The 70929-nt window shown below is 35.8% G+C and overlaps 2 protein-coding genes and 1 long non-coding RNA gene across 3 annotated transcripts; 2 read left to right on the top strand and 1 right to left on the bottom strand.

The window, feature by feature from the left end:
- Window positions 1-21014: 21014 nt before the first annotated feature.
- On the top strand, window positions 21015-21609 carry LOC139898068 (uncharacterized). The gene is made up of 2 exons (XR_011776869.1): window positions 21015-21141; window positions 21310-21609. It is a non-coding gene; the product is annotated as an uncharacterized lncRNA (long non-coding RNA).
- Window positions 21610-26162: 4553 nt separating this feature from the next.
- On the top strand, window positions 26163-30288 carry LOC139898067 (uncharacterized). The gene is made up of 10 exons (XM_071880774.1): window positions 26163-26231; window positions 26744-26865; window positions 27031-27179; window positions 27276-27384; window positions 27567-27659; window positions 27783-27881; window positions 27968-28066; window positions 28204-28302; window positions 28674-28821; window positions 30063-30288. Exons 3-9 carry the CDS (start codon window positions 27079-27081, stop codon window positions 28725-28727), a joined length of 654 nt encoding a protein of 217 aa, XP_071736875.1. The 5' UTR covers window positions 26163-26231; window positions 26744-26865; window positions 27031-27078; the 3' UTR covers window positions 28728-28821; window positions 30063-30288.
- A 4025-nt stretch (window positions 30289-34313) lies between these two features.
- On the bottom strand, window positions 34314-43182 carry LOC139898066 (uncharacterized). The gene is made up of 9 exons (XM_071880773.1): window positions 42969-43182; window positions 42772-42817; window positions 38600-38736; window positions 38379-38527; window positions 35497-35605; window positions 35233-35325; window positions 35003-35070; window positions 34721-34866; window positions 34314-34633 (listed from the first exon to the last, which is right to left on the bottom strand). Exons 1-7 carry the CDS (start codon window positions 43068-43070, stop codon window positions 35059-35061), a joined length of 648 nt encoding a protein of 215 aa, XP_071736874.1. The 5' UTR covers window positions 43071-43182; the 3' UTR covers window positions 34314-34633; window positions 34721-34866; window positions 35003-35058.
- Window positions 43183-70929: the final 27747 nt, after the last annotated feature.

The raw sequence follows: 70929 nt of genomic DNA, 5'->3' as shown, positions 1-70929 counted from the left end.
TATACTAATATTAACTAAATTTTATGTTGAGAAATTTATGTACTTGTGTATGATAATGTTGAGAATTTGAAGTAGTGTGTTGTATCATATTTTTTGATCATTCATGATGCATCTTCTTCACTGTAACAGACTACTTACTATCTTGATTGTTCAATAATTCATTAAATGTATCTATGTTCAATTTATTCAGGAAAAGCAACTAATCCAGCTGTTAAGAAAACGTCATCTTCTGGATCGAAATCCACGGGTGGTGGTCCATCTGGCACAACACCAACTGATGAGCCATACGCTCGATTTCCTGGGAATCCTTTTGACTTTTCAGCCTTTGCTGGTTCACTCGTTTTTCGCCAAACATATATATATCTATATCTGTATCATATTATTATTATATGGGATAAGTTGATCTGCTAAATAAATTTTTTTATTGTGTCTATGAATGGCAGGATCCATCAGTAATTCCTGAGATCTTCAAGAGTTTCTCTAAAGATGAAATGAAAATGATGAAAGAGGGAATGGACCGCATCAGACAAGTACCATCTCTAAAGCCTATTGTACAAGAGTTAGAAGCAGGTGGTAAGGATGCGATGATGAGGTATAATTAAGCTTTTTTATTATAGGTAACTAATGTTCATCACATTTTGCATATTCTTTTGTTTTGACTCTTGTTTATGACTAAAATTTTAGGTACTGGAATGACCAAGATCTTTTAAACAAACTTAATGATGCCTCTGGGTTATTTCAAGTTAACAAAGATGGCTTTGTTCATGCGGCTGCTAGTCATGGTTTAATTGAGGTACTTAATCATCTTCATTTGATGCTACATAACCCATTCAGATATGAATGAATGGGTTGATTCAAGTAACGTTTGTATTTCTAATGTGTTGAGTAAAATAATAAGAGATACATATACATATGATGTTCAAAGGAACAAGTTAAACGGGGTTGAAAGTTTAAGTTTATTTTTAATGCATAAACTATACTCCTACTATAATTGAAACTTAGATTACTACTACTCAAATAGAGTAGCTTTCGTAATCATATTTGGCACAATCATGATATTTCTTATACCATTTTGTTATATATAATCATGAATTTTTTTTAATTGAATAGGGTTTGAAGAAAGCAATAGCTTCGGGTGCTGATGTGAATCAAAAAGATTCTGAAGGGATGACACCGTTGCATTTTGCATGTGCAAATGGGCATGTAAGATTTTGTCTATTCTAATAAGCTTTCTTTCTTAATTCTTAATTTCTCTTATTAACCGTGAGAATTGGGCGATATTAATTTTTAATTATCTAATATTATAATAATCCAACAGCAGATGGAATGTGCTAAAGTTCTTCTTGAGGCAGGAGCCGATGTAGATAAAAAAGATTCTGAAGGGATGACAGCGTTGCATTATGCTTGTGCAAAAGGGCAGGTAATAATCCAACAACAGGTGGAATGTGCTAAAGAAGTTCTTAAGGCTAGAGCCAATGTTTATGCTTTAGATAGGAACAAGAATTCAGCACTGCATTATGTTGCTTATTATGGTTGGAAAGAATTGGTCCCGCTTTTGCTCGATTGCGGTGGTCCTGTGATTGTGTAAGCTTAATTTATAATCGAATTATCATACATTCCCGTAATGTTTCTCGATTCTACAAAAGTTCAAACTTGAATTATAGGCGGGTTGGGCCACCTAGGTAAACAAACATTTATATATCTGGTCTTGATTGTTGTTGTTGTTGTGCAGAACACAAAAAAACTCAGAGGGGAAAGCAGCTGTTGAAGTTGCAGCAGCTAATCACCACGTCGATGTTAATGATTGTGATGACGGCATACTGTCGGGAAAAAGTATTGATGATGCATTGATGAAGGTGTTGGAGAAGATTTATGCTTTTCCTATTATTAATTAGGTTGAGGTGGTGGGTTTTAATTAGTGTAATTAATTACTCCGTAATATTTAAGATGACTTAAGAGGATTTGGTTTGGTTCCCATCCCTATCCCTAGTAGTTAAGTGATGGTACTTTGTTCCCTAGTAGTTAAGTGATGGTACTTTGTTGTATTATGTCGGTTAAATTACACCTTTAATCGTCCGTTAACTAATTAGAGTATGATTACCGTGACAAGTCGGTCACAATGGCAGCAAAGGATGTACTTTTTGATGATGAGGCAATGTCAAGAGATGGAGTTTTTTAAATGAGAGTGTTAAATTTGAGTGTTAAATATTGGGGTGGTGATGTGAAATATTATTGTTAGTTGGGTATAAAATATATTAATTAATAATATATAAAAATATGTGGTGAAATCTGATTGGCTGAAAAAAATTTGACACACCTTTACTCTTCCGTCAGATATTCGACTGAAGCCCGGGGTGTTAAATTTTGAAGCCGCGTTAGGGGCGTCAAGGGCGTCAAAAAATTGCCAAATGGGATGACTAACGCTGCGTTGGGATCAGTCTCACAGGCTAATACTCTAATTAAAACACCAGTGAGCCATCAAAAATACATTTATAAAATTTGGTTGTTTTGCTAAGGAATTCATGATTAATATGTGGCGAATTCAATGCTAAAATAAAAATACATTTTATAAATTTGTAGTTGGACATAGAACACAGCTTTAAAATATTATGCGTACTGGATCTCAAGCTAATACTTTTACTCGTATATAATTGTGTTGGTCATATAGAATACTACGGAGTACTCTAACAACTCATGCATAAAAACAAGTAAATAACTTTCATGTTTAGGAGAACTCCAACAACTCATACATAAAAACAAGTCAAGAACGTGGAAAGTAGCTGACAGTAAAAAAATACGAGTATTGTTGTAGCAATTGATTAATTAAAATTGAGTGCTTAATCATCAAATTTTATCAAATGCATCTTAAGATTGTAGGCACTGAATCCTAGACTGTTAAATGATAGTAAAACCACTTTTAAATTTATATGATCTTCTTTGATAACTACTTAGAATGAACTTTTAAAATAATCAGGCTATCTATAACATTCATGTCATTTTTACCCGATAATACATATATATTAATTGATACCGATTCAACGATCACCTATGTTACAATTGATATAGACTCTTCCTAGCCTGTTTGTTTAGATCCTATGAACTAATTAACTTGACTAAATGAAACAACAATTGAGACCAACTTCTTACAACATTGAAAACACATTCAAAGCATACAAAAACTAAAACTATACAGCAACCTCCGAAGATTTCAAACAGCTAAAACATCTGGAATCTTGAAATCGAGAGAATCACTAAAATAAACGTTGCAGAACAAATTGAAGGTGAGACAAAGTGACATTTCAATGAAACACCATGTTACAGAGAATTGAGCTTAAATACGACCACAACAACGCTTCGAATGAAGAAACTTCACACCAGAAAAGTGACTACCAAAAACCCCACCCAACGAGCTCCCATCCCATCTAGAATCACCCAACTTCATTAACCAAACACCACTAAACATTCTAAGCCTACCCAAAGCAAGTAGGGCTCGATACCAATAATGCTCCTAATCGCGCAACCCAAAACCACCAAAAAATAACCAACTGTCTTACTTGTAAACCGTTTCCTTATTCATTATTGATTCTAAGTTTTTAATGTTAGGATATTAGGACCCAAACAATGCAAGTGATTCTTCAAGATCACTCACCCACTTAATGAACGAAAGAATATAAATGCGAAAAAGTAAATCGACACAAGATATAACGTGGTTATATGCAATCGTTGTGATTGCTTTAGTCCACGGACCAACTAGAGATCGTTTATTTACTGAATATTTGAGAGTGGTGTATAACAATGAGATTCAATGAGCTCCATTTATAGGAGAAACAAGAACACTTAAGAAACTAGCAAGGAATCTTCATCATCACAAGTAATTATCATGTTTGCCAACTAACTAGCTTTACACCCTTGAATTAGCATGATCACAGCCTCAATTCTAGGTGTAAAGTATCCACTTTGCACCTAAAGCAAAAGGAGAATCAAATAAAATCGGATCCCACATGAAAAAAGGTTGCCAGCTGCTGCCAGCAAACGTGCGCGCCGTGCACACTTAAACGTGCGCGCCGTGCACACTCCCAAACTTCGAGCAAGCCTTCTGATCAAAACTTCTCTAGTGCGCGCAGGGAGCGCGCCGCGCACCATCACCGCGCACAATCAACTTGCTCTGTTTTTGATCTGTTTTTCTCTGTTGAAACATTTTTTTTTCTTTCTCGTTTTGTATAAATGTCTCCATACTCTAACAAATCTCCCACTTGGAGACTTTGAACAAAACTCCAATCATATCAATGAATTAACCAAGAACATTAAACCACCTTCGATTACCGCCAAATATCATTTGGGACACGCACGCTCAACACATACTTCGGATGAGTAGACTTTCGATAAAAGGTCTTCAATACTACTTGTTAAACTTGTAACACCATTCACATCTCTAGTTGGGGTCTTCTCTCATCAATTCATGAGAAGACCAATTGAGGTAATGCAAAACCTCAATTTCTCCGTTGTAACCACCTTAGTAAACATATCGGCAGGATTCTTCGTACCAAGGATTTTCTCCAAGAATAAAGTGCCATCATTTATATGTTGTCGAATAAAATGATATCTTATCTTGATGTGTTTCGTTCGACTATGAAACACCAGATTCTTCCCAAGATGAACCGCACTTTGATTATCACAATACAAGACGCAATAGTCTTGTCTTTTACCCAACTCGCCTAAGAAGTTCTTCAACCACACTAGCTCTTTAGAAGCTTCCGCAATAGCCATGTATTCGGCTTCGGTGGTTGACAAAGCAACACTCTTTTGCAATCGAGATAACCAACTAATCGCCGTCTTCCCCATTGTGAAAACATAACCCGTAGTGCTTTTCCCCGAATCATCACATCCACCCAAATTAGCATCCGCATAACCTCTAAGTATGAGATTGTTTTTGGAGAAACACAATCCCATATTAGAAGTACCTTTCAAATAACGAAGCAACCATTTGACCGCTTCCCAATGCTCTTTCCCCGGATTAGACATATAACGACTTACAACTCCCACTGCTTGAGCAATATCGGGTCTTGTACAAACCATGGCATACATAATACTACCCACGGCAGATGCATATGGAACCTTTTCCATATCCTTCTTGTCACTTTCCGTTTTTGGTGATTGACTTTTCGATAACTTTAAGGTGCTTCCCAAAGGCATAGAACGAGCCTTTGAATCTTCCATGTTGAACCTCTCTACTACTTTCTCAATATATTTGGATTGAGACAAGTATAGAGTACCCTTTACACGATCGCGCACAATACTCATACCAAGTATTTGCCTAGCACCGCCAAGATCTTTCATCTCGAATTCTCGGGAAAGTAATCCCTTCAACTTGTTAATTTCGGACATGTTTGAACCTGCAAGCAGCATGTCATCAACATACAACAATAAGATTATGTAAGAAGACTTGAATTTCTTCAAGTAGCAACAGTGATCCACTTCACATCTTAAGAAACCAATCTTCTTCATAAACTCGTCAAACTTCAAGTACCATTGCCGAGGTGCTTGCTTCAATCCATACAAACTTTTATTTAGCTTACAAACCCACTTCTCTTTACCGTTTACCTCAAAGCCCTCGGGTTGCCTCATGTAGATCTCTTCAACAAGATCACCATGTAAGAATGCAGTTTTTACATCTAGTTGCTCAAGATGTAAGTCTTCGGATGCGACTATATAAAGTACCAAACAGATAGTAGTCATTTTAACTACCGGTGAAAATATCTCTTTGTAGTCAACCCCTTCCTTTTGTTGAAAGCCTTTGACTACCAAACGAGCCTTGTACCTTTTCTTGCCATCCGACTCATTCTTGATTCGATACACCCATTTGTTTTGCAACGCCCTTTTATCATGAGGTAACTTCACTAGTGACCAAGTTTTATTCTTCTCAAGTGACCCCATCTCTTCTTTCATGGCAAGCTCCCATTGTATGAATTCTTTTGTTTTCCTTGCCTCAAAGTAACTTTAGGGTTCACCATTCTCGGTATAGAGCAAGTAGTTTGCTGATGGAGAATACCTAAGATTAGGTTTGGGCACTCTAGTCGAGCATCTTGGTGTAGGAGTAACCGGAATGGTTGGACCGGTTTCATTTGTGTCCTCCTCATCACTAGAGCTCGCACTATGTTCGGAATCATCACCGCTTTCCGAATCATCCCCATCATTAGCATTTTCCGACGCCTCACCGTTATTTGGCAATTCATTGTTTCCCAAACTCCCACTAGAACCTGCAAGATCATCAATAGAAATATCGTCAAAAGTAACTTGACTCGGTTTAGGACTCCCCGTTTCCGGTTTACCATAGACCGAATCTTCATCAAAAGTAACATCTCGCGAACGAATTACTTTTCTAGTTTCGTTGTCCCAACAACGATAGCCCATTTCATCCGACCCGTAGCCTACGAAAATACACTTCTTTGACTTAGCTTCAAGCTTGTCTTTATCCGCATCTTTGGTCTTCACATATGCATTACACCCAAAGATCCTAAGGTGACCATAACTCACCTTCTTGCCTTGCCATTCTTCCTCGGGAATTCGGAAACCTAACGGTGTTGAGGGTCCCCTATTTATCAAATAAGCCGCCGTATTGACCGCATCCGCCCAAAACATTTTAGGCAAACCGGCATGTAGTCTCATACTCTTAGCCCTTTCATTTAACGTACGATTCATACGTTCGGCGACCCCATTGTGTTGCGGTGTCTCCGGTACCGTTTTCAACATTCTAATACCGAGCTTTGCACAATGGTCCTTAAACTCAAGACTACCATATTCTCCTCCATTATCCGACTTCAAGCACTTAACCTTCAAGTTAGTCTCATTTTCTACCATAGCTTTCCACTTCACAAAAGTATTAAATACATCGAATTTAGCTTTAAGAAAATAAACCCATACCTTTCGAGTGGAGTCATCAATGAAGGTGACATAATAGCGAGAACCTCCATGTGATTCTACATTGGTTGAACCAAACACATCCGTATGAATGAGCTCCAAATTCTCCAACTTAGGTGCATTCCCCGATTTCCCAAAAGTCACCTTCTTTTGCTTCCCATAAACACATGGTTCGCAAAACCCAAGTTCTACTTTCTTCAAATCCGGAATCCTCCCACTCGAAACAAGCATCTTCATACCCTTCTCACTCATATGCCCGAGTCTTCGGTGCCATAGAGTTGATTCGGACTCAACATTAACCGTAGCAACCACCGTGTCTTCATCAAACACTTCAACCATATAAAGTGTTCCCCTTTTATGCCCACGAGCCACAATACTACTACCCTTAACCACCTTCCATTGGCGGTTTTCAAAAGTAACCGCGTTACCTTCATCATCTAATTGACCAACTGAAATAAGTTTCCTTTTCAATTTAGGAATGTACCTTACGTTCTTCAAAGTCCAATTAGAACCAAGAGTAGTCTTCAAAATAACATCTCCAATACCCTCTATATTGAGTTGCTTATTGTTCGCCAATCTCACCTTGCCTTGGTATGAACGAAAATTCTTCATCATGCTTTTGATATGAGTAGCATGAAACGAAGCTCCCGAATCCAAAATCCAAGACTCCATAGAATTTTCAACACTACACAAAAGTGCATCATCACTTTCCCCTTCGGCCAAGTTTACACCTTTCGTGGAACCATTTTTGCAATTCCTTTGAAAGTGCCCCTTTTGATTGCAACCCCAACAAGTAACTTCACTTCTATCCTTCGATGGATACCTCTTCTTAGACTTCTTCCTACCCTTCTTCTCACCGCGTTCAAATTTTCTACCCCGGTTGTTGGTACTTAACAAAGAACCGGATGTCGATTCCCCCGAATTTCTCCTACGAGTATCTTCACCAAGAATCAAGTCCCTTATTCCTTCAAACGCTAGCTTAGTAGTTCCGTAGAGCTACTAACCGCGGTAACCGTACCTGTCATAACCCGTCCTTAACCATAAGAACGCGTTAGATAACGTATGATTTCATTGCGAGGTATTGACCTCTATATGAGACATTTTTGAAAGAAAAACTGCATATATTATACATTACAAACCACAACCATTATTTTTGTTACAAGCTTAAGACAATAAAAAGAAGATTAACGTTTAGCGATAATCTTCGACTTACAAACTTTACAAATGATGACAACAACACGGTTTCTAGCATATTTTACAATACAACATCTCGGATATGCAGTTTTATTTTTGACACAAACATGCGTACGCAAGATCCTGGTTAGATCCAACATGATGCAGCGGAAGCTTTAGAAATCACCTGAGAATAGACATGTTTTAAAAAAGGTCAACATAAAGTTGGTGAGATATAGGTTTAATGCCGGCAGCAATATATATATATAGACCACAAGATTTCGTATATAAACAGTTTAATAAAAGTATTCTAAGTGGTTGAGCACTTGGTAACCATACTTAACATTTTCACGTCGCATATTCCCTTTAATATGAAATCTTACTACACCGTACCAAGTGTAGTCACAAAACGAAGTACTGTGCAACCGTTGAATACTGGTCGTCCAGTCCGGTTGGGGTTGTCAGGCCCGATAGATCTATCAACAGGATTCGCGTTTACAATACCGCTGTAAATATTAGTTACCAAGCTACAGGGAAGTATGCCAGTGGTACAACTCAACGTAGAACATATTTTTCAGTTACTTGTGTCCATATCGTAAAACATAAAATACATGTATTCTCATCCCGAAATATTTAGAGTTTAAAAGTGGGACTATATACTCACTCTTGTCTTGATGATATATATATTTTGACTCGGTCTTCCGGTTGATATCACGAACCTATCCATATATAATATATCAATATGTTTTCATTTTAAAACAAACGTTATATATATATATACTTGTTATACTTTTAATATTTTGAATATTTCCTTAGTCCGTAGTTAGCAGTTCGTTGTTAGTAATTCAATTTTAATGGTTCATTTTTAGATGTTTAATATACCCGCAATGAAATAAATAAAACCCCCAACGAAATAAATAAAACCCCATCGTATATGTATTGGTCGAGATTAATCTTGACCCATGGTACCGGTGTTGTCAAATGACGTGTTGCGTACATAAAGTACCGGTGTTGTCAAATGACGTGTTGCGTACAATCATGGGATCTTATGATTAATCTTCTCGTGTTGCTTACGGGTGATCCTGAACCATATGAAATTGAATTATGAGTACATATATATAAAATATCATGTTATCTTAGAAGTATGTGATTTTATGTAAATTTTTCCAATGAATCCCGAAGTTGAAAATGTCTAGGATAGCCAATTTTGTTTCGGTCATAGTTTCTTCGTTACAAGTCCGTTTTCGTTGATTCAAATTGCCATCTTCTTGGATCGAGTTCTTCTTTAAGACTATGAACTGTAAATACCTTGGTTTGTATTCAAAATCATACGGCATAAGTGAAAGTTTAGTGAAACATATGAAGTTAAACATTTTGTTACAACAAAATCATTTAATGACCATTTTTCCAAAAATACTTATACTTTGAAAAACCAAGTTTTACCTTGTTAAATTAACATATAAATAAGTTATGTTACATGTCTTGAAGTATTTTAAAAGTTAAGTTAGAAGGATCTATTTAGTTTGCAAACAAGTTTGAAAACATTCAAACTATGTTCTTGTTGTTAAACTTTTGTACCACAAAATAAGATAGCTATATATATATGAATCGAATAAGGTTATGAACATAGATTCTACCTCAAGTTCCTTGGATAAGTTTGCTGTAAAAGAGGAGTAAGAAGCTAGAATCAAAAGGGTGATAGAAGTGGATGAAAGTTTGGAAGTAAGTTGGTGTTCTTGGAGGGTTTTCTTGAAGTGTTTTTGTATGGTTTTCTTATGGTGTTTTAGTATGGTTTTTGAAGCTAGATCTTCTTGGTAAGTTGCTGAAGTGTTATGGAGTTTAGAGTTCTTGAAAGAGTGTGTGTTTTTGCTAAGATAATTGAAGTGAAAGTGAATCAAAAATGGGAAATGAATGGAAGTATTTAAGGTGGTGATGGTGGCGTTTTTGATGGTGTACAAGGACAAAAGTTTTAGTTGTTTTCTTGTATAATTAGTCAAGCAATCATACAAAAGCAATTACCTTATACCTAGGGCATGTACAAGGGCTGGTTAGGTGGTGATTTGATGTGTATTTACTATTAGTAAATACGTATAGAAGCTAGGTATGATACGAGTATAAATACTCTAGGTATACGTATAGAAATTTTGTGAAAAATGGAATGAGAATTCAAATATAGCTATCTTTTGTGAATACACTTATATGGTTTTATGTATTTAAGTCTTTAAAAGTGATTAAATACATTACTTATACAATATATGTATAAACATTATATGTCTTAAGTATTTATGTCAAATAACGTTACGTATAGTTATCGTTTTGAAAACTTAAGTTAGTAGTTTCAAAATACACATATAACTTGTTGTTATTAATATAAAATGAGGTATTAAAACATTCTTTAATCATGTTAAATATGTATATATACATATATATACACAAACGTATAATTATCACATATTGTATGGTTCGTGATATCATCGGTCAAACTAGACGGTCAAACGTTGTGTAAAACTCTTTTCGGAAATATCAGTCTCGACAATTTGGATTGCTTATCATGTTGGCAAGGTTTAATTTATGTAAATATTAATCTTATAAGTATAGAATGATCGAAAAAGTGCGGGTCGTTACATTACCTCCCCGTTAAATAAATTTCGTCCCGAAATTTTAAAATTGTACCTATTTTGCGTCATCGAGAAACAAATGCGGATACTTTCGTTTCATCTGATCCTCTCATTCCCAAGTAAATTTGGGACCTCTTCTAGCATTCCAACGAACCTTAACAATCGGTATATTGCTCTGTTTGAGCTGTTTAACTTCACGGTCCATGATTTCAATTGGTTCTTCGACGAATTGTAGTTTCTCGTCGACATGGATTTCTTCAAGAGGAATGGTGAGGTCTTCCTTTGCAAGACACTTCTTAAGGTTTGAGACGTGAAAGGTATTATGTACTCCGGCGAGTTGTTGCGGTAACTCGAGTCGATAAGCTACCGGTCCAATGCGTTCGATGATCTTGAACGGGCCTACGTACCTTGGGTTCAGTTTACCCCTTTTGCCGAACCGTATTACACCTTTCCAAGGTGACACCTTTAGCATAACCATGTCCCCGACCTGAAACTCTAATGGTTTCCTTCGGACATCGGCGTAGCTCTTTTGGCGACTACGGGCTGTTTTCAATCTCTCCTTGATTTGCACTATCTTCTCAGTCGTTTCATGTATGATCTCGGGACCAGTTAAATGTCGATCTCCTACTTCATTCCAACAGATAGGAGATCTACACTTCCTTCCATACAATGCTTCGAATGGCGCAGCTCCAATACTCGCATGATAACTATTATTATACGAGAATTCTGCTAACGGTAGATATTTATCCCATCCGTTTCCAAAATCGATCACACATGCCCTGAGCATGTCTTCAAGAGTCTGAATTGTTCTTTCACTCTGCCCGTCGGTCTGCGGATGATATGCGGTACTCATATCCAAACGAGTTCCTAGTGCCTCCTGTAGTGATTGCCAAAACTTTGAGGTAAATCTACTATCACGATCGGATATAATGGAAATAGGTATTCCATGCCTTGAAACAACTTCCTTTATATACAATCGTAATAGTTTCTCCATTCTATCTGTTTCCTTTATAGGCAAGAAATGTGCAGACTTGGTGAGACGATCAACAATCACCCAAATGGTGTCGTATCCCCAGGCAGTCTTTGGTAACTTTGTGATGAAATCCATGGTAATACCATCCCATTTCCATTCTGGGATTTCTGGTTGTTGAAGTAACCCTGACGGCTTCTGGTGTTCTGCTTTGACCTTAGAACAAGTTAAACACTCCCCAACATATGTTGCAACGTCTGTCTTTAAGTTAGGCCACCAATAATGTGTCTTAAGATCTTGATACATCTTTCCAACTCCAGGATGTATCGAGTATCTTGTCTTATGTGCCTCGTTCAATATCAACTTCCTTAATCCACCCAGCTTCGGTACCCAAATACGATTTGCAAAATATCGAATTCCATCTTCCCGCATAACGAGTTGCTTCTCATACTTCTTCATTATTTCATTTCCTTTATTTTCTTTAGTAAGTGCTTCTCGTTGAACTTCTTTGATTTGTGAGTTGAGATTCATGCGAATTTTTATATTCATTGCTCGAACTCGAATTGGTTCTCGTTCCTTTCTGCTTAAAGCATCGGCCACCACGTTCGCCTTTCCGGGATGATAACGAATTTCACAATCATAGTCGTTTATTAACTCGACCCACCTACGTTGCCTCATGTTCAATTGTTTCTGATCAAAAATATGTTGAAGGCTTTTATGATCAGTAAACACAGTGAATTTAACCCCATACAAGTAGTGTCTCCACATCTTCAATGCAAACACGACTGCTCCCAATTCTAGATCATGCGTCGTATAATTTCGCTCGTGAATCTTCAATTGTCGGGATGCGAATGCAATAACTTTCTTTCGTTGCATAAGAACACAACCAAAACCTTGTCGCGAAGCGTCACAATATATTTCAAAATCATCGTTCCCTTCAGGTAACGATAAAATAGGCGCCGTAGTTAACTTCTTCTTCAGTAATTGAAATGCGTTCTCCTGCTCCGAGGTCCATTCGTATTTCTTCCCTTTTTGCGTTAATGCTGTCAACGGCTTAGCTATTCGGGAAAAATCTTGAATAAACCTTCTATAATAACCGGCTAAACCCAAAAATTGGCGTATCTGCGTTGGTGTCTTAGGAGTCTCCCATTTTTCAATAGCTTCAGTTTTTGCTGGATCAACCTGAATTCCTTCGCTATTAACAACGTGACCAAGAAATTGCACTTCTTTCAACCAAAAAGCACACTTAGAAAATTTAGCATATAGCTGTTCTTTTCTTAACAACTCCAATATCAACCTTAAATGCTCTTCATGCTCTTGCTCACTCTTGGAATAGATAAGAATATCATCAATGAAAACGATAACAAACTTATCTAAATACGGACTACAAACTCGATTCATGAGGTCCATGAATACAGCTGGCGCATTCGTCAATCCAAACGGCATGACTAAAAATTCGTAATGGCCGTAGCGTGTCCGAAAAGCAGTTTTCGGAATGTCCTCTTCTTTGACACGTAATTGATGATAGCCCGATCTTAAGTCGATTTTCGAATAAACACATGATCCTTGCAATTGATCAAATAAGTCATCAATTCTCGGTAGTGGATACCGATTCTTGATAGTTAACTTATTTAATTCACGATAGTCTATACACATCCTAAAAGATCCATCTTTCTTCTTAACAAACAAAATTGGAGCTCCCCACGGTGAAGTACTTGGTCGTATAAATCCACGGTCCAGTAATTCTTTTAACTGACTTTGAAGTTCTTTTAACTCGGACGGTGCAAGTCTATATGGAGCACGGGCAACCGGTGCAGCTCCTGGTACAAGATCTATTTGAAATTCTACAGATCTAAATGGAGGTAATCCCGGCAATTCTTCCGGAAAAACTTCAGGAAAATCTCTTGCCACAGGCACGTCGTTGATGCACTTTTCTTTCTTTTCGACTTTATTAACATGTGCTAGAATAGCATAACATCCCTTTTCTAAACACTTCTTGGCTTTCAAACAGCTAATGAGTTTTAGTTTTGAATTACCCTTCTCTCCATAAATCATCACCGGTATTTTATCCTTACCAGGAATACGAATTGCCTTCTTGGCACAAACAACTTCCGCTCCTATTTTGGACATCCAGTCCATGCCGACTATTACATCAAAACCTCCTAATTCTACGGGTATTAAGTCGATTTTAAACGTTTCTCCGACTAGATTTATTTCACAATCACGACAAATTTTATCGGCTTTAATTAGTTTACCATTAGCTAACTCAATCATGTACTTAGCATCTAGAGGTAATGATGAACAATTCAATTTAGCGTGAAAGTCTCTACACACGTAACTTCTATCAGCACCAGTATCAAATATAATAGATGCGGATAAGTTATTAATGGTAAACGTACCCGTAACAAGCTCCGGGTCTTCACATGCCTCTCTAGCATTAATAACAAACGCTCTTCCACGTGCAGGTCCGCCATTCTGATTCGGGCACTGGCTCTTATAGTGACCTTGTTTTCCACACCCAAAACAAGTAATGTTAGCCAAAGCAGTTCTATTTGCGTTGGTGGCAGGAGTCTTGTTACCATTTGCATTTGTAACGAGAGCCTTACAATCTTCAGCAAGATGTCCCTGTCGATTGCATTTGGTGCACAACACACTACAATAACCAAAGTGATGTTTGTGACAACGGTTGCATAAAGGACTTTGTCCTTTGTAACCAAAGCCTGAACCGCTACCCGCACCTTTCGTGGTTTCTTGTTTCTTATAAGGTTGTTGTTGGTTACCTCGATCATAACCTCCATTCCACTTTTTCTTGTTCCCCAATACCTTCACCTCAGTATTGAATGCTTTCTTGTCCAAAATGACCTGATCCATTAGCTCGTTCGCCATGGTTATAGCTTCATGAATTGTTTTAGGTTTCGATGCTGTAACGTTTGCCTTGACCTTTTTGGACAAACCACCTTTGTACATTTCAATCTTCCGTGCTTCGGTTGGAACCAATTCAGGACATAGTAAAACCAATTCCATGAATCGCTGATTGTAGTTGGTGATTTCAGTACCAACCACCTTCAAACTTCGTAACTCATCTTCTAACTTAATAACCTCATTCCTTGGACAATACTCGGTGATTATCATCGCTTTGAATTCTTCCCATGGAGTATCATAAGCTACATCTCCTCCTACCGCCTTCACATAATTCTTCCACCATGTGAGTGCACTATCTTGTAAAGTGCACGATGCAAACTTGGTCATGTCTTTTTCATCACAACCACTGATTTTGAACACCGTCTCCATCTTTTCTATCCATCGGGTTAAACCGATCGGTCCTTCCGTTCCACTGAATGATGATGGCTTGCAAGCTTGAAACGTCTTGTAGGAGCATCCTACACGAGGATTTGGATTAACTGCAGCAGCTCTTGCAGCCTCAACCCATAACATTCTGTCGTTCACTCGCTGGTTGATGAGTTCCTCGAGTTCTTGTTCCGTCATTCGATTCAATCGCGCCATTTCCTAATGAAAGAAAATAATTATTCACATGGAATATTATAGATGTAGTGTGTATTTATAGTACATTTATAGCTTGTTAATAATATGAACCAGGTATTATTATAAAAGCCTTTTCTTCTTATTAGCGTTTTATAATTATATCTAGGGTAGTACCTACCCGTTAATGTTCATACTTAATAGCTTAGTACAGAACCAATTACTACAATCTAAATAATACTTAACCATGGAAAATTATTGCATTTCATACTTCGCTATTTTACATATGCTTACATCAAACTTTAAACAAACCACACTAATAATATTATACAAAACATTATGTGATTCCATGGTTTAATACGGTAGCGCATCATTTGGTCTATTTCCCAAAACATTTATGTCCAGGGAATCCCCCAACGCGAATCCTAGCTGTCTCCCTACGTTTTGGCTGAGGTGCCGAAGAACTAGATGCGGGGATAGCACTAATAGGAATAGCGGGGATAGGGGTGGTAGTGTTGAGTGGAATTGGTGCCACATCATTCTCATTAAACTCGGGATTTGGATTTTCTAATTCACTAGCTTTTCGCTTCTTTCCTAGTTCGAACTCGTCTTTTGTAATTTCCTGTATTTCTTCCTCGGGTTCACTTTCCTCCTCGGGTTCACTTTCCTCCTCGGGTTCACTTTCCTCCTCGGGTTCACTTTCCGATATTTCTATAGTTGGTTCATCCGGAAATTGTGAGTCTTCTCCAAAAATACCACTTTCGTCATCGGATATGTTAATGACTGAAACACAATCTGAAGGTTCTGATTCGGAGTCGCTGAATGTGATAATAAGTTTCGAGCCCGACATCTAACACATAACAACTAACCCATTAGTACTTACATAATATTTACATATAAATTTTTAACCAACAGTGATAAGCAATGGTTTTTAAAATCAGACCCGGTCAAAGTCCAGACTTTACTAATGTATCCTAACGACTTCTTGGTTAGACACACTAATGCAAACCTGGTTCGCTAAGACCAACGCTCTGATACCACATGTCATAACCCGTCCTTAACCATAAGAACGCGTTAGATAACGTATGATTTCATTGCGAGGTATTGACCTCTATATGAGACATTTTTGAAAGAAAAACTGCATATATTATACATTACAAACCACAACCATTATTTTTGTTACAAGCTTAAGACAATAAAAAGAAGATTAACGTTTAGCGATAATCTTCGACTTACAAACTTTACAAATGATGACAACAACACGGTTTCTAGCATATTTTACAATACAACATCTCGGATATGCAGTTTTATTTTTGACACAAACATGCGTACGCAAGATCCTGGTTAGATCCAACATGATGCAGCGGAAGCTTTAGAAATCACCTGAGAATAGACATGTTTTAAAAAAGGTCAACATAAAGTTGGTGAGATATAGGTTTAATGCCGGCAGCAATATATATATAGACCACAAGATTTCGTATATAAACAGTTTAATAAAAGTATTCTAAGTGGTTGAGCACTTGGTAACCATACTTAACATTTTCACGTCGCATATTCCCTTTAATATGAAATCTTACTACACCGTACCAAGTGTAGTCACAAAACGAAGTACTGTGCAACCGTTGAATACTGGTCGTCCAGTCCGGTTGGGGTTGTCAGGCCCGATAGATCTATCAACAGGATTCGCGTTTACAATACCGCTGTAAATATTAGTTACCAAGCTACAGGGAAGTATGCCAGTGGTACAACTCAACGTAGAACATATTTTTCAGTTACTTGTGTCCATATCGTAAAACATAAAATACATGTATTCTCATCCCGAAATATTTAGAGTTTAAAAGTGGGACTATATACTCACTCTTGTCTTGATGATATATATATTTTGACTCGGTCTTCCGGTTGATATCACGAACCTATCCATATATAATATATCAATATGTTTTCATTTTAAAACAAACGTTATATATATATATACTTGTTATACTTTTAATATTTTGAATATTTCCTTAGTCCGTAGTTAGCAGTTCGTTGTTAGTAATTCAATTTTAATGGTTCATTTTTAGATGTTTAATATACCCGCAATGAAATAAATAAAACCCCCAACGAAATAAATAAAACCCCATCGTATATGTATTGGTCGAGATTAATCTTGACCCATGGTACCGGTGTTGTCAAATGACGTGTTGCGTACATAAAGTACCGGTGTTGTCAAATGACGTGTTGCGTACAATCATGGGATCTTATGATTAATCTTCTCGTGTTGCTTACGGGTGATCCTGAACCATATGAAATTGAATTATGAGTACATATATATAAAATATCATGTTATCTTAGAAGTATGTGATTTTATGTAAATTTTTCCAATGAATCCCGAAGTTGAAAATGTCTAGGATAGCCAATTTTGTTTCGGTCATAGTTTCTTCGTTACAAGTCCGTTTTCGTTGATTCAAATTGCCATCTTCTTGGATCGAGTTCTTCTTTAAGACTATGAACTGTAAATACCTTGGTTTGTATTCAAAATCATACGGCATAAGTGAAAGTTTAGTGAAACATATGAAGTTAAACATTTTGTTACAACAAAATCATTTAATGACCATTTTTCCAAAAATACTTATACTTTGAAAAACCAAGTTTTACCTTGTTAAATTAACATATAAATAAGTTATGTTACATGTCTTGAAGTATTTTAAAAGTTAAGTTAGAAGGATCTATTTAGTTTGCAAACAAGTTTGAAAACATTCAAACTATGTTCTTGTTGTTAAACTTTTGTACCACAAAATAAGATAGCTATATATATATGAATCGAATAAGGTTATGAACATAGATTCTACCTCAAGTTCCTTGGATAAGTTTGCTGTAAAAGAGGAGTAAGAAGCTAGAATCAAAAGGGTGATAGAAGTGGATGAAAGTTTGGAAGTAAGTTGGTGTTCTTGGAGGGTTTTCTTGAAGTGTTTTTGTATGGTTTTCTTATGGTGTTTTAGTATGGTTTTTGAAGCTAGATCTTCTTGGTAAGTTGCTGAAGTGTTATGGAGTTTAGAGTTCTTGAAAGAGTGTGTGTTTTTGCTAAGATAATTGAAGTGAAAGTGAATCAAAAATGGGAAATGAATGGAAGTATTTAAGGTGGTGATGGTGGCGTTTTTGATGGTGTACAAGGACAAAAGTTTTAGTTGTTTTCTTGTATAATTAGTCAAGCAATCATACAAAAGCAATTACCTTATACCTAGGGCATGTACAAGGGCTGGTTAGGTGGTGATTTGATGTGTATTTACTATTAGTAAATACGTATAGAAGCTAGGTATGATACGAGTATAAATACTCTAGGTATACGTATAGAAATTTTGTGAAAAATGGAATGAGAATTCAAATATAGCTATCTTTTGTGAATACACTTATATGGTTTTATGTATTTAAGTCTTTAAAAGTGATTAAATACATTACTTATACAATATATGTATAAACATTATATGTCTTAAGTATTTATGTCAAATAACGTTACGTATAGTTATCGTTTTGAAAACTTAAGTTAGTAGTTTCAAAATACACATATAACTTGTTGTTATTAATATAAAATGAGGTATTAAAACATTCTTTAATCATGTTAAATATGTATATATACATATATATACACAAACGTATAATTATCACATATTGTATGGTTCGTGATATCATCGGTCAAACTAGACGGTCAAACGTTGTGTAAAACTCTTTTCGGAAATATCAGTCTCGACAATTTGGATTGCTTATCATGTTGGCAAGGTTTAATTTATGTAAATATTAATCTTATAAGTATAGAATGATCGAAAAAGTGCGGGTCGTTACAGTACCCGACCAACTTTCCGGTAATGATGAAAGCAAGATAAGTGCTTTTAGTTCATCATCAAACTTAATCTCTACCGATTCAAGTCTTGAAACGATATTATTAAATTCATTGATATGATCCGTTGCACTCGTACCTTCCTTCATTTTAGTATTAAACAATTGACGCATGAGAAATACCTTATTTGCAGCTGTAGGTTTCTCATATATGTTAGAGAGTGCTTTCAAGCAAGCAAACATCGTCTTCTCATTCACAACGTTGTATGCAACGTTCTTAGCAAGTGAAAGGCGAATAGCACCCAAAGCTTGACGATCCAAAAGCGTCCAATCGGCATCGTTCATGCTTTCGGGCTTGGTCTCTAACAAGGGTTGGTGTAGCTTCTTTTGATACAAGTAATCTTCAATTTGCATCTTCCAAAAGCCAAAGTCTCTCCCATCAAATCGGTCGATTCTAAACTTCCCATCTTCCGCCATCGTTCCCTTAACGAAACCTTGTGCTCTAGATACCAGTTGTTAGGATATTAGGACCCAAACAACGCAAGTGATTCTTCAAGATCACTCACCCACTTAATGAACGAAAGAATATAAATGCGAAAAAGTAATCGACACAAGATATAACGTGGTTATATGCAATCGTTGTGATTGCTTTAGTCCACAGACCAACTAGAGATCGTTTATTTACTGAATATTTGAGAGTGGAGTATAACAATGAGATACAATGAGCTCCATTTGTAGGAGAAACAAGAACACTTAAGAAACTAGCAGGGAATCTTCATCATGACAAGTAATTATCATGTTTGCCAACTAACTAGCTTTACACCCTTGAATTAGCATGATCACAGCCTCAGTTCAAGGTGTAAAGTATCCACTTTGCACCTAAAGCAAAAGGAGAATCAAACAAAATCGGATCCCACATGAAAAAAGGTTGCCAGCTGCTGCCAGCAAACGTGCGAGCCGTGCACACTCCCAAACTTCGAGCAAGCCTTCTGATCAAAACTTCTCTAGTGCGCGCAGAGAGCGCGCCGCGCACCATCACCGCGCACAATCAACTTGCTCTGTTTTTGATCTGTTTTTCTCTGTTGAAACATTTTTTTTTTCTCGTTTTGTATAAATGTCTCCATACTCTAACATTTAATAGTTCAAATGAAACCCCTATTCTAAGCAAGTATGTGTCTACATCTTAAAAGTGTCCATTTTGCACTTCTTGAGCATGTTTACAATAGTATAACTTATGGAGATTTTTATAAGAGTTGTAGTACAATCTTTTAGAGATAGCCAAACATGAGAGATAAAACCTTGAAAAATAAAAAATAAAAATTGTAAGTTTCACTATCATTTTACAATGTACCTGAAAGAGTTTCATGATTGAAATTTATCATTACAATTATTTTCTATATATTCCAATTTGCATACTAGGAGTACAGAATATCAGAATTAGGTATATATATATTTTTTAAATTTTAATGTAGTAATATATAGTCATATAAGCTTTAATTTTGTCATTTTATAACAATATAACTCGACAGAAATATTTAATCTGTAATTAAGCATCTTTAATATCGTTAGGTTTATCGGTTATTAAATCTTATTTTTTTCGTTTAGCAAGTTGCAACCGCACCAATCGAGGTATGCTTTTCTTATGACTTGATATGCTCGGTATTATTATTGTGTCACCAGCGATCTACGATCTTCGCTTCGCCCCTGACTCAGTACTTAGGCAAAACAAGTCACAATAACGTTATGGAAAAATGAGAAGAAAAAAGTCGAAACATCAGGCAATTTTATAAACAAATAACCCATACTCTGATGTACGCAAACCAATTGCTCCATGGCTATTTAGTGTTGCTTTATAAGTGATTTTATTTTATCTTTTGATAATTAGTGTTTTCTCTAGTCGAAACATTCGTGAAATGTGAATAAGTATTCAACGTATTATACTGAGTTTGGCCCAAATTCCTCGTGGGCTTGGGTTACTAGCGTTTGAGCGTTTCCCTAAAATCTAGGGTTTGTGTATCACTCAGTAAATATACAAATATGATTTCTTGAGGTGGGGGCCAATGTTTATGCTGCAGATAAGAACAAGAACACAGCCCTGCATTATGCTGCTAAATATGGTTGGAAAGAACTTGTTCTGCTTTTGCTCGATTACGGTGGTCATGAGATTGTGTAAGCTTAATTTATAACCGAATTATCATACATTCTCTCTATATATGTTTCTCGATCGATGCTAAAGAAGTTCAAACTGAATTATAGGCGGGTTGGCCCACCTAGGTAAACAAACATTTATATATATATATATCTGGTCTTGGTTTATTTTTTGTTGTTCTTATGCAGATTACAAGCGAACTCAGAGGGAAAAGCAGCTGTTGAAGTTGCAGCAGCTAATTACCAGGAAGATGTAATGATTGTGATGGGGCAATACGCCATGAAAGCAGCTAGTTACCAAGAATGATGCTTTCCTATTATTAATTAGGTTGAGGTTGTGGATTATAATAATTAGTGTAATTAATTAAGATATGTAAGACGACTTGAGAGGATTTCGTTTAGTTCCCATCCCAATCCCTAGTAGTTAACTGATAGTACTTTGTTGTATTATGTCGGTTAAATTACCACCTTTAATCGTCTGTTAACTAACTAACTAGAGTATTATGATAATGCACGCCGGTGAAATTATGTTTTCATTGAATAATTGATTACACCTTAAATCGTAGCAATCGATTAATTGATATTGAGTTAGTTATATCTAATGCATCCTAAGAATTTAGGCACCGAATCCCAGACCGTTAAATGATAAAACCACTTCTAAAATTATATGGTCTTCTTTGATGACTAGTTAGAATGAACTATAGGTGCACAAAAAAAACCGGATCTCCCTGGAAAAAAATCCGGAATCGGATCTGACAGGATCCGGTTTTTGTCAGAAGCGAAACCGGTTCTTGGATCCGATCCGGATCCGATCGGATCTCAACGTTCGAATATGACCGGATATTTACCGGATAAAATCCGGATTTTTTTATCCGGATAAAATCCGGATTTTTTTTCTGCTTCGGGTTTCAAAAAAACTAGCCGTTTTCTACCGTTTTTTTTTGCAGTTTTTTGAACTTTTATGGAACATTTTACCCCTACATATGTAGTATAAATAGATGGTATTGGGTTTTGGTTGAAAGCACACCATCTAATTCTCTCTATTCTCTCTAAATCTCAAAATACCCTATAATTACAGTATAATTACTCACTAAACTCTACTTACTAATCCTATAATGGATAATTCACAAGCATCCGCTTCCGATTCCGCTTCCGTTGCAACATCTTCACAATGTTATACCAACAACAATGTTCGTATGATCAAATATACGAGTCGAAAAGGTGACGTTTGGTCTAATTTCGACTTGTGCATGATGAACGATAATCAAGAAAGAGCTCGTTGTAAGAGATGTTTTAAGTTCCTAGGTGTTTCGGGTAACTCTACGTTAAGAAAACATCTTGAAAAAAGTTGTAAAGGAGCCGTTCAAGAAGACCCGACACAATCTACACTTGGTCGGGATGGTTCGATTTTTTTATACGATCAAGAAGCTCTTCGTGAAGATTTGGCAAGGTTTGTCATTCAACAAGAGCTTCCTTTCAACCACTTCGACAATCCAAAGCTTACGGAGCTAATTCGGAACCGACTACAACCGCGATATAACAATGTAAGTCGTACTACTCTAAGACGTGACACTTTTAAATTATGGGAAAAAAAAAGCTAAAAATGATATAATTGAAGGTTTTCGAACATATATACTAAAGTTTCTATAACTTGTGATGTTTGGACCGCACCACACGGAACGGAAAATTCTTATTTAGCCGTTACCGCTCATTGGTTTCATCTCGATTCGTGGTTATTAATGAAACAGACTATCGCTTTTAAATTATTTGCTTATCCGCATAATGGTAATAATTTAAGAAAAATTATACAAGACACTTTGATTGAATATAATTTAATCGATAAAGTTTTTACTATTTCGCTAGATAATGCTTCTAATAATACTAGCGCCATGGATATGTTAAAAATACGAATGCAACCGGTTTTAAATGGTGCGTTTTTACATACACGTTGTGTTGCTCATATTATAAACTTGGCCGTTCAAGATTGTTTAACTTATTGTAGTTCGTTAAAAGATAAATTTAGAAAATTATTTGTAACGATATATCGTACGAGCAACGAACGACATAAAAACTATAAAAGTTTCGTTAAAACTTGTAATGGCACTTGGTTAGGTCCTTATTTTGATAATAATACTAGGTGGAATTCTACTTGTCTTATGTTTGAAAATATATTACGACAAAAAGAAACTTTAATCGGTTTTAATAATAGACTAATTAGAAAGGGATATTCCGAACCAATTGATAACGACGAATGGGATAACTTGGAAGCATTAACAAATTCTTTACAAGTTTTTAAAGAGACAACGACAAAAGTTTCGGGTGTTTATTACCCAACTAGCTCACTAGTTTTACAACAACTTTATATAATGACGGAAAAAATTACCGAATTTGCAAACTAAAATAATCGTATTTTTAGACAAACCGTTTTTCACATAAGAAAAAAAACTAAAAAAATATTTTGGAACAATACCTAAAGTTTTTTTATTTGAAGCCGCACTTGACCCGAAAATCAATTTTAATGGGGTGGAACTTTTGATGACAACAATATATCAAAATTTTGGATTGTATTCATGGTCCCGAAGATGACGAACCCAACTATATAAACAACCAAATATTCGAATTTAATAACATCTTTGAGCAATTATTTTCAATTTATGCAACAACTTATGGTCGACAAGCAAACCCAATTGTTGACCAATTTGAGAGCGGATCATCTTCTCGAAGGGTCCGAGACCTTAATATTAGTCTTTTTAACCAATTACGTGAAGACGCTTCGAAACGTGCCCGAACATCGGCACCCACAAGCGAGTTAGGAAATTACAAGATTGGAAACTTTGCACTAAACATGAATCCCGAACAATTTCACAACTTTGATGTTTTGGCTTGGTGGAAAACAAAAGAAGACACTTATCCAATAATATCCGCTATGGTTCGTGACTTATTAGCTGTTCAAGCTTCAACCGTAGCTTCCGAATCGGCTTTTTCTCTTAGTGGTCGAATTATTTCGGAAAGAAGGTCAAGACTTACCCCCCAAGTCGTGGAAGTATGCGTATGTTTGAAGGATTATTTGGACGGGGTAGATAGGATACAAGATCAAACGTCATTAGAATGTCCGTTAGATAATGACGTTGAAGATTTTATAGAGATGGAAGAAATGGAAGCGGGATTATCACCTTCATCAACCGAAGGAAATACCGAGACCGAAGTGGAGGAAGGTGAATATGATCCCATTAACATGGACGAATATATTGCAAATTACCAACGAACATTTGCGGTTGATGACCCCGAATTTGAAGCAAGTGAACAATATTACGAACGACGAAGGCAAGACGAGTAATGTATAATGGGTGATGGCAATGCCGAAGCTCGATATACTTTGCTCGTAATACATTATCGGGTGATGGCCATGCCGAAGTTCGAATAATGTATTAACTTTTGTATACTTATAGTTGTAACTTGTACCGTTCAAATAAATGTGTTGTTATTGTTATTTATATTATTTATAGTGGTAATCATTTAAATAAAAATGTTGTATTTATATTATTTATAGTGTTAAGCGTTATAAATTATAATTATATTATTTATAGTTGTTTAAGGGTTATACATTTTGTTTATATTGATTATATTATTGTTGTTCAAAAGTTATAAAAATCGAACCGGTAAAAATATAACCGGTAAAAATCAAAATCCGATAAAGATCTTAGTTCGAAAAAAATCCGGTCGAGATCCGAAAAAAATCCGATTCCGAAAAAAAATCGGAAAAAAACGACCCCGAGAACCGGATCCGGATTTGGAAAAATCCGGATTTTTTTTGTCCGGGTTTTTTAAATCCGGATCTGGTCCGGATCCGGTTTTTGTGCATCTATAGAATGAACTTTACAAAAAAAGTCAGGCTATCCATAACATTCCTATCGTTTTATCTCGATAATACAGATGAATTAATTGATGTTGATTCAACGATCAACTATGTTACAAATGATACAGACTCTTCCTAGCCGGTTTGTTTAGATCCTATGAACTAATTAACCTGACTAAATGAAACAACAATTGAGACCAACTTCTTACAACATTGAAAACATTCAAAGCATACAAAACTAAACAAATTATACAATAACTTTTGAAGACTTCAAACAACTAAAACATCACGAATCTTGATATCGAGAGAATCACTAAAATAAACGTTGGAGAACAAACTGAAGGTTAGACAAAGTGACATTTCAATGGAACACCAAGTTAAAGAGAATTGAGCTTAATCACAACCGCAACAAAGCTTCGAATGAAGAAATTTCACACCAGCAAAACGACCGCCACAACGTTATTACGAAGAAAAAAAAGTCGAAATAATATGCACCTTTATAAGCGAATATCAACATAATTCATACAACAAATGACAAATTGATTTTATTTATCTTTTGATAATTAGCGTTTTCTCCATGAAGTTCCACCCATAACACATTTTCCCACATCCCGTTAGGGGTAAAGGGGAGGGGTTTTTACCGTCCATGCCCTGGGATTGGTGCGGGGTTTTTCCTGAGCACGCAGTTGGGGGCGGGTATAACTGTGTAGAAGATGAATGCGTGGGTAGTTAAGTCCCCTCTGGGTGATCCTAACACTGTCAAATTTTTTGTTTCACAATTTGGTCGTTTAGACTATGATACAAATGAGAGTATTCAACCTATTATATTAAGTTTGGCCCAAATTATTGTGGACCTGAGTCCATTATGGTTTCATAGTCGGCTAAAAAGGACTAGAAAATCGCACCTGACCGTTGATTCTTCATCCAACGGTCACTTGTCATCAGACACCAATTTGCATACTTGGTTTCACTAACTTTTAGGGTTTTAAGGTATTATATTTAAGTCGCTGTCTTAACACTTGTCAATTTCCCCAATCCAAATCCAAATTCCAAATTCGCATAATAATGTCAAAGGTAAATCCTACTGTTTACTTTTTCATCATTCATTTAATTTAATTAATACTCTATTCCCCACTTGTATTTAATTGTTTAATTATTATTGTTCATTTCGTTGTCAGCTGTTAATATTATCTCGAATCTTAATTTTTTTAGGTCAACAAAAAGGCTTCGGATCTCAAAGATACTACCGCCTCTGGTACGTTTTCGAATTCAATCAATGACTGTTATTATGTGATCTAGTGATTATATTAAGTGATACAGTAATTTAATTATATATATGTCTGTTATTATGTGTACAATCAGATAAGATTAGTAAGTATTGACACTAAATTTTGGTCACATAAGCTTGATTATTTTACTAGGTATTTTAAGTAGATCTCGGTACTCGTAACTTTCTCTAATTAAGAATAACCAAAAATAAATAAAATAAAATAATAAATTGAATTGATGTAAAAAGAAATAAGAAGAAGCTTGTATATATGCCTATATGGTTAGTTAATCATGGATTAATACCGATCGAGTTAATGTTCATTATAAGAAGCAAAGTAACAAAGAATATTTTATGGTAATGTTTAGAATTTGAAGTAGTGTGTTGTATCATACTTTTTGATCATTCATGATGCATCTTCTTCACTATAACAGACTACAGTACTATCTTGATTGTTAATTTTTTATTTATTTATTTACATATATGTTTAATATATTCAGGAAAAACGACTGTTAAGAAAACGTCTTCTGAATCGAAATCGACGGGTGGTGGTCCATCTGAATATGTTCGATTTCCGGGGAATCCTTTTGACTTTTCAGCCTTTGCTGGTTGTTCACGCGATGTACGTACTGTACTTCCCCTTTCTTCCCCAAACATATGTATCTCTATATCTGCATCGTATTAATTATATGGGAGAATTGAAGTTGATCTGAAACAGGTTAACCTGGATAATGTTTTTGTACATTCCAAAACGGGTTAATGTTTTTTTTGTGTGTATGTATGACAGGATCCATCATTATATCCTCGGATCCTAAAGAGTTTCTCTAAAGATGAAATGAAACTGTTTATAGAGGGAACGGAGCGCATCAGAAAAGTACCATCTCTAAAGCCTATTGTACAAGATTTAGAAACAAATGGTCAGGAAGCTATGAAGAGGTATAGTTAAGGTTTTTTTTTTTATTATAGGTAACTACTGTTAATCACATTTTGCATATTCTTTTGTTTGACTCTTGTGTTTGACCAAATTTTTAGGTACTCGAATGACGAAGATGTTTTAACCAGATTTGTTGACGCCTCTGGGATACTTCAAGTTAACGCAGATGGCTTTGTTCATGCGGCTGCTAGTCATGGTTTAATCGAGGTACTTAATCTTCATGTGATATATACTTGACCCATATATATTGCATTTGAAATTTAAATTACTACTCAAATAGAGTAGCTTTTGTAATCATATATGGCACAATCATGATATTTCTTATACTATTTTGCAATATATTATCGTCAAATTTAAATCATGTAAGATTTTTTTTAAAAAATGAATAGGGTTTGAAGAAAGCAATTGCTTCGGGTGCCGATGTAAATGAAAAAGATTCTGAAGGGATGACACCGTTGCATTTTGCATGCGCATACGGGCAGGTAAGATTTTCTGAATTCTAATACGGAGTTATAAACTTTTTTGTCATTTTTTATTATTAGCCGTGTGAATCGGGATATCTTAATTTTTGATTATATAATGTTATAATAATAATCCAACAACAGGTGGAATGTGCTAAAGTTCTTCTTAAGGCAGGAGCCAATGTAAATGAAAATGATTCTGAAGGGATGAAAGCGTTGCATTTTGCATGTGCAAAAGGGCATGTAAGATTTTGTGTTGGATTCTAATAATAATGAACTTTTTTCTCCATTTTCCCTAGTTATCTAATAATAATGTTATAATAACACAGGTGGAATGTGCTAAAGTTCTTCTTAAGGCAGGTGCTTATGTAAATAAAAAAGAATCTAAAGGGATTTCAGCGTTGCATTATGCATGTGCAAAAGGGCAGGTAGCATTTTGTGTAGTATTCTACAGTAATAATAAACTTTTTACCAATTTTTTTTCTATTATTAGCCACCATGCATGTGAATCCCGATATATTAATTTTTAATTACCTAATTATTATCTAATGTTATAATAATGCAGATGGAATGTGCTAAAGTTCTTCTTAAGGCAGGTGCTGATGTAAATGAAAAAGATTCTGAAGGGATGACAGCGTTGCATTTTGCATGTGCTTTCGGGGAGGTAAAATTTTGTGTATTTTAATAAGCTTTTTCTCAATTTTTCATACTCCCTCCGTCCCAATTTAATAGTCCACAGACAAAAGGGCACACAGTTTTAGGAAATTCCACTAAATTCATTTATCCACCGATGAAATATCTTCTCTCTCCAGATCCACCAATCAAATATCCTCTTTCCTTTCTATTTATGGCAGTGGACTATTAATTTGGGACATCTCAAAATAGAAAAACAGGACTATCTAATTGGGACGGAGGTTAGCTATGTGAGAATCAGGATATATTAATTATTAATTATATATTATTATATTAATTATTTATTATTTATTATAAATATAATATATAATATATAATATTATTTTAATAATCCAACAACAGGTGAAATGTGCTGAAGTTCTTCTCAAGGCAGAAGAGCCAATGTTTATGCTTTAGATAACAACAAGAACACAGCTATGCATTATGTTTCTTGTTATGGTAGGAAAGAATGTGTTAAGCTTATGCTCGAATGCGGTGATCATTTGATTTTGTAAGTTTTATAACCATATAAATTATATTATATTATCATAATACATTCCCCGCCAATGGGGCTTTGCCTCATTGGTCACCATGTTAACATGGTGTTCGAGGAGACCAAGGGTTCGAGTCTCGGGGGGGGGGGGGGGGGGGGGGGGATTTTCGTGAATTAACTCTAACCACTAACATTGCCTTTCAAAAAAAAAAAAAAAAAATCATAATACATTCCCCCTACGTTTTACAAACTAAAGCATGACTGTCACAACAAAATGTGGTCGCATTGTTTTAGGCGGGTTGGGCCACCTAGGTAAACAAATATATATATATATATATATATATATATATATATATATATATATATATATATATATATATATATATATATATATATATATATATATATATATATATATATATATTGGTAGGATCAAGAGGGAAGTAACCATTCGGGGGGAAGCGGGGAAGCAAAAACTTAATTTTTTTTTTCGTTTTTTGAAAAAACTTTGTTCACGAACATTATAGATGAGATGAAAATATGAACATTTAGTAGAGACACTTTGTGATAAATGTTTTTATTTTGGCGGGAAAACGCTCGAATAAGTAATATATAACAATTATCGTGTTTTTCGAGCGTATTTTGAGGTTTTAGCTATTGGAGTTTAGATATTAGGGTTTAGATATTAGGGTTTATAGGGTTTAGATATTAGGGTTTAGAAATTTAGGGTTTAGGGTTTAGATTTAGGGTTTAGATTTAGGATTTAGATTGAGTTTTTAACACGAACGGTTTAGAGTTTAGGGTTTAGGGTTTAGGGTTTAGGGTTTGGTGTTTTGGGTTTATGGAATAAACCCAAAACACCAAACCATAAACCCTAAACTCTAAATCGGGCTAAATTTTACTTCACAAAACATGAAAATAAAAACGTTCATATTCTTCACGAACAATATTATCTTGAATGTTATTTTTGTCGATCGTTTTCCTGCCTAAATAATAACATTCATCACAAAGTGTCTCTTCTAAATGTTCATATTTTCATGTGATCTTGATGCCGGGAAAAAAAAATTTCAAAAAAAACGAAAAAAAAAAAAATTTTTGCTTCCCCCCCGCTTCCCCCCGATTGGTTACTTTCCCATTGATCCTGACCCTATATATATATATATATATATATATATATATATATATATATATATATATATATATATATATATATATATATATGGTCTTTGATTGCTTTTTTTGTTGTTGTTGTTGTGCAGACAACTAAAAAACTCGGAGGGGCAAACACCTATTGATGTTGCAACACTTAATAACCAGGAAGGTGTACTCATGGTGGGGTTGGACTACGCCATGAAAAAAGTGATGATGCAGTGAAGAAGGTGTTGTTGTAGAAGGATGTTTTCCTATTATTTAGGTTGAGGTGGATTTTAATTAGTGTAATCAATGTTTAAGACGACTTAAAAGGATTTGGTTTGTTCCCTATCCCTAGTATAGTACTTTGTTGTATTATGTCGGTCGGTTAAGTTACATCTTTAATCTTTTGTTAACTAAGTAATTAGAGTAGTATGTTTATGACAAGTCGGTCATATTATGTTTCCGTACCAGGCTAATACTTGATTGTTTTGCTTTTCGTCACGTCTTTATCAAGAAAAAAATTTGATAAATAGAACTACTACTTTACATAGGTGCCAAACTAACTAAGTGTATAAAATACTTATGTCAAATTATGGCAGGCATATATATAGAATACAACATGAAAGTTACTGTTGGTTGGATCGTATATAGAATATGACAACTAAAGTGTATAACTACAATTGTTCTTTATTAAGTGTATAACTACTATAACTATAAATCTGGTGATTATTTTATTGATGAAAGTAGCTGACTTCATTGTGCAAAATATAATCAATGGCAGCGGCCTGAAAACTGAGTTAATGTGTTTCCAAGGCTGCAGAAATCAAAAAGTCCCAATTTGTCTGATATAACATGAAAGACAGAGAGAGTGTTATGGGTCACAAATGATCAGAATTAAAGTGAGTTTTTCCACTAAACAAGCTTGGAATGATTTAAAGATAAATAAATGGCCCAATAATAGAGTGGAGTCATGTAGGATGGGGTTTAATCAAGCCATTCATTCCCAAGTCATGCTTTCGTGTTGTGACTCTGGCAATAAATGGCATGTTGCTTACTCATGACAGAATTTATAGGTGGAATTCAAATGGAGATGTGAAATGTGTATTTTGTAGTAACTGTATCAACTCTCATAATCATTTGTTCTTCCAATGTGATTATGCCAAAATTGTATGGAGGAATACTAATAGTAAATTGTTGTTCAGGGGTTTAAATGGCAATTTGAGTAGCTTTATATATACTAAGAGTAATCGGTTCGCTAGCGGAGCAGAGCAATAGTGTACTTCACACGTGGCAATAAAGAAACTGGAGAGTATTTAAAAAGATGAAGTGAAACGAAGATGAATTGACCAAAGTGATTCGGAAAAACATTATGTTAAAAGTTAATTGATTTGAAGGTTAAAAATTCGATGGCAGTAAAGAAGGCTTCACAACTATGGAGCCTAAATAGGAAATTGAAATTACATAGCTTAAACGATGAATGATGTATTTGTTTGTGGGCCGATTAGTCTATTGGGCCTATAATCGTTTTTCAGTTGAAAAAATTTATTTTACGTCATTCAAATTATTTATTCACTGAACCAAAACTGTTTAAAGATTAGATATAGTTTTTAAATTAAGAGAACAAGTTTTCGTTAATAACTAGTTAGAACGATAAAAATTGTTTTTCTCCCTGAAAAAAATAAATAAATTGATGTCGATCTAACGAACAACTAGTAACACTTGATACAGACTCTTTCTAGTAGAGGCGACTCTATGCTTTGACCATTGGGGTCACGAGACACCACTAGTTTGAAAATTTTGTGTAGAAAATACTTTTTAAAATTTATAGGACACCACTAAATTTGACTACAGGACTCCATATATTTTTCGAATTTATAGCATTTCCTTTAAACTATATAGGATACCACTATATTTAACTAGTCGGACCCCATATATATACTTTCATTTGTGTTATTTTAAAGGTAAACAATCATTAAAAAACATTCAAATTCAAATATAATTAATATTGAAAAAAAATCGGGACCCCATTGTGTTTCATTTCTGGAATCGCCGCTGCTTCTAGTCTGTTTGTCCACATCCTTTGAAGTAAGTGACTTGACTAAATAAACTAACAATTGAGACGAACTTCTTACAACAATGAAAAGAATCATACCATACAAAACTAAACAAACCATACAACCACCTTTATAGAATTCCAACAACTACAACATCACGAAGCCTGAAATGGAGAGAATCACCAAAAACAAACATCGTAGAACAAACTAAAGGCGAGATCAAGTGACATTTTGATGAAACACCAAGTTACAAATAATTGAGCCTAAATATGACGGCAACAAAGCCTCGGAGGAAGCTTCTTTGCACCAACAATCCAACTACCAATAACACCACCTAACGAGCTCACATACCATCTAGTACACCTAACGTCGTTGATTACTCACCACCAAACATTCTAAGTCTATTGAAAACATAGACTGCCTGATAGGCTGATACCAATAATGCTTTAACCCGTAACTTAAAACCACTAAAAAAATAACCAAAAATCTTGTTATTTCATTTCCTTGTTCATTAATGATTCTAAGATTTTAGCCGTTTTAATGAAAGCCCTATTCTAAGTCAAACCGGTCGGCGGTCGCAAACACAAGAGGAGAAATAGGTCATTCATTTAGTTAGTCTAAGACTCGAGGATTACCATACCCCACTTGTCGATTACTCGGCCATTTATCTTTAAATCATTCCAAGCTTGTTTAGTGAAAAAACTCACATTATTATTCTGATCATTTGTGACCCATAACACTCTGTCTTTCATGTTTATCATCAAATTGAAACTTTTTTAATCTCTGCAGTCTTGGAAACATGTTAACCCAGCTTTCAGGCCACTGCCAGTGATTATATTTTGCACAATGTCAGTTACTTTCATCAATAAAATGATGATCAAAGTTATTATAGTTATAGTTATACACTTTAAAAAAGAACAATTATAGTTAATTATAAACTTTAAGTATTAGCAGCTGTAACTTTCATGTTGTATTCTATATGCCTGTCATAAGTATTTTATACAACACTGAGTTTGGCACGTACGTACGTGAAGTAGTTGTATTTATCAAGTTTTTTCTTCTTGATAAAGACGTGACTTAAATCAAAACAATCAAGTATTAGCAGCCTGTAATGCGACAGTAGTAGACATAAACTAGTACGGAAACATAATTTGACCGACTTGTCATATTCATTGATCGGTTCATAAATACCGATTGTGTTTTGATATTAAAAGATGAATTTTATGTGTGCATTTGAGGTTGAAAAGGCTCTTTTAAAAGGTTTTTATAATGGGTAACGAGTCAAGACGAAAAACGAAAACGAGGATTAAAACGAGAAAAAGGCGCGAAAAAAAGTATCCGGCCGCAAATTGCGGCTGGTGAGAGTAAATTCCGGCTGGCCTGAAATTAAAAGTTTGCTCAGGTCAGAAACGGGCATAAGGAGGCGCTTGGTTTTTGCGGCTGGGCTAAATTGCGGCTGGTGAGAGTAAATTGCGGCTGGGCGTATTTTTGGATAGAATTTAGAGCCGGATTTGAGGGATTTCAAGCTTGGGGAATACCCTACTTCATTCCCAAAGGAAATCCTAGGCTACGAATAAGACACTTTTTCCATCAGTTTTTGAAGCCCTAAACACCCCAAATCACATCACAAAACATCATCATTCAAGATTCAAGTCAAGATTAAGGAGGTGTTCTTCATGCAACTACAAAAGATCATGTTCATCACCTTCAACATGAGTGGCTAGTTTCTCTATCTTTATTCCTTCCATGAACAATTGATACATGTGTTCTTTTCATTCAAGTTTATGTGGTTTGTAATGTTATAATACTTATGTCTTTTGAATTGTGATATTATAAACCAATTGTTTATTGATCAATGCAAGTATTATTGATTGTGATTATTGCAAGTTGAATTATAGTGATTTAACATTGTGTTCTTGATCCAACTTAGTATTAATTAGATTAAGGATAAAGACAAAGTGTCTAAGTTACACGATTCAATCCCAAGATAGTTAGAGTTGATAAGCCTAAGAAATCTTGTCTATGATATTTGATTAATACTTGATAAGCATAATACTTGTTTGAATGAATGCATGTTAGATTGGAATTGTGAAGGGATAAAGGATTTTAATCTCATTGTTTACATTTCAATCTTCTCAATTACGCTTTAGTTTAAGTCTTTAAGCTTTAATCTAGTTGATTAATTTTAGTAGCTCTTAGTTAAACGAACAAACAAATCCTGAAATTGCTTGCTATTAACCACTATTTCCCGTGGAACGAATCCTGCTTACCCTATCTAAAGTAGAGTAATTAGGATATTTTTGACCGGCCCTTCGACACCGATCAATCATCATACTCTAATTACTTAGTTAACAAACGATTATAAGTGAAATTTAACCGACATAATACAACAAAGTACTATCTATCACTTAATTACTAGGGATAGAGATGGGATCATGGGAACCAAACCAAATCCTCCTCTTAAGCCGTCTTAAACATTAATTAATTAATTACACTAATTAAAATCCACCACCTCAACCTAATAATAGGAATTGGCAACTACTTTTGACGTAGCGTAATGCAACATCTCCATCAGTACATCTTCTTGGTAATTAAGTGTTGCAACTTCAGTAGGCGTTTTCCCCTCCGAGTTTTTTAGTGTTCTGCACACACAAAAAAGAAAAAGAAGAAAAACAATCAAGACCAGATAAAAAAAAATATATATATATGGTGGTTATAAAGCAGCTTACCCAATCACATGATCACCGTAATCGAACAAAAGCGGGACACATTCTTTTCTACCATAACCAGCAACATAATGCAAAGCTGTGTTCTTTTTGGTATCTAAAGCATAAACATTGGCTCCTGCCTCAAGAAGAACTTTAGCACATTCCACCTGTTGTTGGATTATCATAATTATAATATTAGATAATTAAAAATTAATATATATCCCGATTCATATAGTGGCTAATAAGGAAAAAAATTGAGAAAAAAAGTTTATTATTACTGTAGAATACTAGACAAAATCTTACATGCCCTTTTGCACATGCAATATGCAACGCAGTCATCCCTTTAGAATCTTTTTCATTTACATTAGCACCTGCCTCAAGAAGAACTTTATCACATTCCACCTGTCGTTGGATTATTATTATATTATAATATTAGATAATCAAAAATTAATATATCCCAATTCACACGGTTATAAAAAAAATTGAGAAAAAAGTTTATTATTAGAAATTTAGAATACTACTCGAAATCTTACATGCCCTTTTGCACATGCATAATGTAACGCTGTCATCCCTTCAGAATCTTTTTCATTTACATCTACACCCGAAGCTATTGCTTTCTTCAAACTCTACTCAATAAAAAAAAAAGTTTAACTCGTTCCTTTGAACATCATATGTAAGTATTATTATATTACTCTTAACATGTACATTAGAAATACAAACGTTACTTAAATCAACCCATTCATTCATATGTGAATGAATGGGTTAGGTAGTATCACATGAAGATTATTATTAAGTACCTCGATTAACCCATTTCTAGCAGCTGCATGAACAAAGCCATCTGCGTTAACTTGGAATATCCCAGAGGCGTCAATAACTTTGTTTATAACATCTTCATCATTCCAGTACCTAAAATATTGGTTAGTCAAACAAAAGAAAATACAAAAATGTTGGACAGTAGTTCACATTTGGTGACTCACATTTGCAAGTTACATTTGCATGTAAAACATGAAAGACTATTGGTGAATAGTTTTGGCCATAATTGTAGAAATGTTTGCATCTCTCCGTAGCAAAGTCAAAGTTGCTAGTTGCCTTTCACATGGTGGTAGGTGTGGCTGAGAATTGTTGGCAAGTGTATGCATGTGTAAATTGTGAGGTCAAATAAAGAATAGTGTGTAGACTGCTTTTATAAGTAGTATTCACACAAGGATGCTTCATTATATATATAGGTGTCCATGCAGAGGTTTATAAGCATTCAGAGAAAGGGATCAAGTCACAAATGGGAAAAACATAGTTGATACGCTTTATCAACGGAGTGTGTTTATTTGTGAGGTTGAGAGTTTTATTCTTGTAAGGAGTGTAAAAGAGTGTACGAGAAACTTAGATTTTATACTAAAATCTAAGGGGCTTGGGTTTGGGTTTAACTCATAGTGTATTTTTTCCTGTACTGGGTTCTTTTATATTATAAAAATAAAGGAGACTCTTGGGGTGGACGTAGGCAGGGTTTGCCGAACCACGTTAAATCGTCGTGTTATCAGTTACTTTATTTGCTTTCTATTATTTCTCGCAAGTTTGTCTCAAACAAATTATATCCTCGCTTCCGCTGAGGTGGGTGCGTCAGACAAATTGTCATAACAAGTGGTATCAGAGCATCCAGGTGTTTCGGATAGTTTTTTTGTTTGAAAATAGCGGTATGCAGTTTAAGGTGGAGCCATTTGAGATGGCGGATGACGATTGGTATATTATTGAACACATGGAAGTGTTTAATGGTCTGGTTAATCAACTTGAATAAGTTGAGGTTTAAAGGAGGAAGAAGATAAGACCCTTATTCTTCTTGCCTCTCTTCCCAATTCGTATGATATTATTGTCACTACTGTTCTTTATGGTAAGGCTACTATAAAGATGGAGGATGTAGTACCGGTAATCTTATCACATGATAAGAGACGAAGATCCAGTTACCATTTTGAGCATGGGTTTGCTATGGTTGGTCATGGAAGGGGAAGGTTTGCCGAGAAGAGATCTAGCGATAACAGTAGGTCTAGATCAGGAGACGGCGTGAAAGAGTATCCAGTGCTTCAAATGTCATGAGTGAGATCACTAAGGAAGGACTGTCCACTCTGGAGGAATGGTGAAGGTAAATCTGGGGGTTCATCGGTTGCGGTAGCAGCTATTGTACCGGTGGGAGATGTTCTCACAATCTCCAAAAGTTCTAGTTTTGCTCAAGATGAATGAATTTTAGATTCTAGTTGTACGATGCATGTGTGTTTCAAGGAAGCTTATTTTGATAAGCTTATGTTAAAGAAAGCGGGGTGCTGACTTTAGGTGATGGTTCAACATGTGATGTTGAGGGTGTTTGCATGGTGAAAATAAAATTGTTTCACGGAGCTGCTTACGCTCTTGGTGGTGTGGCGTACACACCAAGGATGTGCAAGAATCTAATTTCCTTATGCGTGTTGGATTCTCAAGGATACGGCTATTAGGCCGTAGGTGGAGTTATGAAAATCACACGTGGTGTGAAGGTCCTGATGGAGCGAGAGAAGTATGAGGGTTTATATCGTCTGGTGACGAGTACAAAATATACTCGTGTCTCGAAGGTTTAGAAAGCGTGCACGCAGGAAACAGGTCGGGAACATGTTGGGACATGTGTGACCAAGGTAGACGATAGTGAGAAGGAAAATCCTACTGTGGTGGGAGAGGTGATTCGAGACTCCTCTCCGGAGTCAACTATGTAAGTTGACAGGGTTAGCTGCACATAATTATTGGCCGTGTTATTTGAATCGGGGTTCAGGATCGAGGTGATTCAAGGTATGTGCAGCGGGGATAAGGAGGTCAATGGTGAAAATACTTGGTGTTAGTATTTTCGGTGACGAAGAAGATAAATGTTCGTCAAGGTGGAGATTGTTGGACAGTAGTTCACATTTGGTGACTCACATTTGCAAGTTACATTTGCATGGAAAACATGAAAGACTATTGGTGAATAGTTTTGGCCATAATTGTAGAAATGTTTGCATCTCTCCGTAGCAAAGTCAAAGTTGCTAGTTGTCTTTCACATGGTGGTAGGTGTGGCTGAGAATTGTTGGCAAGTGTATGCATGTGTAAATTGTGAGGTCAAATAAAGAATAGTGTGTATGCTGCTTTTATAAGTAGTATTCACACAAGGATGCTTCATTATATATATAGGTGTCCATGCAGAGGTTTATAAGCATCCAGAGAAAGGGATCAAGTCACAAATGGGAAAAACATAGTTGATACGGTTTATCAACGGAGTGTGTTTATTTGTGAGGTTGAGAGTTTTATTCTTGTAAGGAGTGTAAAAGAGTGTACGGGAAACTTAGATTTTATACTAAAATCTAAGGGGCTTGGGTTTGGGTTTAACTCATAGTGTATTTTTTCTTGTACTGGGTTCTTTTATATTATAAGAATAAAGGAGACTCTTGGGGTGAACGTAGGCAGAGTTTGCCGAACCACGTTAAATCGTCGTGTTATCAGTTACTTTATTTGCTTTCTATTATTTCTCGCAAGTTTGTCTCAAACAAATTATATCCTCGCTTCCGCTGGGGTGGGTGCGTCAGGCAAATTGTCATAACAAAAAATGTGATGAACAATAGTTACCTATAAAAAAATGCAACCACTTTAGAAACAAATCGAATATAAACAGTGATATAAAAAAGCTTATACCTACCTCTTCATAGCTTCCTGACCATTTGTTTCTAAATCTTGTACAACAGGCTTTAGAGATGGTACTTGTCTGATGCGGTCCATTCCCTCTTTCATCAATTTCATTTCATCTTTAGAGAAACTCTTTAGGATCTGAGGATATAATGATAGATCCTGCAATACGTAGATATAATAAGATATATATAGATATATATATGTTTGGCGAAGAAAGGGGAAGTACACTACATCGAGTGATGAACCAGCAAAGGCTGAAAAGTCAAAAGGATTCCCCGGAAATCGCTTATATGGCTCATCAGTTGGTGTTGTTGTTCGAGATGGATCATCAACCGTGGATTTCGATTCAGAAGACGTTTTCTTATCAGCTGGATAATACATTAAAGTATTAAATATATATGTGAATATGAATGTAAGACACATTTTTCATATTAAACGGGAAGGATTCTAGTCCTGTTATACTAACTGAACATGTATGTTTTTTTTTTTGAACAGCGATTGGGATCACCCGAGGGGGACTAAACCACCCGTTGCGATCATCTCCTGTTTCGACTATGCCGATGCAGCGATAATAACCCCGCCCCCATCGTTGCCCGGGAGGAAACCTTGAAACCGATCCAAGGGCACGGCCAAGTATAACCCCCCCTCCCCTTTACCCCCCCAAACGATATGGGAAAGGTGTCATGGGTGGATACTTCATGGCAGGGATGAAATTGTGTTTTTAATATGTAGCCAACGGGGGTCGAACTCCTGACCTCCCCTAAAGGAGGCAGCCCACCAACCGCTGGACCACATCACAACTTCTAACTGAACATGTATGTATGATCGAAAAGTAAGTATCATAATAAAATCTTCTTACATACTTAACTTCTACTCAACATTAACTCGGCATTAATTTAATTTTGATTAATACATGATAACATAACCCATACAAGCTTCTTCTTTTTTCTTTTTACTTCAATTTATTTTATTACTATCAATTTATTTTTGGTTACTGTTAAAGAAAATCACAAGTACTAAGATCTTCTTAAACATAGTAAATTAATTTAATTAAAGTATAATAATAATATATTTTAAAGAGTAGGATGACAACATTAGCCCTAGATAATAAGGTTATAATGACCCAAACTCAGTGTCACATATTTTTTTTTTCCGGCGAAAAGAGAATTATATTAAATAAACTTCATCAGAACAATGAAGATGACAAAAATTACAATGCGAGAGGCCTTTTGAGCCTAAAAGAATTGACAGAAATTGAAAGAAAACATATAACAAACTAATTAAACTCCTAAATTGGAAAGGCTAAAACCAACCATGTGTGGGATTAAGAGCCCACTCTGAAACCAGGCCCGCTGGATAGCTGACCGAAACTCCCAAAAAAAGAAGTCCACTTGAAAGCCCACATGAGACAAAAAAGCTCCATATTGGAAGTCCAACAAACTGGGCACAGAAGCCCAAGTAACAACAGAAGTAAGAACGAAGCGGCATTGAAATTGACGAGAGTTCATCGCCAATTGAAAAGACTAAACGTAATAAAATCTTGAGAGAAATTGGGAACAATAATCGAAGGATCGAATTGGAGCCTGACAAAGGCGAGGCAAGTGAAATCAATTTGATTAAAAGCTAAGAATTAGGCCGAATTGAAAAGAAAAAACAGAGAAAAGTGGTATGGAACGAATCAGACACTCGTGAAAAGCTGCTCGAAATCTCAAAGGAGTCACGGAATTGATTAATTTCATCGACACGGAATTGATTAATTTCATCGAAAGCCAAGCTATTCAGAAGAAAATTGAAAATCTTTAATTCTTCTATGAACAAAATTACATTGATCCTAATTGAATGAGCTTGGAAAAGATACATGTTGAGACGAATCATGTACAACCTAGTGATTGATTCGCAGTTGTAACAAAGTAATCTCCACGAATAGGTATTTCAACAACCCAACTTTTGTTTTTAACAATTGTTTTCTTCAAACCGACACCCGGATTAGAAGAATGAAGGTTCGATATGGCAACTAGCGATTGAGAAGCTAAGCAAATGATTATTGTTTTGATATTTTATTAGGCGTGCCTCGTTGTTTGGAAGGTTTAGAAGGCGTACTGTCAGGGGTCATGTTTTCCATAAAAACACCAAATTTATACATCTCTTCTTTATACGATAGTTTTGTTGAACCAAACTGTTGGTTTCTGTTTAACACGATATTGCAAGAAGATTGTCCAACAACATGGTTAATTTCGCTAGAGGTATCGAATATATCGGAGATATTGGGGAACTCATCGATCCAACTTGACTTCTTGCTTTTGCCACTGTTTTTTGGAGCCACAAGTGAAGAAAAACTTCTTTAGAACCTGACTGAAAGTTCCTGTTTTTAATTTCTTCACAAGATTTTCGGCAAGAAGAATTTAGGCATTGATCGTCTGTTGCAGGTTTGGGAACTTGATCATCTATGAGTTTGGAAGCGTAGGATTTTTTAGGATGGAGAGGAGAGGAGTTTATTAGAACAGGAGTTTTTGTAGGAACATGGAGAGAAGATAAAGGGTTTATTGATGAAGATTTTTGGAGGGTAGGAAAGTCATTCTCTTTTAAATTAATAGGTGAAACGTGGAATGTTTTGGGAACTGTAGTCGAAAGTGGTTGAACAAAGATGTTTATTTTGTCTCCCGAGATTTGAACAATGTTTTTTGATCTCATCTGCAATACCAGAGGACCCACAACACTTATCTTTTTGGGATTGGACAGCCTTGGTTACCTTTTCTAAAGAGTTATGCACAACAACGGTAATGTTTTTCTTTATAGGAGTTTGGAAATTCAAATTTTCCAAGATTTCTCCTTCCTTCGGCAACTGTTCCGGTATCTTTTCCGGTGACTTATCAAACGTTTCATGACCGGAAAAAACATTTGGAGACTTCATTTTTAATTTCTCCTCAGCTTCCAAAAATTCTTTTAGCCAAGAATTATATTCTACGATGGACTCAACGTCAACCATCTCCATTTCTTCATTGTAATTAATCTCTTCAACCCATAAATTGCAAGTTTCCGAATCGCCAATGTTGGCTGTAACCATCTTTTCGATTGGGCCCGGGCTGTAAACTTCGATTAAAGCAAAGACTACATCCGCTCTTTTAAGATTATACGATACACTATTGATATGCACAACTCTGCCAAAGTGCTCAGCAACTACAATGGTACAATTAGGGCTACAATATTCAAATGGAATACCTGATATTGCCACTTTAGCGAAACGAGAGTACTTATTCAAACGTTGCACCATCGGGATTACGTCAATAAATTCCACCTCGTTCAAGGTTGGACCCATTGTCATTCTTTTGAAGCTATCTTCATCGGAACATTGAACGATGTAACCGAATAAACCCCACGCTGAAATTGCTTCAATAGCAATGAAACGACTTTTTAACCAAATAAAAAGTTTGGAGGCTGTGATTGGAGTTTTGTCTATGATTAATGCCGAAAGATGAAGTCGTTTGCAGGTATCAAAATTCTTTGAAAGGTTTATGGAAGGCAAATTAGCTGTGGTAGCAGTGGATTTAGGGTTAAGAGGACTAACATTGTTTTTAGGAAGAATTTCAACATTCAAAGCCTTTTTTGCATATCCCACTGTAAGTTTTCTACCATTAATGAAAACGCCAATTCATTGAGGTTAAGGCATTAGAGGCTTGGGAAATAGTTTCAAATTTAAGAAAAGCATATGAGCGATCCTTTTTCCATGAAATACCAATAATTGATCCGAAAATTTTAAAGGAATTTTGAATGGTACTAAGATCAGTGAAACGGGATAAGTTGCCCAAAAAAATGGAAGATTTAACAGCAAATGAGGATTGATTTCTGTGTAGGTTTGGGATTGAACGATTGTTAGTTTGAGAATATGAGAAATTAGTGTTAATTGGGATGGAATTTGGGAAGGTTGGATGGAAGGGGTGAGAGAGTTTAGGAGCCATGAGATCAAAAATAGTGAATTACGTGAATGTTACTTGATCAGGATGTTTGGGAGGTCTTTAATGAATCACCACTAAAGAGTAGTGAATATGTTCGACCAACGAGTTTGTCATACTCTTTGAGACAAATGATCGAATAGTTGGTGTGCAACTCAAAAAAAGGGAAGTGTAAGCCATAAACAAAGGATGGGATCCATTTGGTGATTATCAAAGTCAAAGGAAAAATGATGAAGATGTAAACAAGAAAAGAGATGGAAGTTACGAGCTCATCGGAAAAGAAGGGACAAAGATACGTTACCGGTGGCCAGAGAGAGAGAGCTTTTTCCTTATCTTTCAAGAGAGAGATTCTTATTAACACACACATTATTTTAGAAAGAGAATAATATAATCACCATAAATAAATCACAATAGTAACAGACTAACAGTCACTAATTAAATTAGAAAACACACCGGTGGTGGCGGTAGTGTCATTGACATCTGAAACCTTTTCGTTCACCTAAATTAATTAAAATTGGAAATAATATTAACAAATGACATCGAATTGAACAATTATTATTATTAAACAAATAAAAGTGCGGCTCACAGATTAACAGGATAATTAGAGTATAATAAATTAAACAAAATGATTAAAACATTATAGGATTTACCTGATTCAAGATACGATTTCGGATTCGGGGAAGAGTGAGAACCGTTGAACTGTGAATTCCCCGTAAGTATCGTTTCATTATAGTCATACGGAGTGTTATCATTTCGTTATCGATATCAAGTCGTATATAGTTATAGAACGGTGTGGAACCCTAATAATAGACTACAATTGAACTTGCACCAAGGGTCTGGAGAGCTTATGCGTAGGTGAAGGAGTTTACTTTTGAAGCTCTAACTCTTTGTCAATGTCTATTTCAGTGTCGAAAATGGACTTAAGTGTCATTCGGTGTTCATTTCGATGTTCGAATATGATGTGAACCAATAAGAAAATAGAATAGTTAAAAAAAAAAAAAAAAGAGAGAGAAAACCCACCGTCTAGTGAAACGTGTGAGTTGCTATAAACATACATGCATTTCGACAAAGTCTGTAGAGCTTATGCGTAGGTGAAGGAGTTTACTTTTGAACAGTGTTGTAAAAGTCGGACGACTTGGCCGACGCGTCGGTCGATGCGTCGTTTTTTGGGTTCTCCGTCCCGTTTTTTCTGAAAACGACTCAAAAGACGGTCAAAGCTAAAAGTTCGGTCAAAGTCTGTCAAAGAAGGTCAAAGTTGGTCAAAAACGGTCAAAGTCAATCAAATTTTCGTCAAGACCTGATATATTTTAAAATTAGTGTTTGTTTTCATTTTTTGAGCCGCTTTTTTTTCTGTGTCCTATACTTGGTAACATTAATTAAGTTTGAAGTTTGATTGTTTTTAAATTCAAGTTCTTATTTAAGAAATTTATGGTACATAATCAACTATTTTATGTATATCTAAATATATATTTAAGAAATTATTAATAAAGTCAACGTTGGTCAACGACCGATGCATCCACGACGCGTCCCCCGACTCAACCGACGCGTCCTTTTTAGGTCTCGACCGATGCGTCACCGACTCGCGACGTTTACAACCTTGCTTTTGAAGCTGTAACTTAGAGCACGAGGTGTCCGTGTCTCTTTGTCAATGTCTAATTCAGTGTCGAAAATGGACTTAAGTGTCGTTCGGTGTTCGAATATGACCAATAAGAAAATAGAATAGTTAAAAAAAAAAAAAAGAGAGAAAACCCACCGTCTAATGGGAGACGGTGGAAATGGATGCTGAGATTGACACTGTGGCGGTATCCACTTTTGGCTGGCATCGGTGATGCATGCTGAGATTGACGCCCACTGAAAACTCTTATTTTTTTTTATTTGTATTTAGTAAGGTAGTTGGATCTAGAAGTTTATATTTGTAAATTGACAAAAAAATTCAATATAGTTTAAAATATTTAATTATATGATGGATAATAATGTAAATTTTCATTCATAAGCTTAATAGCTTATTTTAGAAGCTAGTAGGTTCTTTTTTTTATAGAGCTTATTTATAAGCTCTATAATTTTTGTCACCAAACAAAACTTCAAACTTGAGCTTTTGAAAATTAATAAATTTAAGCTTTCATAAGCTATTATAAGATTGTATTTTACCAGGTCATCGTCCCATTTTCCTAAAAGATTGTACGCTAAACATACCCCAAACCTAAAATATAATATGTACGGCAGTTGCAACGACAAAATTGCTAAAATATGGCCTAATAAAAAAATTAATTATCACAAAATAAATAAAATAACTTATGCTTTCTTTTCTCATGTGTTGGATTAATTAAGCTAATATTCACTTATAAAGTTGAATATTGTTTCGATCCTTTTAATTTTTTTTGTAATGACGTCGTGCTTTACTTGCTTACATTGCCTGATAATTTATAGTTAATACAAGTAAAACTTAGAGGGACCCCAACCCTTCCAGCTCCAATAATCCTATGTCATTTTCGTCCTTGAATGTAAATATATAAGGCGACATACAATCATACACTTCTTTCACTGAACTTCTCTCCTCCACATTAGCGTCACATCAGCACAAACTCTTTAACATTCCTTTCACATTCCTTTCACTAAACACTCACAATCATACACTCTATTTCAAACTTTAACTAATTTTAAATTATTATTTAAATACATAAAATAAACACCAATAACATTTTATTAAATAAAATTAAAACATTACATTATTAAGAAATTAAAAAACATTACATAATTAAAAATAAAAGACAATACATAAAATAAAATAAAATAAAAACGTTGCATAATTAATAGAAAAACAAATACGAACTTATTATTAAAAAAAAGAGCTACTCGAGTGGTGTCGGGTCGTCGTCTTCGTCTTCTTTTTGTTGTTCTTGGGTGTCTTCGTCGGTTAACAAGATCGTATTCATTTTTTGTCGATACTTTTGAAGTATTTGTTGGTCTTCCGTTGGCAAGTCCGGATTGATGCTTGTGTTGAAAATTCGAAAGGCGCGATTCATTACTTTCATTAAAGACGATTGCCGTTTTTGTTTTTGAGTTAAAACAATTTCGTTTTGGGCGACCAAAAGTTGAGAACGAACTTCTTCGGATGAACAAGACGAGGCGGCATCGGACGAAGCCGAACTCTTTCGGCTTTTTCTACCGGCTTGTCGACCCGGTGGACTCCGGATTGCGTCTTCCCCGAATAAAGTAGTGTGATCGGGGTTTGGATCAACCCTTAAAGGTTGATTGTCCCCCAAAGTGATCGGTGACTCGGGTATTGGACGCCTACGGGATGTCATTATGCCATCCGGGACAGAAAACTTCGGACACCTTCTGAGTACTTGCCATGCCTTGTAATGCGTAAACACGGCACTTTGACGCTTCCGATATTCATCACGCGCCGCTTCAATGATGTAGTGACCCGAACTTTTCCATGTTTATATATATTAATTGAGATTGATATTTACATGATTAAATGTTTCCAACATGTTAAGCAATCAAACTTGTTAAGACTTGATTAATTGAAATATGTTTCATATAGACAATTGACCACCCAAGTTGACCGGCGATTCACGAACGTTAAAACTTGTAAAAACGACATGACGATATATATATGGATATACATATGGTTAACATGAGATTATGATAAGTAAGTATCTCCATAAGTATATTAACAATGAGTTATATACATATAAACAAGACTACTAACTTAAGAATTTCGAAACGAGACATATATATAACGATTATCGTTGTAACGACATTTAAATGTATATATATCATATTAAGATATATTAATATATCATAATATCATGATAATATAATAATTTAACATCTCATTAGATATAATAAACAATGGGTTAACAACATTAATTGAGATCGTTAACTTAAAGGTTTCAAAACAACACTTACATGTAACGACTAACGATGACTTAACGACTCAGTTAAAATGTATATACATGTAGTGTATTTAGATGTATTAAAATACTTTTGGAAGACTTCAAGACATATATCAAAACACTCATACTTAACGAAAATGGTTACAGTTACTTTTCCATTCTTTTCTTTCATCAAGAATTCTAGTCGTATTCTTACCCGTATTATACACAGCTTCAAAACGTACTTACTATGAGTATATACCAATAGGAACTAGCATGGGATTCCACTCTTGATTATGTCATGTATGACTAATCAATTTTAACTTCTACCATGAGCTAGTCAACTAACTAGAACTCCTTTTAACCCCACTCACCACTCACCAATTACCACTCATCATTCACTCCACTTCACTTCCAATTCTCTTTCTAATTCTCTCTCAACACACACACACTATTATGAACGTATTTTTCCAGTAGTTAATCATCATCTTCATCAAAAATCACTTCAAGAATCAAGCTATAATCATCATAGGAAGAACACTTCAAGAACACTTCAAAAATCCCTTCAAGTTTACTAATTTACTTCCAAGCTTTCTAATCCATTCCAAGTAATCATCTAAGATCAAGAAACCTTTGTTATATACAGTAGGTTATCTTTCTTATTCAAGGTAATATTCATATTCAAACTTTGATTCAATTTCTATAACTATAAACTATCTTAATTCGAGTAAAAATCTTACTTGAACTTGTTTTTGTGTCATGATCCTACTTCAAGAACTTTCAAGCCATCCAAGATCCTTTGAAGCTAGATCATTTCTTGTCACTTCCAGTAGGTTTACCTACTAAACTTGAGGTAGTAATGATGTTCATAACATCATTCAATTCATATATATAAAACTATCTTATTCGAAGGTTTAAACTCGTAATCACTAGAACATAGTTTAGTTAATTCTAAACTTGTTCGCAAACAAAAGTTAATCCTTCTAACTTGACTTTTAAAATTAACTACACACATGTTCTATATCTATATGATATGCTAACTTAATGATTTAAAACCTGGAAACACGAAAAACACCGTAAAACCGGATTTACGTCGTCGTAGTAACACCGCGGGCTGTTTTGGGTTAGTTAATTAAAAACTATGATAAACTTTGATTTAAAAGTTGTTATTCTGAGAAAATGATTTTTATTATGAACATGAAACTATATCCAAAAATTATGGTTAAACTCAAAGTGGAAGTATGTTTTCTAAAATGGTCATCTAGACGTCGTTCTTTCGACTGAAATGACTACCTTTACAAAAACAACTTGTAACTTATTTTTCCGACTATAAACCTATACTTTTCTGTTTAGATTCATAAAATAGAGTTCAATATGAAACCATATCAATTTGATTCACTCAAAACGGATTTAAAATGAAGAACTTATGGGTAAAACAAGATTGGATAATTTTTCTCATTTTAGCTACGTGAAAATTGGTAACAAATCTATTCCAACCATAACTTAATCAACTTGTATTGTATATTATGTAATCTAGAGATACCATATACACGTATACAATGTTTCGACCTATCATGTCGACACATCTATATATATTTCGGAACAACCATAGACACTCTATATGTGAATGTTGGAGTTAGCTATACAGAGTTGAGGTTGATTCCAAAATATATATAGTTTGAGTTGTGATCAATACCGAGATACGTATACACTGGGTCGTGGATTGATTCAAGATAATATTTATCGATTTATTTCTTTACATCTAACTGTGGACAACTAGTTGTAGGTTACTAACGAGGACAGCTGACTTAATAAACTTAAAACATCAAAATATATTAAAAGTGTTGTAAATATATTTTAAACATACTTTGATATATATGTATATATTGTTATAGGTTCGTGAATCAACCAGTGGCCAAGTCTTACTTTCCGACGAAGTAAAAATCTGTGAAAGTGAGTTATAGTCCCACTTTTAAAATCTAATATTTTTGGGATGAGAATACATGCAGGTTTTATAAATGATTTACAAAATAGACACAAGTACGTGAAACTACATTCTATGGTTAAATTATCGAAATCGAATTTGCCCCTTTTTATTAAGTCTGGTAATCTAAGAATTAGGGAACAGACACCCTAATTGACGCGAATCCTAAAGATAGATCTATTGGGCCTAACGAACCCCATCCAAAGTACCGGATGCTTTAGTACTTCGAAATTTATATCATATCCGAAGGGTGTCCCGGAATGATGGGGATATTCTTACATATATATGCATCTTGTTAATGTCGGTTACCAGGTGTTCACCATATGAATGATTTTTATCTCTATGTATGGGATGTGTATTGAAATATGAAATCTTGTGGTCTATTGTTACGATTTGATATATATATAGGTTAAACCTATAACTCACCAACATTTTTGTTGACGTTTAAAGCATGTTTATTCTCAGGTGAATACTAAGAGCTTCCGCTGTTGCATACTAAAATAAGGACAAGATTTGGAGTCCATGTTTGTATGATATTGTGTAAAAACTGCATTCAAGAAACTGATTTCGATGTAACATATTTGTATTGTAAACCATTATGTAATGGTCGTGTGTAAACAGGATATTTTAGATTATCATTATTTGATAATCTACGTAAAGCTTTTTAAACCTTTACTTATGAAATAAAGGTTATGGTTTGTTTTAAAAATGAATGCAGTCTTTGAAAAACGTCTCATATAGAGGTCAAAACCTCGCAACGAAATCAATTAATATGGAACGTTTTTAATCAATAAGAACGGGACATTTCAGTTGGTATCCGAGCGTTGGTCTTAGAGAACCAGAAAATTTGCATTAGTGTGTCTTATCGAGTTTGTTAGGATGCATTAGTGAGTCTGGACTTCGACCGTGTTTTCTTTAAAAATGATTGCTTAACATTTTTGTTGGAAACTATATATTTTTAACATATGAATATTATGTGATATATTAATCTATTAACGTGTTTGATATTATGTGATAGATGTCTACCTCTAGAACAAGTCTCATTGACTCACCTAATAATAATGAAGAGTCAAATGTAAATTGGAATGATTCGTAGACTGATTCACAAGTTCCCGAAGAGGAACCGGAAGAAGAGTCGGAACCGGAAGAAGAATCGGAACCGGAAGAAGAGTCGGAACCGGAAGAAGAATCGGAACCGGAAGAAGAATCGGAACCGGAAGAAGAAATAGAACCGGTGGGGGAAATAATAAAACGGTTAAGTAAAAGAGAATCCTCAACCAACCGACCAAGGTTAATTATGGTCAATGGTGTTTCCGCCAAGGAAGCAAAATATTGGGAGGATTACCAATTCTCCGATGAATCGGATTCCGACGAGAATTCCGATGATGTTATAGAAATTACCCCAACTGAATTTAAAAAGGCAAAAGAAAATAATAAGGGAAAGGGCATAAAAATAGAGAAATCTAATTCCAACCCCGATGAACTTTATATGTATCGTCAACCCCCGAAGTCCTTAAGTTGTAACAATGACCCGGGAACCTCTAAACCACCAGGTTTTTCTAAACCAATGTGGACAACGACGGCTCGTATTAGGGGAACATCATATATCCCTAGAAACTTGGCAAAACGAGCCAAAACTGAACAAGAAGAAACGAGCGAGTCGGAATAAGATAGTTGTATTCGTGTGGTGTAATATATGTAATATAGTGTGCTTATGCTTTATGATATATATAAAAATTGCTTGTATTAATAAGTATTTTTTTATGAATCTAACTCTTGTCTATTTTACAGTATAAAAACACAAAATGGATAGACAACCCAATATTTTAAGAGACCTACCCGGAGACATGATTGATGAAATCTTGTCTAGAGTCGGTCAGAATTCCTCGGCACAACTATTTAAGGCGAGATCAGTTTGTAAGACATTCGAAGAACGTTCCAAGAATGCCTTGGTTTATAAAAGGCTTTCGTTCGAAAGATGGGGGATATCACATTGGGAAATCCATAAGTTACGATGTGTTTACTTTGACGCATATATTGCGGGGAACCCAAATGCTATTTTACGCAATGGGTTAAGAAATTATTTTGACTCAATATATCCGAATATTGGACTTCGTGATTTAGAAAAAGCGGCTAACATGCAACATAAAGAAGCATGTTATGCTTACGGATTAGTAATGTTCGCTTCTCACCAAAGTGAGAACAAGAACATCGGCCTACAACTATTAAACAAAACGTTCCCACAAGTGACGGAGTCGGTAATTGGGGTAAGAAATGAGGTTTTTAGATTGTTACGGGACTGTTGGACATTACGTAACCCTCGTCCCTTTGACGACGTTACAACACGCTGTCTTATCAACGGCCATAACGGTTATGTTCCACAAGACCAAGGATGGGAAGTAGTCCTAGTAAAACCAGAATGCATGACTTGTTTCTGGACGTATGAATTACGTGTCTTTATTGCCTTTGCTGAACGACTTGTGTACTAGCTAGAATTATCTTCACAACTATCTTGTATCAAAGTTATTGTGTGCTATATTTCATGCTTTATGTAAAATAAGCGGTATTGTAAGTTTGTAAAATATTGTATAAAAGTTTGAACGCGAAATATTATTATAATCAGTTTTTCATATAGAATTGTAGTAGTTGAATTGTATATTAGCTACTAAGTATCAACTTAACGGGTAGGTACTACCCGAATTTAAACTTATAAAACGCTAATATGAAGAAAAAGCTTTTATAAATGAGTTCATATTATGCTACGAAATACTATTAACTACTCTTAATATTCTGTATGATTAACTTGTTCCATTTGACTATTTTGAAGGAAATGGCACCGACTACTCGACACACCGTGAATATGAATGAAGAGGAATTCCGTACTTTTCTAGCTTCAAACATAGCCGCAGTACAGGCTGCGCTACATACCAACAATAACCTTGGATCTAGCAGTACAGGAAATCGTGTAGGATGCACCTACAAAGAATTCACTGCCTGCAAACCTTTGGAATTTGATGGAACCGAAGGACCGATCGGATTGAAACGGTGGACCGAGAAGGTCGAATCGGTGTTTTCCATAAGTAAGTGTACTGAAGAGGACAAAGTAAAGTACGCTACGCATACCTTCACAGGTTCTGCGTTAACATGGTGGAATACCTATCTAGAGCAAGTGGGACAAGACGATGTGTACGCACTACCGTGGTCAGCATTCAAGCACTTGATGAACGAGAAGTACCGTCCCAGAACCGAGGTCAATAAGCTCAAGACAGAACTTAGAGGGTTACGAACCCAAGGATTTGATATTACCACGTACGAAAGACGATTCACAGAATTGTGCCTATTGTGTCCGGGAGCATTCGAAGATGAGGAAGAGAAGATCGACGCGTTTGTGAAAGGATTACCGGAAAGAATCCAAGAAGATATAAGTTCACACGAGCCCGCCTCCATACAACAGGCATGTAGAATGGCTCACAAACTAGTGAACCAGATTGAAGAAAGAATTAAAGAACAAACTGTTAAAGAGGCCAATGTGAAGCAAGTCAAAAGAAAGTGGGAGGAAAACGGTGATAAGAATCACCAATACAACAACAACAGCAATTACAACAATAATCGCAACAATTATCCCAACAATCGCAACATCAATCGCAACTACAACAAACGGCCCAACAACAACAACAACAACAATAACAACAACAACAACAACAGCAACTACAACAATCATCCCAACAATAATAATAACCGCAACAACAACAACAATCAGAAGCAGCTATGCCAAAGGTGTGAAAAGTATCACTCGGGGTTCTGCACCAAATTTTGCAACAAGTGTAAAAGAAATGGTCATAGCGCGGCGAAGTGTGAGGTCTACAGACCAGGGGTTAATAGAACGAAAGGAACAAATGGTGTCGGAACGAGTAATGGCGGAGCAAGTAGTGTCGGAGCAAGTTATGCCAATGTAGTTTGTTATAAATGTGGAAAACCGGGCCACATTATTAGAAATTGCCCGAACCAGGAGAACACGAATGGACAAGGCCGTGGAAGAGTTTTCAATATTAATGCGGCAGAGGCACAGGAAGACCCGGAGCTTGTTACGGGTACGTTTCTTATTGACAATAAATCTGCTTACGTTTTATTTGATTCAGGTGCGGATAGAAGCTATATGAGTAGAGATTTTTGTGCTAAATTAAGTTGTCCATTGACGCCTTTGGATAGAAAATTTTTACTCGAATTAGCAAATGGTAAATTAATTTCAGCAGATAATATATGTCGGAATCGAGAAATTAAACTGGTTAGCGAAACATTTAAGATTGACTTGATACCAGTAGAGTTAGGGAGTTTTGATGTGATAATCGGTATGGACTGGTTGAAAGAAGTGAAAGCAGAGATCGTTTGTTACAAAAATGCAAATCGCATTATACGAGAAAAAGGAAAACCCTTAATGGTGTACGGAGAAAAGGGCAACACGAAGCTACATCTTATTAGTAATTTGAAGGCACAAAAACTAATAAGAAAAGGTTGCTATGCTGTTCTAGCACACGTCGAGAAAGTACAAACTGAAGAAAAGAGCATCAATGATGTTCCCGTAGCAAAAGAATTTCCCGATGTATTTCCGAAAGAATTACCGGGATTACCCCCACATCGATCCGTTGAATTTCAAATAGATCTTGTACCAGGAGCTGCACCAATAGCTCGTGCTCCTTACAGACTCGCACCCAGCGAGATGAAGGAACTGCAAAGCCAATTACAAGAACTTTTAGAGCGTGGTTTCATTCGACCAAGTACATCACCGTGGGGAGCTCCTGTTTTGTTTGTCAAGAAGAAAGATGGTACATTCAGGTTGTGTACCGACTACCGAGAGTTGAACAAACTTACTATCAAGAACTGCTACCCACTACCGAGAATCGACGACTTATTTGATCAACTACAAGGCTCGTCTGTTTATTCAAAGATTGACTTACGTTCCGGGTATCATCAAATGCAGGTGAAAGAAGATGATATTCCAAAGACTGCTTTCAAAACACGTTACGGTCATTACGAGTTTATGGTCATGCCGTTTGGTTTAACTAATGCACCAGCTGTGTTCATGGACCTTATGAACCGAGTGTGTGGACCATACCTTGACAAGTTTGTCATTGTTTTCATTGATGACATACTTATTTACTCAAAGAATGACCAAGAACACGATGAACATTTGAGAAAGGTGTTAGAAGTATTGAGGAAGGAAGAATTGTACGCTAAGTTTTCAAAGTGTGCATTTTGGTTGGAAGAAGTTCAATTCCTCGGTCACATAGTGAACAAAGAGGGTATTAAGGTGGATCCGGAAAAGATAGAAATTGTTGAAAAGTGGGAAACCCCGAAAACTCCGAAACACATACGCCAGTTTTTAGGACTAGCTGGTTACTACAGAAGGTTCATCCAAGACTTTTCCAGAATAGCAAAACCCTTGACTGCATTAACGCATAAAGGGAAGAAATTTGAATGGAATGATGAACAAGAGAAAGCGTTTCAGTTATTGAAGAAAAAGCTAACTACGGCACCTATATTGTCATTGCCTGAAGGGAATGATGATTTTTTGATTTATTGTAACGCATCAAAGCAAGGTCTCGGTTGTGTATTAATGCAACGAACGAAGGTGATTGCTTATGCGTCTAGACAATTGAAGATTCACGAACAAAATTATACGACGCATGATTTGGAATTAGGCGCGGTTGTTTTTGCATTAAAGACTTGGAGGCACTACTTATATGGGGTCAAAAGTATTATATATACCGATCACAAAAGTCTTCAACACATATTTAATCAGAAACAACTGAATATGAGGCAGCGTAGGTGGATTGAATTATTGAATGATTACGACTTTGAGATTCGTTACCACCCGGGGAAGGCAAATGTGGTAGCCGATGCCTTGAGCAGGAAGGACAGAGAACCCATTCGAGTAAAATCTATGAATATAATGATTCATAATAACCTTACTACTCAAATAAAGGAGGCGCAACAAGGAGTTTTAAACGAGGGAAATTTAAAGGATGAAATACCCAAAGGATCGGAGAAACATCTTAATATTCGGGAAGACGGAACCCGGTATAGGGCTGAAAGGATTTGGGTACCAAAATTTGGAGATATGAGAGAAATGGTACTTAGAGAAGCTCATAAAACCAGATACTCAATACATCCTGGAACGGGGAAGATGTACAAGGATCTCAAGAAACATTTTTGGTGGCCGGGTATGAAAGCCGATGTTGCTAAATACGTAGGAGAATGTTTGACGTGTTCTAAGGTCAAAGCTGAGCATCAGAAACCATCAGGTCTACTTCAACAACCCGAAATCCCGGAATGGAAATGGGAAAACATTACCATGGATTTCATCACTAAATTTCCAAGGACTGCAAGTGGTTTTGATACTATTTGGGTAATAGTTGATCATCTCACCAAATCAGCACACTTCCTGCCAATAAGAGAAGATGACAAGATGGAGAAGTTAGCACGACTGTATTTGAAGGAAGTTGTCTCCAGACATGGAATACCAATCTCTATTATCTCTGATAGGGATGGCAGATTTATTTCAAGATTCTGGCAGACATTACAGCAAGCATTAGGAACTCGTCTAGACATGAGTACTGCCTATCATCCACAAACTGATAGGCAGAGCGAAAGGACGATACAAACGCTTGAAGACATGCTACGAGCATGTGTTATTGATTTAAGAAACAGTTGGGATCGACATCTACCGTTAGCAGAATTTTCCTACAACAACAGCTACCATTCAAGCATTGAGATGGCGCCGTTTGAAGCACTTTATGGTAGAAAGTGCAGGTCTCTGATTTGTTGGAGTGAAGTGGGGGATAGACAGATTACGGGTCCGGAGATTATACAAGAAACTACCGAGAAGATCATCCAAATTCAACAACGGTTGAAAACCACCCAAAGTCGACAAAAGAGCTACGCTGACATTAAAAGAAAAGATATAGAATTTGAAATTGGAGAGATGGTCATGCTTAAAGTTGCACCTTGGAAAGGCGTTGTTCGATTTGGTAAACGAGGGAAATTAAATCCAAGGTATATTGGACCATTCAAGATTATTGATCGTGTCGGACCAGTAGCTTACCGACTTGAGTTACCTCAACAACTCGCGGCTGTACATAACACTTTCCACGTCTCGAATTTGAAGAAATGTTTTGCTAAAGAAGATCTCACTATTCCGTTAGATGAAATCCAAATCAACGAAAAACTCCAATTCATCGAAGAACCCGTCGAAATAATGGATCGTGAGGTTAAAAGACTTAAGCAAAACAAGATACCAATTGTTAAGGTTCGATGGAATGCTTGTAGAGGACCCGAGTTCACCTGGGAGCGTGAAGATCAGATGAAGAAGAAATACCCGCATCTATTTCCAGAAGATTCGTCAACACCTTCAACAACTTAAAATTTCGGGACGAAATTTATTTAACGGGTAGATACTGTAGTGACCCGAACTTTTCCATGTTTATATATATTAATTGAGATTGATATTTACATGATTAAATGTTTCCAACATGTTAAGCAATCAAACTTGTTAAGACTTGATTAATTGAAATATGTTTCATATAGACAATTGACCACCCAAGTTGACCGGCGATTCACAAATGTTAAAACTTGTAAAAACTACATGACGATATATATATGGATATACATATGGTTAACATTAGATTATGATAAGTAAGTATCTCTATAAGTATATTAACAATGAGTTATATACATATAAACAAGACTACTAACTTAAGGATTTCGAAACGAGACATATATGTAACGATTATCGTTGTAACGACATTTAAATGTATATATATCATATTAAGATATATTAATATATCATAATATCATGATAATATAATAATTTAACATCTCATTAGATATAATAAACAATGGGTTAACAACATTATTTGAGATCGTTAACTTAAAGGTTTCAAAACAACACTTACATGTAACGACTAACGATGACTTAACGACTCAGTTAAAATGTATATACATGTAGTGTATTTAGATGTATTAAAATACTTTTGGAAGACTTCAAGACATATATCAAAACACTCATACTTAACGAAAATGGTTACAGTTACTTTTCCATTCTTTTCTTTCATCAAGAATTCTAGTCGTATTCTTACCCGTATTATACACAGCTTCAAAACGTACTTACTATGAGTATATACCAATATGAACTAGCATGGGATTCCACTCTTGATTATGTCATGTATGACTAATCAATTTTAACTTCTACCATGAGCTAGTCAACTAACTAGAACTCCTTTTAACCCCACTCACCACTCACCAATTACCACTCATCATTCACTCCACTTCACTTCCAATTCTCTTTCTAATTCTCTCTCAACACACACACACACTATTATGAACGTATTTTTACAGTAGTTAATCATCATCTTCATCAAAAATCACTTCAAGAATCAAGCTATAATCATCATAGGAAGAACACTTCAAGAACACTTCAAAAATCCCTTCAAGTTTACTAATTTACTTCCAAGCTTTCTAATCCATTCCAAGTAATCATCTAAGATCAAGAAACCTTTGTTATATACAGTAGGTTATCTTTCTTATTCAAGGTAATATTCATATTCAAACTTTGATTCAATTTCTATAACTATAAACTATCTTAATTCAAGTAAAAATCTTACTTGAACTTGTTTTTGTGTCATGATCCTACTTCAAGAACTTTCAAGCCATCCAAGATCCTTTGAAGCTAGATCATTTCTTGTCACTTCCAGTAGGTTTACCTACTAAACTTGAGGTAGTAATGATGTTCATAACATCATTCGATTCATATATATAAAACTATCTTATTCGAAGGTTTAAACTCGTAATCATTAGAACATAGTTTAGTTAATTCTAAACTTGTTCGCAAACAAAAGTTAATCCTTCTAACTTGAATTTTAAAATTAACTACACACATGTTCTATATCTATATGATATGCTAACTTAATGATTTAAAACCTGGAAACACGAAAAACACCGTAAAACCGGATTTACGCCGTCGTAGTAACACCGCGGGCTGTTTTGGGTTAGTTAATTAAAAATTATGATAAACTTTGATTTAAAAGTTGTTATTCTGAGAAAATAATTTTTATTATGAACATGAAACTATATCCAAAAATTATGGTTAAACTCAAAGTGGAAGTATGTTTTCTAAAATGGTCATCTAGACGTCGTTCTTTCGACTGAAATGACTACCTTTACAAAAACGACTTGTCACTTATTTTTCTGACTATAAACCTATACTTTTCTGTTTAGATTCATAAAATAGAGTTCAATATGAAACCATATCAATTTGATTCACTCAAAACGGATTTAAAATGAAGAAGTTATGGGTAAAACAAGATTGGATAATTTTTCTCATTTTAGCTACGTGAAAATTGGTAACAAATCTATTCCAACCATAACTTAATCAACTTGTATTGTATATTATGTAATCTAGAGATACCATAGACACGTATACAATGTTTCGACCTATCATGTCGACACATCTATATATATTTCGGAACAACCATAGACACTCTATATGTGAATGTTGGAGTTAGCTATACAGGGTTGAGGTTGATTCTAAAATATATATAGTTTGAGTTGTGATCAATACTGAGATACGTATACACTGGGTCATGGATTGATTCAAGATAATATTTATCGATTTATTTCTGTACATCTAACTGTGGACAACTAGTTGTAGGTTACTAACGAGGACTGCTGACTTAATAAACTTAAAACATCAAAATATATTAAAAGTGTTGTAAATATATTTTAAACATACTTTGATATATATGTATATATTGTTATAGGTTCGTGAATCAACCAGTGGCCAAGTCTTACTTCCCGACGAAGTAAAAATCTGTGAAAGTGAGTTATAGTCCCACTTTTAAAATCTAATATTTTTGGGATGAGAATACATGCAGGTTTTATAAATGATTTACAAAATAGACACAAGTACGTGAAACTACATTCTATGGTTAAATTATCGAAATCGAATATGCCCCTTTTTATTAAGTCTGGTAATCTAAGAATTAGGGAACAGACACCCTAATTGACGCGAATCCTAAAGATAGATCTATTGGGCCTAACAAACCCCATCCAAAGTACCGGATACTTTAGTACTTCGAAATTTATATCATATCCGAAGGGTGTCCCGGAATGATGGGGATATTCTTACATATATATGCATCTTGTTAATGTCGGTTACCAGGTGTTCACCATATGAATGATTTTTATCTCTATGTATGGGATGTGTATTGAAATATGAAATCTTGTGGTCTATTGTTACGATTTGATATATATATATATAGGTTAAACCTATAACTCACCAACATTTTTGTTGACGTTTAAAGCATGTTTATTCTCAGGTGAATACTAAGAGCTTCCGCTGTTGCATACTAAAATAAGGACAAGATTTGGAGTCCATGTTTGTATGATATTGTGTAAAAACTGCATTCAAGAAACTGATTTCGATGTAACATATTTGTATTATAAACCATTATGTAATGGTCGTGTGTAAACAGGATATTTTAGATTATCATTATTTGATAATCTACGTAAAGCTTTTTAAACCTTTATTTATGAAATAAAGGTTATGGTTTGTTTTAAAAATGAATGCAGTCTTTGAAAAATGTCTCATATAGAGGTCAAAACCTCGCAACGAAATCAATTAATATGGAACATTTTTAATCAATAAGAACGGGACATTTATCCGCGTCATTAGCTCCACTTGGCCAATTTTTTTTAATTGGTTGTAAATACTAATAAAAACTTTGAAATCTCTTGCCATTTTCGTCCATTTCCCGTTTATTTGATCGTTGTTTCTTTTTCGATCGGCGACTTGATTATAGTTGGATACAACCGTAGTCCAAAACGAATCGGCCGATTGTGAATTTCCAATTTTCGGATTTTCCGTCGCATCGAGCCAACGTTCGGCCAAAATTACTTCTTCTTCCGGAGTCCAATGCATTAGTTGACGTTTCGGATTTTCACTTCCTTCGCCTACTTTAGATTTTCCCTTTCTTTTAGATTTTTGTTTTTCAGTCTCGGGTTGTGTTTCGGGTACGCTTTCAAGCGTCGGTTGTGTTATATGTTGTGATATATTGTATGGAAGTTGTTGTTGTTGAGATTGTGAAAAGAATTGTTGTTGGGGGATAGGAAATTGTGGTTGTGTATAGTATGGATTCATGTTTTGATATTGTAATTGTTGTTGAAATGGTAGTGTTGGTGGTTGAACAAATTGTAATTGTTGTTGAAATGGTAGTTGTTGTGATGGGACAAATTGTTGTTGTTGAGAAAAACTAGTTTGGCTTGGAGACGAATTGCTAGCTTGGTTCGATGATGAATGATTCGGTGACGGGATTGGATTGTTTAACATATGGTTAAAGAAATCGTTGTTATTTTGTTGAGACATTTTTTTTTGAATGGAAGATTGAGAGTGTATAAAAGTGTTTGAGTTTAAATAAAGATTGAGAGTGTTGAGTGGTTTTGTTTGTGTAGTATGTGTATGTATATATAGATAGGTAAATAATTATATAAAAGAAAAACAAAATAAAAAAAACTAAAAATTAAATTATGTAGCCGTTGTGTGGGGGGGGGACAAAAAAGAAAATAGTGGGCCCCACAAAGAGACCGTTAGAAGGGGGTGAGGGGGTGGCTGGCGGGTGATGTGGCAGATCGGTGGTGGTGGGGGTGAGACAGGTGGCGGTGGGTGGTGGCTCCTTTCACGAGCCATTACAAGTGGCCTAAGGGTTAACATAGGATTGCTCCCTGCCTGCACGTGCGGAGTTTAGAGTAACCCGGATGAGGTATCCGCCCCACCTGGTTTTAACAGATAAAAATTTTACACTAAAAAAAAATTACTAAAAAATAAGGTTTTTATTAGTGTTTACACTCTCTGAAAATAAAAAAATTACTCCATCCGTCTCACAATAAGTGTCCACTATTGACTTTTCAAAGTCAAATTTTCTCAACTTTAACCGTAAATATTTGTATTCGTATTATACAGTATTTGATAAAAATTATATGAATGAATTGAGTTTTTAAATATGTTTTCATTCATATAATTTTTATCAAATATTATATAACACAAATAAATATATTTACGGTAAGTTTAGTAAATTTGACATTAAAAAGTCAATAGTGGACACTTATTCATATTTACACAAATAAATATGTTTTCATTCCTGGCTACCACTAAATATTCGTTCCAGAAGGGATTCGAACTTGAGACCTCTTGCAAGGAACTCAAGGGTCCAACCACTTAACTATCTAGCGATGGTTATTAAAACAATTCATTCTTTTTTAATAATTTCTCTAAAACAATATCTTTACAAGCATTAAAATGATAACTTTCGACGGCGGGAATGCGAGATTACCAGTAAGCCAGATGCTTCGTTCTACCCAAAAGTAGAGGAATGAGTCATTCAACCCTCGGGAAAATGATTTTATGGGCTACATATTACTTTTTCTTACCTCACACGCACATAATTGAATGCTTTTGTACATTCTGAATAACTTCGAACTAATTTTTTAGTCAAAGATTTTAACATAGCAAGTTTGATATAATCAATCATATATCTAAAAGAGATATAAGCATCCCATACATGAAACTATTTTTTTCTCAGGACTCTGTTTACCATTTACTCCGTATTTCAATAAGTCACATATAGGTAAAGATAGCAGAATCGATATAGAATGATTATATGGAGTAATTCGAAAATAAATAATCATGTTTACTTATTGTGTTGAATGATTAAAATGACTATTATACCCCTATACAAAATAATCGTGTTTAATATAAATGGATCATTTGAACCACATCTGATTAAACTAAAAGGATACATTCGAGAACAATTTTTGTTAAAGATAAAACGGTTTTAAAGATAAAACAGTTTTTAAAATTATATCAAGATCAACCGTTTTCGTTAATAACTAGTTAGAATGATAAAAATTGTTAAGATCATGCTACCCATAACATTCTTATCCTTTTCTCCTCGAAAACTAAATTTAAATTGATGTCGATCAACGAACAATTAGTTACACTTGATATAGACTCTGTCTAGTCTGTTTGTTCGGATCCTATGATCTAACTGGCTTGACTAAATAAAACAACAATTGGGACGAACTCCTTACAATAATGAAAAGAATCATACCATACAAAACTAAACAAACCATACAACAACCTTTGAAGAGTTCCAACAACTACAGCTTCATGAATCCTGAAATCGAGACAATCACTAAAAACGAACGTCGCAGAACAAACTGAAGGCGAGATCAAGTGACATTTTGATAAAACACCAATTTACAACTAATTGAGCCTAAATAAGACCGCAACAAAGCCTCGAAGGAAGAATCTTTGCACCAACAATCCAATTATCAAAACCACCACCTAACGAGCTCACATACCATCTAGAATCACCTAATGTCGTTTATTAGTCACCACCAAACATTATAAGTCTACGAAAAAACATAGAGTGCTTGATACCAATAATGCTTCAAACCCGTAAGCTTAAAACCACCAAAAAACAACCAACAGTCTTGCTGTTTTCCAATTTCTTTATTCATTATTGATCCTGAGATTTTAGTCGTTTTAATGAAACCCCTATTCTAAGTCAAACCGGTTAAGAACACAGAAGGAGAAACAGGTCATTCATTTTGTCCAAGACTCGAAGATTACCATAACCCATGATATTGCTCGAATCACACATGTTATACTTCGCAATATCCGTCTCCTTTTCGTGTGAATTAAATAGAAGTTGAATTAAAGTGTGACAGTTCATTGATAAGAAGATGGTTCAAGGCAAATATATATATATATATATATATATATATATATATATATATTATAAAAGTCCAAAAATTATATAAAAGAATCAAGTGTATTTGATAAAACTAAATACTCCCTCCGTCCCATCTTAAATGTCCACCGTTGACTTTTCAAAGTCTTTCTTTGTCAACTTTGACCATATATATTTTAATTTGATGAAATTTATATGAATGGATTAAGATTTCAATGTGTTTTTGATCAAACCAAAATCGTCTGGTATAAATAGATTTCGGGTTTGAGTGCTTGATTTGGGAAAAAGAGTAAGTCGAATGTTTTAACTCCAATAATTGTGCAAACCCCGATTTGGAATCTGGATTCCAAGGGCGTAAAACAATCGATTGAATTAACCTTATTCGATCGGAATCGAATAAGTTAATATCTCAGAGTAAGAATTGGCTCCGATGATGATCGGAGTGCTGATCAGAATTAAGCTAACGACTGGAGTAATGCCACCGCAGTTGATTTGAGCAGAGTAACATTAATGCATCCAGTGTTGTGTGATTGGTAATCTTGTTCGCGTATTTATAGATTTTAGGAGGGAATGATGACGTGGCACATGTCCCTTTTATAGTTGTAACGAACTTTGCCAATCCCGAGGGGTGACGTGGCACCTGTCCTTTTCATGGGAATAATCGAACAGATCCTAACAATCTTTCCTAGATTCGTGGGCTGACGTGGCATGCAACTTGCTTGCATGCTTGTTCTGGGATGGAATATCTGTTCCGGGACAGTGCACATTCTCCGGGACGACGTGCTTATCCCGGGAGGGTATCATTATGCCGAGTTGAAATGCAGAACCGAGAAGTGGTAACGGTACCAGCAGCATGACTGGCTACATGATGCCGATTACGTGTGTGTTTGTCCAGGCCAGATTTTATACGGCGTTCCCGGCTAGCTGCTATCCGATGTGCGCCTTCCCGGGTGCATTCTGTAACAGACTGAAACCCGGGCTAGTTGTAAGTTGCCTATTTTGCCCTTAGGGTTTGTGCTTAGTCTTAAGTGCTTTTATTTTAATTATTTTATTAGTGTTTTATTATAATTGTGTTGTGACCAGTTTGTGACAAGGGTCCCAGAACAGGTTGGTTTATTTAATTTGGACTCCGTTAAGACCACCTAAGGAGATACGAAAGGTTATCAGATAAGATAACTGGTAAATACACGTGTGATATGGGGTATGGGTTTATAACCCATTTATATGTATGTTTCTGTATGTTTCTTCTCATTTCCCTAAATAAGAAAATAAGTACTCCGTACCCAAACTTCATCCCTTCACAAACCCTAATTGAATCTAAGTCTTAAATTGGATTGTGAGGCTTTAAGGATTGATTCATATCATCCTTGTGATCATTTATCCAGGTTTGTTAGCTTGAATTCGTGCTTTAGTTCATAGAAATTGGGTTTTGGGTGTAAATGGGTTTTTGATGAATTTTGAGCTTGAATCTTCATATTATGTGTTTGTATGTGTTAATTGATGTTAGAAATAGGTTGTATATATGTTTAGTAGCTTCCATGTGCTTAAAATTTGATCAAAATCGCTCAAAAATCGAGTTTTTGGGGAAAAAATACGAAATCAGCGAATGTGTTCGAACCAGTTGCTACAGTATTTTGCTACAGTACCCGAGTTGCTACAGTGCCCGAGTTGCTACAGTGTCACTATTTGCTACAGTGTTCTGTATCTGCTACAGTGTCACTATTTGCTACAGTATCACTATTTGCTACAGTTCACTATTTGCTACAGTACCGAGTTGTTACAGTACCCCCGAGTTGCTACAGTGTCACTATTTGCTACAGTACCGAGTTGCTACAGTGTCACTATTTGCTACAGTACTTTTATGAAATTGAAACGGGCGTAACTTTCAAAACGTAACTCCGTTTTTGATGAATAAACTATCGTTAGAATCGTAATAAAGAATACTTTTCAATGGTGAACTTTTAAGAAACTAGATCAAACTGTTTTTAGGTCAGAAAAGGAGTTTTAGTGTGTATGTCATGTTTTGCACGCACCTGTATGCCATTATTGAATGGAGTCATGATGTAGACTCATAAAATTATGAATATATGGTGTTATGACCTAGTTAGTTGTATGAAATGATTATATTATTTATTGGACATATATATTAACTTTGTTTGTGTTGTTCTCAGGTTATAAGGACAAGGAGGAAGCTCAGAAATAATAACTGAGCAGTTGCTGGTAATTGGTGAGTGGGTCTATCTTCGGATAGAGTTTAAGTAGCATATCATGCTACTGTGGTTGACTCTTTTACCATGCATAGTGTAGAAATTGCCATGTTAGAATAATATAGTATGCCTGATGTTCTATGTGAATTATGTGTACACTGTGTGAATGGCACCAGTCGGGCCTAGGGAGACTGGGGACTCGAGACCGTGCCTAGGAGAGGTTAGAGTCCGTATGAGGTCAACCGTGCCTAGGGGAGGTTGGGCCCATAGGCTACTGATTGTAGAGTATAGTGTGAATGATGCATCCCCTGCGTCTGGATAACTATACTGTGAATTGAGTAGCAGGGACTATCGGTAGACTCAAGTCCGATCAGCTAGGAGTCGTGTGCTCGTACAAGCCGCCGATCCTCATATTGTCTTATTGTATGCTAGTTGGTAGTTAGCATGTGTTGTTGTTAGTATATAGCTTGTGTGTGACTTAAGCTATATCTGTTAGATAGATTCCATTCACTTAGCGGTGCGCTAATCCCCCACATATTCTCTCCTTGAAGGTTTACGTACTGCCAGTCGGGATGGGTGCTGTTGCAGAAGACATGTTTGACAATCCAACTCTGATGTTGACTTTTGTATAAATAATGTTTTGTAATAACGTAACACCGTTGTGTAAACTTAAATTTAATGACGTGACTTATATTGTGTTTGTTAATAAAGTCTTCCGCTGTGTATTTAAAAAAAAATGACCGGTGTTACAAGTTGGTATCAGAGCATGGTTTGGCAGCAAATACGTGCACGTATTTTGTTCCCAAACCCTGAGGCAAGTCAAACATGTCTGTGGGAGTGGGGGCTAAGTGAAAATAGGATATACGTGTGTTAGTTGTGATTGAACTAACTGTTATCCACTAAGCTTTTGTGTGAGCTATTTTGTAGCACAGGTATGGCTGATAGAAACGCAACTGGCCCATCTAACCCCGGAACATTCAGAGCACCAGAAGAAGGTGTTGAGTCAGATGATGATCAGAGTAGTTACATCCTTCAGTTAGAAAGCAAGCTAAAAGAGGCCGAGGACAAAATTAATGAGCTTGAATTGGCGAGGCATTCTGGAAATGATGATACACCACCTGGATTCCCAACTGCGCAATCCCAAACGATACCTAATGTGCCCCAGAACCAGTTTTCGAATCAAATACCTAGCCAATATTATATGCCACCACAAAACACCTTTACTTACCAAAATCCCATGATGATGAATCCATACCAAATGCAAATGTTCCATCAACCTTACATGCAACCACCCAAAAGATGTACGTATAAGAACTTCCGTGATTGCAAACCCTCTGAGTTCTCTGGAAGTACTGATCCGACTGTAACTCTCAATTGGTTGCGAGAAGTTGAAGGGGTATTTGAAGCATGTCAGTGTGAACCCGAGCTGAAGGTAACATATGCTAGTAGACTGTTGAAAGGTAGGGCTATGATTTGGTGGGATTCTTTGATTTCTAGTATACCAAAAGAGCAAGTGAGTATGATCACATGGGAGCAGTTTCATGGGAAGGTGTGTGAACAATATTGTAATCCATTTGATATGAACCGAATCAAGACTGAGTTTCTTGAAATGAAGATGACACCTCAAATGACGATCGATGAGGTAGTAGAGAAGTTTATGGATAAACTGAGGTTTGTACAACAATGGGTGCCAGACGAAGCGTCTCGTATCCAGCATTTTGTTAATATCATTCTGCCTGAGTACAGAACTTTTGTTAGAACAGCTACATCATTGTCTCAAGCTGTTGTGATGGCTAAGATGGTAGAAAGTGATGTTCAGGCTGCCAGAAACAGAATGTTTGGTAATGTGCTACAACAAGGTGGACAAGTATCTGGTCAATCAGGATCTAAATTTAAGAAGTCTAGTGGGTTTAAATCGAAGGGTAAAAGTGGTCAGAGTAGTACTGGATCTGGATCAGGTAAAGGGAATTGGTGTCACACGTGTCGATCTTCTCACAGTGGTCAGTGTTCTGAGGCTACAAGAAGATGCTTAAAGTGTGGTGTTGTTGGGCATGAGTCTTCAGCATGCCCGTATTCGAATAGTGTGTGTTGGAGTTGTCACAAACCAGGGCATCGTGCAATTAGTTGTCCGTCGAAGAGTGGTAGTTCCGGGGCAGGGTCAGGGGCGCGTTCAGCATCAGCTGGAGGGTCAACTGCCTCGAGTGGGCAGAAGAGGAAGAACCCTCCAACAGCAGAGGCTAGAGCTTTTTAGATGTCGGTGGAAAATGCTGTTGCAACCGACGAAGTAATCACCGGTATGTTTCTAATCAACTCAATACCTGCTCGCGTATTGTTTGATTGTGGTGCCAATAGGTGTTTTATGTCCCTAGATTTCTGTGCTAAGTTGAATTTACCAGCTACTATGTTACCCAAGCCGGTTAGTGTAGAAGTAGCTGATGGTAAGACCACACCCGTTACAACCTATGTAACTGGGGTTTGTATAGAGATCGAAGGGAAGTCTTTCCCGGTGACTTGTTTAGTGTTACCTATTCCTAGCTTTGATGTAGTACTAGGAATGGATTGGTTGAGCTCACTTAGGGCTAATATTAAGTGTGATAGGAAAATGATTACCTTTCGTTCGACCGATGGAACCCGTGTGGTGGCCCGAGGGGAGCGGGGAGGGTATAATTTTCTGTTGATAACCATGATGAAAGCGAAAAAGTCGATGGCAAAGGGTTGTGAATCATTTCTTGCATATGTGATTGATGCGAAGAAAGAAAAGAAAACAGTGGCCGATATTTCGATAGTATCAGAATTTCCCGAAGTGTTCCCAGATGAGTTACCAGGTCTGCCGCCGGTAAGGGAAGTTGAATATAAGATTGAATTGGTTCCTGGAACAACTCCAGTTGCAAAAGCTCCATACCGATTAGCACCGTCTGAAATCCGTGAAATGATGTCACAGATTCAAGAACTATTAGATCGTGGGTTTATCCGACCGAGTTCTTCACCGTGGGGTGCTCCGGTATTGTTTGTTAAAAAGAAAGATGGGTCAATGCGTATGTGTATTGATTATCGTGAATTGAACAAAAGAACAGTGAAGAATAAGTATCCGTTACCTCGAATAGACGATTTGTTCGATCAGTTACAGGGTGCTTCATTCTTTTCTAAGATAGACTTACGATCCGGATATCATCAGGTTCGTGTTGCTGAATCAGATATACCGAAAACAGCGTTCAGAACAAGGTATGGTCATTATGAATTTCTCGTCATGCCGTTTGGGTTGACGAATGCGCCAGCAATCTTCATGGATCTAATGAATAGAGTGTGTCGCCCGTTCTTAGATAAGTTTGTGATTGTGTTTATAGATGATATACTAGTGTATTCAAAGACCGAAAGTGAACATGCTGAACATCTGAGACAGGTTTTGAACATGTTGAAACGTGAACAACTATTTGCAAAATTTTCAAAGTGTGAATTTTGGTTACGTGAAGTGCAGTTTTTGGGTCATGTGATTTGTGCCGAGGGTATAAAAGTTGATCCGACAAAGATAGAAGCGGTAATGAATTGGAATTCTCCGAAGACTCCGACTGAGATTAAGAGTTTTCTGGGATTAGCCGGTTATTATCGCAGATTTATCAAGGATTTCTCAAAAATAGCGGGTCCGTTGACTAAGTTGACTCGTAAAGATGTAGCCTTTCGATGGACTGATGAACAGGAAAAGGCTTTTCAGATTTTGAAACAGCTACTGTGTCAGGCACCAGTATTAGCTTTACCAGAAGGTTCAGACGACTTCTTGGTATACTGTGATGCGTCATTTGCTGGGTTGGGTTGTGTATTAATGCAAAGAGATAAAGTAATCGCCTACGCCTCACGACAGTTGAAAGTTCATGAGAAGAATTATCCAGTGCATGATCTTGAAATGGCTGCAGTAGTGTTTGCTTTGAAACTGTGGAGACACTATTTGTATGGAACCCATTGTGTTATATGTACAGATCACAAGAGTTTGCAGTATATCTTCTCACAGAAAGAATTGAATATGCGTCAGAGACGATGGAAAGAGTTGATCAAAGATTACGATTGTGAAATTAAATACCATCCGGGTAAGGCAAATGTGGTTGCAGATGCGCTAAGTCGTAAAAAGTCAAGTGAAAATGTGAAATTTCTTCGTTTGAATATAACATCAGATTTGATTAAAAACTTAAAAACCATTCAGGCCTGTGCTTTAGAGGACGAACATATTAAATCTGAACAAATGACCAAACGAAAAGTGGACTTAATTGATGACTCACGTGGACTAAATACCTTAAACAATCGTGTTTGGGTGCCTAAGCTTGGAGATTTGAGGGATTTAATCATGACGGAAGCTCACAAATCCAGATTGACAGTACATCCGGGTAGTAATAAGATGTATCATGATTTGAAAACAGTGTATTGGTGGCCAACAATGAAATCATATATCGCCCGTTATGTCGAAAAGTGTCATATATGTGCTCAAGTGAAGGCCGAACATCAGAAACCTTATGGTTCGTTACGTCAGTTATAGATTCTAGAGTGGAAATGGGAACATATAACGATGGATTTTGTGACCAAATTACCTCGAACTCAGAAAAGACATGATATGATTTGGGTAATAGTGGATCGCCTAACTAAAAGTGCTCATTTTCTTGCTACTCGTGAAACAGCTTCGTTAAGTGAGTTAGCCGAATTGTATATAAACGAGATAGTTAGTCGACATGGTGTGCCATTATCGATCGTTTCAGACAGAGATTCCAGATTTGTGTCGAATTTTTGGAATAGTCTTCAACAGAATTTGGGTACACGTGTGAATTTAAGTACAGCTTATCATCCTCAGACAGACGGTCAGAGTGAAAGAACGATACAGATTTTGGAGGATATGTTAAGGGCTTGTGTGTTAGAATACGGTGGTTCGTGGGATACACATTTGCCGTTGGTCAAATTTGCGTATAATAATTCATATCATTCGAGTATAGGGATGCAGCCCTATGAAATGTTATATGGTCGTCGTTGCAAAACTCCGACTTGTTGGTTAGAAGCCGGGGAGAAACAGTTTGCAGGTCCCGAAATTGTTCAAATGACAGCCGAAAAAGTTGCAATTGCGAGAGAAAAGTTGAAAGCCGCTAGAGATAGGAAGAAAATGTATGCTGATCCGCGTAGACGTCCGGTAACCTTTAATGTGGGTGAACGAGTGTATCTGAAAGTTTCGCCGTGGAAAGGGGTTATCAGATTCGGTAAACGTGGTAAGTTAGCACCGAGATTTATTGGTCCGTTTCTGATCAGTGAAGTGTTGAATGATCAGACTGTGGTGTTAGATCTTCCGCCAGAGTTAGCTGGTATTCATAATACATTCAACGTATGTTATCTTCGTAAGTGTAAAGTCGACGATGAAACATAACTTCTTCCTTTAGAAGATTTAAGGGTAGATTTGAATAAGAAATTGGTGGAAGATCCGGTCCGTGTAGTTGACCAAAAGGTGACTAAGCTGAGAAAGAAAGAGATTCCGATGGTGTTGATTGAGTGGAAACACAGTTTGGGTTCTAATCTTACGTGGGAAACGGAAGAGTTGATGAGAAAACGTTACCCTCATTTGTTTGACCAAGACCAGATTCCGAGGACGGAATCTTCTTAAGGGGGTGGATTTGTAACAGACTGAAACCCGGGCTAGTTGTAAGTTGCCTATTTTGCCCTTAGGGTTTGTGCTTAGTCTTAAGTGCTTTTATTTTAATTATTTTATTAGTGTTTTATTATAATTGTGTTGTGACCAGTTTATGACAAGGGTCCCAGAACAGGTTGGTTTATTTAATTTGGACTCCGTTAAGACCACCTAAGGAGATACGAAAGGTTATCAGATAAGATAACTGGTAAATACCCGTGTGATATGGGGTATGGGTTTATAACCCATTTATATGTATGTTTCTGTATGTTTCTTCTCATTTCCCTAAATAAGAAAATAAGTACTCCGTACCCAAACTTCATCCCTTCACAAACCCTAATTGAATCTAAGTCTTAAATTGGATTGTGAGGCTTTAAGGATTGATTCATATCATCCTTGTGATCATTTATCCAGGTTTGTTAGCTTGAATTCGTGCTTTAGTTCATAGAAATTGGGTTTTGGGTGTAAATGGGTTTTTGATGAATTTTGAGCTTGAATCTTCATATTATGTGTTTGTATGTGTTAATTGATGTTAGAAATAGGTTGTATATATGTTTAGTAGCTTCCATGTGCTTAAAATTTGATCAAAATCGCTCAAAAATCGAGTTTTTGGGGAAAAAATCACGAAATCAGTGAATGTGTTCGAACCAGTTGCTACAGTATTTTGCTACAGTACCCGAGTTGCTACAGTGCCCGAGTTGCTACAGTGCCCGAGTTGCTACAGTGTCACTATTTGCTACATTATTCGGTATCTGCTACAGTGTCACTATTTTCTACAGTGTCTCTATTTGCTACAGTACCCGAGTTGTTACAGTACCCCCGAGTTGCTACAGTGTCACTATTTGCTACAGTGCTTTTATGAAATTGAAACGGGCGTAACTTTCAAAACGTAACTCCGTTTTTGATGAATAAACTATCGTTAGAATCGTAATAAAGAATACTTTTCAATGGTGAACTTTTAAGAAACTAGATCAAACTGTTTTTAGGTCAGAAAAGGAGTTTTAGTGTGTATGTCATGTTTTGCACGCACCTGTATGCCATTATTGAATGGAGTCATGATGTAGACTCATAAAATTATGAATAT

This window comes from Rutidosis leptorrhynchoides, chromosome 3 (genome assembly GCF_046630445.1).
Source record: "Rutidosis leptorrhynchoides isolate AG116_Rl617_1_P2 chromosome 3, CSIRO_AGI_Rlap_v1, whole genome shotgun sequence".
In the NCBI taxonomy this organism is placed as follows: domain Eukaryota; kingdom Viridiplantae; phylum Streptophyta; class Magnoliopsida; order Asterales; family Asteraceae; genus Rutidosis; species Rutidosis leptorrhynchoides.
Note: the sequence above shows the minus strand (reverse complement) of the source record. Positions and strands in the feature narration are given on the sequence as shown.

Excerpts from the sequence above, each read along its gene's own strand:
- LOC139898066 (XM_071880773.1), bottom strand. The coding sequence starts at position 43,070 with ATGATAACACTCCGTATGACTATAATGAAACGATACTTACGGGGAATT. Across the intron at positions 42,818-42,968 it reads GAAATCGTATCTTGAATCAG|GTGAACGAAAAGGTTTCAGA; the intron begins GTAAATCCTATA and ends TAATTAATTTAG. Across the intron at positions 35,326-35,496 it reads CTAGAAATGGGTTAATCGAG|AGTTTGAAGAAAGCAATAGC; the intron begins GTACTTAATAAT and ends TTTATTGAGTAG.
- LOC139898067 (XM_071880774.1), top strand. The coding sequence starts at position 27,079 with ATGAAACTGTTTATAGAGGGAACGGAGCGCATCAGAAAAGTACCATCT. Across the intron at positions 27,660-27,782 it reads TTGCATGCGCATACGGGCAG|GTGGAATGTGCTAAAGTTCT; the intron begins GTAAGATTTTCT and ends ATCCAACAACAG. Across the intron at positions 28,303-28,673 it reads TTGCATGTGCTTTCGGGGAG|GTGAAATGTGCTGAAGTTCT; the intron begins GTAAAATTTTGT and ends ATCCAACAACAG.